The sequence below is a fragment of the Zophobas morio genome, unplaced genomic scaffold (assembly GCF_036711695.1).
Source record: "Zophobas morio isolate AGI-343-1 ecotype UQ-CSIRO unplaced genomic scaffold, CSIRO_AGI_Zmor_V1 ptg000030l, whole genome shotgun sequence".
NCBI lineage: Eukaryota > Metazoa > Arthropoda > Insecta > Coleoptera > Tenebrionidae > Zophobas > Zophobas morio.
In genome coordinates, this window is record NW_026972135.1 from 11,796,577 (window position 1) to 11,866,451 (window position 69,875).

Sequence of the window (69,875 nt, forward strand, 5' to 3'; positions counted from 1 at the left end):
TGAAAAACCGACTAAGGCATGCATGTGACACACCCGATATTTTGAAACGTGTTCGGAAATCTTTCCTGAACCTATAGATGATCGTTTTCCAGGTTGGAACCGTGTTAATTGAGTTTTTGGACTCAACGTTCTTTTTTTTTTCGAGTTTCGCCTCTGGTATGGTTGACATACTGAGTTACCGTGCTCTTTTGCCTTATTCTTGACCCTGCTCCTGAAGATGCCACTTACGAAAGTGTGCGAAACGTTGAGCCCAAAAACTCAATTAACACGGTTCCAACCCGGAAAATGATCATGTATTGATTCCGACCGTGGAAGCCTCAGAAATTACTTTCCTGAACCGCCCAAAAGCCTATGGTGGTACACATTTTGAGCATTTATTTATTGTTTATATGCTTGGAAGTTTAAGTTCTTACATTTTAAATGACAGTTTGAACTCTATCTTTGACACATTTGACGTTTGTCAAAATTAGATAACTCTATTAGAATGAGTTACAAAATACGATAAAAGACAAGAGAAAAAAATTAACGAACGTCTCTAAATACTAATTAAAGAAAAATAAAATTGTGATAAAACGGACCACAGTGTATATCTACTGCTTTGTATGTTTTTGTAGTGAAATACGCGTTTTACATGTTTGACGGCACACTGAAATTTTAAAAGTACGTCATAACACAGCATTCTCCTTCCACCTATGTAGTAAAGTATTGTACGGGGTTTGTTTGAAGTCATTAAGTTCACAGGTAAGTAATAAAATTTTAGTGGGTCCAAATAGTATATTATATTATTATCCATTCACGAACTTTATATAGTAAAGTAGGCTTTGATATTTTTTCTTTAAGTTGGATAAACTGATTTGATGATTTGGTTTTTTGTCTGTCGGTAGTCTGATTGACATTTGATTTGAGCTGGATTGCCACTTTTCTACTTCATTTGTTAGATCAGAATTATTAGACGCAATTTTTTTATCAAGCAAACAGATGTTTTAATTTTGTCCGCATAGATAATTTGTCATTGTAACAGATTCACAGATCATTGCGACATTATTTAAAAAGAAAATGCCTAAAATAGTTTTACTGCAACAAAAAATTGCAATTCTTTCGAAGAAGTAACTATGAGGATCTCGAACATATTTTCTGTAATGTAAAAATACGCTGCAAAATATTTTTTAATTTTTTTTCTCATAGGCGGGAACATCAACTGCAGCGAAAATTTTATCAACAATGGACCAAAATTTAAAAACATCACTATCTGGCAAGCGAAAACCAACGGATTTATTTACAAATTATATGTTTCGGAAAGACCTACAACAACAAATTTGGCAACTTAATGAAAAAAAACGAATATTTTTACTGTAGATACTCTTTTGGCATATTCTAGGGGACAGTTGGAATTTAAAGGGGGGCGAACCACATTATACAAAATTCTTAAGTCAATGGGTTATACACACAGGGAAGTAAATGGTCGCAAAATTCTATGTGAGCAAAAACATGTCGTTGCAGCCAAAATTACTTTTTTGAGAACATATTTACAGTTTCTAAATTCTTGTGAAAATTTGACTTTCGTGTATATAGAAGACAAACATCAGAGTGACCAAATGAACACTCCGTTAGTGAAGTTAAACTAGTGTTCAAAGTGCACCTTTACAATTATCCGTCACAAGTAGTTAATGCTATTAAATATAATGTCAAAGACACGTTGTGTTAATTTTTGTTAAAAAAAATCTTAAAATTAAACGATGTTGTTGTTTTGAGTCTTGTCATTTCACTCACTTCCCTAGCCAGGTAAGTAACCCCTGGGGAGGTAAGTGACACTATTTCCTAGGCAACCAGAACACGATTAGTAATTTGAAGTTACCTTCATCAAATATGACTTGGTAAAAGTTACTTACGACACAGATTACTTACGAGAAAGGTCGAGAAATCGTGAGATGCAACCAATAATACAGAAAAGTAGTTTTATAGTACCCACGCAATTAGAATTAGTAATACACGAGTACCTAACCACAGTACTTAACCTTCTGAAAGGGTACAGAGCTTTTTCTAATCACCTACTGTTTATTTTTAAAGATTTTTGAATACAAATGTATAGCCGTGGTGATTTATTTATGTAATGCACAATACGTGATGAATTTTTGTGCAATTATTTTTCATCATTTAGTGAATTCTGGTGAATTGCAGTAATTACCTTTCCCTGATTATTGGTGAATGATTATTCATTTGGCGGAAAAATGATACGTGTATTATTAAAGGAGGTAAGCAGTTTCTTTCGTTGTTTGTTTTAATATTGTGGATCGGAAAATGAGGTTAGGTGGTATCACAGAACTTCAATATGTAATTATGGAATAGTATAATATTTTTGCTGATAATTTTAGTTCCACTGAAAAACAATTTTTGTCAAACACGTGCAGCGTGATGTACTCGCATGATACAGTTTTCAAATACATTTCCTTGCAATAAATAACCACGAATTTAGAAATGTTAATTGAAATCCACTCCTGCAAAAAACCGTAAAGGTGAAACTTGTATGGTCGATAATTTATTCGGTAGGTCACGAAGGAAATATAATGTTATCTATATTATACGTGCTGAGATAAGTGAACCGATGATAAATATTTTGACATAACAAAAACCTATTAATACCATAGATTAATACGATAGGTATAAAATGTCAGATAAAAGTGACACAGTGTAATAGCTAACCATATCTATAAAATTATGTGGAGTACAGATACCATCGAAAGCTACAAAATCATCTTTGACTTTGGGAAAAAAAATGTGTTTCTAAGCTTTTCTGTTGAGCTGTTATTGCTTGATCATTTCAAAGTCTTAGTTGCATTTTGCATCTAACAAAGAGAATATAATGCATGTACACATGACCCCATTTTTTCCAATAGAATTTAGTCATGCCCTTAGTTACATCTTTATCACAGCGATAATAAGTTTATTACCTTATTGTGGTCAACCTAAATTTAAACACTGTCAAATTTGACAAATTTTAGAATTTTTTAATTTTTTTGTCTATTATGTCTTCCTAACGTTGAGGGCAAGCTCAAAACGACGAAATCAATTCTATTATCAAAAAATTTGTTCATTCATTATCATTATATTCTCATGTCGAATATAACTCGTGATATGATTAATAATAATTAATCGCACTCGTTGAATCTGCAGCTCGGTTTCACTCGAAATATTATCGATTATAATATGGTGACCGAATTTAAATAAAAATTTTCGCGCTGAAATTAATTAACAGCGGCGCGAAATCACATTTGAATCATTTGAATTAAAAAAAAATTCAATCACAAAAAGGAAATCGTTAAACATAGGCAACCAAATATGCACGTAGCGCTTAGGGGTAGTTTTGCATGATTATTGAGTTAGATGACGGCTTGGTATTGTTAGGGAGTTTTTAGTTACAGGGTTGGTTGGTTGGTAGAGACAGAAACTGCATGGCGTAGAGGTCATTCTGAATGTGCTTGTGTGAGTGTAACCACGTGGTAAGCGCTAGGTTTAAATTAGTTGGTTTGGTAGTTAATAAAACGGGAGGAAGCCTTTGTTTAACGACAATCAATCGTAACTGACGTCACTCTGTTGTCCCCAACCCGCGCGGTTAATTCTTGCGGCCTTTTTCTTGATAGTCAGTTAGTGCACACAGTTTAACAATCAGGATTATTTAAATAAACCACTTGCTAGAAGATTTCATAAAATTCACTTAGTCAGGAAAACACCTTATTGTTAATTACGAGTAAGTTTCTGGATGCATATACGTAAGTGTTACATTATAACACTTCTAAATTCTTCACACAAGATTGCTAATAGTTCATTTTACGGCAGTTAAACAAGTTCAATATACTGCGAACTGCCGGAGGTTACGATAATTTCTTCCCTTAGGTGATTATCATCGTTATCATGATTAATTCATCGAGGCATGCTTTCACAACGCTACAGATTGATTCATTCATCGAGGCAAGCCCTCACAACGCTACAGATTGATTAATTCATCGACGCTTTTTCCTCGCATCGATTTAAAATTTACATCACTGAGACGCTTTTTCCCTCGGAGCGATGACTGGATATTTTTATGTTTGTTTATTATGTGTTTTGTTGGGGTAACCAGTTTGCGGTATAATCACTTAGATCAAGACATAATTTAACATAATGTAAACTCTTTGTTTGAATCGTTGAATAAAGTGTGGCAAATGTTAATCTCATGTAAATTTTGTTAACTTTGCAAGACCGATGACGCCTTGGCCCTGCGGCACCACCAGAAGGGCACACTGAGTCACTTTCGCTCTTCGTTTCTTTTCCTCCTAAGGAAGGATGCCATTTCGGCCCCTCCCTAATTTTTGCCTACTATTTCTTGCGCTCTCAACTCACACGCAGTGTATGCACGTGTATGAAAGAACGTCTTTCCGCCACTTTTCAAAAAAAAAAAACACAACGTAGGTTCCCATTTGTTAGACGATCACAGCCAAGGCCAAACTTTGAATTTTTGAATTTTTCGCGGGCCTTTCAAACTTTTTCAAGGTCAATTTAAAGGCGGGAAGTTTGGGTTATTACATTAATCATATCACTTGTTATATTATAACTAATAACATAACTACATTATAAAACAATTTTGTATGTAGGTAGTTTGGTCGAGATTGAAAATTGCACGGACCGAGTTTATTGTGTAATAACAATAACTAATTAGTCTAGACTTTTATGTAGATGGTAAATCTAGTTAGATAAGATAGTGGTTACCTAAGAAACGAGGGAGATGGAGGGGAGACAGAATGTGGAAATAAAGAATTTTTGAAAACCTATGAAATTAAATATAAAACATTAATCTTACTTTTATATAGATTGCAAATCAAGTTAGTAGTTAGCTACGAAAACCATCAACTTCAAGCATAAGTTTCCATCCCCCTCTCCCAAAATCAGGCTAATTAAATGAATTTTTTAACTTTCTTTAACTATTTTAACTTTTACTGTCAGAGTTCCTTAATTTATTTTAACTAATCTAATCAGCTAAACACATCACGGAAAATGTTAAGTTCTGTTTAAATATTCTAATAACAAACTTTCGTGAATTAGTACTAACAACGTGCAAACATATTAAAAATTGCAATAAGTAAAAAAATTCACATAGTTTTTTCAACATCTTTTGATGCCAATGATTTTTCCTGAACTTTTCTGTGTTTCTTTTCTCAGGACTGGGATCACCGCTTACGTATAGCTTCGAGAAAAGGTGATCTAGAAGAAGTCAAGCGATGTCTTCAAAACTTTGCCGACATTAACAGTTGTAGTGATTTAGGAAACACTGCGCTGTCATTTGCTGCGTTACCAGGACATGTTAATATTGTTAAATATCTATGTGCGAAAGGAGCGAATATTAATACAATGACAAAACCACAAGGTCGGACTCCTTTATCGTGGGCAGTAAGAGGTCGTTGTTTGGATGTGGTAAAAATATTGCTAGAAATGAAACCATCCATTAACACTGCAGATTGTGACGGTAATACTCCCTTAATAAATGCAATATTGGAAAGCACTACCGACATTGCAAGTATGCTGATAAATGCTGGAGCAGATATTAATGGCTGCAATGCTTCTGAGAAAAGTCCTTTGGCAATTGCTGCTGAAAATAATAGACTAGATATGGTGGAGCTGTTATTAGAAAATAACGCGGACATCTCTAACTTGGGGAAAAAAGAAAAAACCCCACTATCAGCAGCTGCGTTAGGAGGTAATTTAGATATAGTAAAATCTCTTGTTAGCAGAAGAGTTGATATCAATGCAATCAACTCGGATGGGAACACTGCCTTGACGTATGCCGTTGAAGCTGAAAACGATTCTATTGTTGAATTTTTAATTGAACATGACGCTGATCCTTGCAAATGTGGAAAGAATGGCAAAACACCCTTAAGAACTGCTGTAGTGAAACAATCGCTACCACTGATCACCTACCTGTTAGATCATGGAGCAGAATCCACAATTCAAACTGCTTTCCTGGTGGCAATAGAAACTCGAAATTTGGATATTATCCGACTGTTAATACAAAAAGTAGTTGATTTAAACGCAGCATATAACAGTGGACATACACCTTTAATGAAAGCTCTAGAGCTAGGGTATTTCGAAATTGCAGAATTTTTGGTTGAAAATGGTGCCGATTGCCAATCTTATGACAAAAGCAAATTGTGTCTTCTTGACTATGTGAGCGAAAACAATTTAGGGATGATAGAATTTCTAGTGAAATTAGGAGTAAGCTTAGACTTGGTTGGGAGTGGAGGTTATACACCGTTAACTAAAGCCGCAGAAATGGAAAATTTCAAGTTGGTAAAATATCTTGTGGAGAAAGGAGCAAAACTTAACCAACCGGACGAAAATGGTAAGAATGCGTTAAGCATTGCCGCTGTAAAATGTAGTTTCCGGATTGTAAAATACTTGCTTGATGCCGGAGCAGATCCTGACATTGCGAAAACAGAGCTTGATAGTTACGCTAGTTGGAACGACGATGTTAAATTTTGTTTGAAAATGACAAGGAAGGAAGAGGATATTGTAACAGGTAGTATGGACTATATCAAAAACATTGTATTAAAAGTAGATAATTGAAGGTACTGGACACGAAGAAGCAAAATAAACATACCATAATCGCCCATTAATCAATCAGTGGAGGTCCTGGTGGAACAGTTCTATCCCAGCAGACAAGAATAAGTGACATTTGTAAATCTATGGAGAAAACTGTATGGGCCGTTTTAATACCTACTGTTCTGATTTCCTTATAAAACACCATGTAAATATATTTCATGATTTTTCTACCTTATGAATTATTCTTTTCTTCCACCAACCCCTTTGCCCAAATCACCACGTAAATGACAACCCTAGCAATCATTTTCGTCACATAAATTCAGTGTATATACTTCAAGTCATCTTTAAAATCCCGTCCAATTATGCCTCATTATTTATATGACAGTTCTCACATGTCATTAATGCCATTTGTAACCTGTTATTTAGTCATCCTTTTTATTGTTCTAACGTTTTTCAAGTGTGAATTACAGTAATTCTCGTTGATCGAAGCTCAAAACAGACAACACTTGGTGCTTGCGTACGAAAATTTTATTTTTGTGCTAGAAAGCGAAGACCGCGAAAATTCTGTTAAACAAGGCACTTTCATTCTTATATCTTGTTATCGCAAGGGGACATTCATAAACGAAGAGTGGATTTATTCTGTAACCGCTTATAAGCAAAAATATCTAGTTAAATACCGTGATTTGATAAGGGTCTGTCTAATTTGCAGATCACAGTTTATCTTGCAGACTGGGGGTTAAAAATCCTACAATCAAGTCTAAACTCGACATTTGCTTATTTCACAATACGAAGATTGTTGGTACAAAATTTCAACCCGTTCGGAGAAACCCTTAAAAACCACCCCCAAAACAACCTTGCAGACTGGGGCTTAAAAATACTCCAATCAAGTCAAAATTTGATATTCGCTACTTTCTCAATACGAGGATTATCGATACAAAATTTCAGCCTATTCGAAAAAACCCTCAAAAATCACCCCCAAAACAACCTTGCAGACTGGGGATTAAAAATGCTTCAATCAAAGCAAAACTCGACAGTCGCGTATTTCTCCATACAAAGATTGTTGATACAAAATTTCAAGCCGTTCGGAGAAACCCTTAAAAATCACCCCCAAAACAACCTTGCAGACTGGGGGTTAAAAATGCTCCAGTTAAGGCAAAACTCGATATTTCCTAATTTCTCAATACGAAGATTGTTGATAACAAAATTTCAACCCGTTCGGAGAAATCGTTGAAAACTACCCCCAAAACAACCTTGCAGACTGGGGCTTAAAAATACTTCAATCAAGTCAAAACTCGAGATTTGCTTATTTCTTAATACGAAGACTGTTGATGCAAAATTTCAACCCGTTTGGAGAAACCGTTAAAAGCTACCCCCAAAACAACCTTGAAGACTGGGCCTTAAAAATATTATTACCAAATCGAAACTTGGTGTTTAGTTTTTATCTATACAAGAAGTGATAATGCAAAAAACAGCCTTTTTCAAGCTGCTCTTAACAAGTACCCCAAAGCAATTTTTCATACGGGAGCTTAAAAATACTCCAATTGAGTCGAAAGTTACCACTTGCTGAGTTCTTTACACAAAAAATTATCATGTCAAATTTTAGTCACCTTGAAGCAACTTATAAAGATGATTGATATTTGACATTCATTTAAAGTACAAGTAGCAGAAAAATTTCAGACACATATAAAGAGACAGTACATTAGGTATGTCTAAAGTAGGTGCGCACCATAGAGGTAGAATGAGAGGAGGGAAGACTGTTTGAAAAAATTCCTGGTACCGCGCTTTCTACTAAGGTATAAATGATTCTTCCAGGTCCTCCGAGAAACTGGTTGTTCCAGTGGCGTGCTCGAAAGCGTTTGCGGAATACTAGGCATAAAACAAAAATAATTTCATAAGAAAGCATATAAAAGCAGCAGCAGCAAATTTACTGGAGTTTTTAATTGGTTAAGATTCGTTGCTACGGTCGTTGTGTTATCTCCACCTTTGCGCAAACCGAGCTAATTCCTACAATAATGAATCACCTAATGATCTTAATATGCATTGTTAATTATGAAAAATATTGTTTTGTTACCTTTTATAACTGTATTTTAATGCATATACACTGACCGGCAAAAAACCTACCACGCTGTAAAATTTCGCAAAACCAAACTTTAAAAATTGTTAATTTAACTAGTAATCGTTATTTTATTAAAGAACCATTCACACATGATGTATAAATTAGCAACAAAAAAGAAGACAAATAAACGCAGAACTAAATTTAATTTAACAAAATAACAGAAACAGAACGACAATTTGGGAGACGTCTGTAAGAGTTAACGGCATTATTTTCGCGTGAAAACGTTTATTAACTGCCAAACTTATAATCAAATGATGAAAAACACTGTTTACAACAACAGCCTCCTTTATTATTTTAATTAAGAAAATATCCTAATTGGTCTGTTTCTGTTATTTTGTTAAATTAAATTAAATTTTGCGTTTATTTGTCTTCTTTTTTTTATTAATTTGTACATCATGTGTCAACAGTTTATAAATAAGGTATGTAGTGCCATTGGAAAGATTAAAATCATGTATATTTTCAAATTCTATATTTTTTTTTCTTGAATTTTCACATCTATATCGTTATTTCCATCTAAGAATTTAATTTATCAATACAATTAAAATTTCCCTAAATACATGTACTCAACTAAATTAGTCTTAACTGTAGTCGTCTTTACTTTTACTAAGATTTTCCAATTCTATGTCACTTTCACGGCTATTACGTAAAAGAGTTTTGAGAAAAATTTACAAATACTCCTATTTTTTTTTTAACTTAAAATGCAATCGAATCAAGTTACATATTTATGTCATAGATTTATGTCAATTAACGCTTAAACAATGTCATACAAAATAGAGTTGCAAAGAGCCATATACCAGTTAGTTACCCAAGTATCTACAAGTGAAATTGTGAATATATTTTGGACCAAATATATTGCACGCGCAACTATATACAGAACAATTAAAGACTGCGAGGTAGCAATACCACAATAAGTTTAGAAAGATTAAGAAGAAAGACAAGAGCGTGGAACATCAACAAGAAGATTGGCCGGCTTTTCAGCACAATTCATTGGCCGTACTAGAGGTGACGCGGTCAATACATAACAATATATATGGGAACACCATAATAACGACGATGTAATATTTTGGCCAAATTTAGCAAGTTGCCATTATACTAGAATGTCCAGGGCACGGTTGTAGAATAGATAGGTTGATACACTAGCATACATTTGCATATCCCTGGTCAGCGACGCCAATTGCCGATCGCGTCGCCTGGTTTTTGACGTTTTAGGGACACAGAACTCTATAGGCATCTGTCTATAACCGATGTAATTAATAAAAGAAATCGTACTTATCGACTCCGATCAAATGTCATTTACAAATTTTGTATTGTTCATAAAGCAATGTAAACGAAAATCCCCAAAATAACTAGAATGATTTCCGCTCGACAAGGTAGAGGCGCTAGCTGTATGTGTCCCTTCCATGGATATAGGGATCGAAAAGAAGCGTCGCCATCCCAAGCCATTAGTGTACAAACCTATCTATTCTACAACCGTGGTCCAGGGATTGGTTAGAAAACAATAATATAAGTTTTGTACCTAAGAAAAGGTAATCCCCCCATAGTGCCCCCAGTGCGAACAATCGAAAACAAAATTTGGGGAATACTAAGTAGAAAGGTTTACAACAACGGCTGCGAAGCCAATTTAGAAGAACAATGAAGACAATTTTGCGTCGTATTGAATATAACGAATCTTTATCTGTTTTCCCATTAATAATAATTAATTAAGAAATTAGCACATTTCTGGGTTCTTTTTGAAATTCAAATAAAATTAAGTTTGAGCTTCCTATTATTAATTTAAACTTTCTCTTAAAACTTTTTTTTTTACGTTAGGTTTCTCGGAAATTAAAAATGTCTCTAATTTGCTTTAAAATATCTTTAAGATTTTGTTTCCTCTGAATTTTAAATTTTCTCTTCTGGACACCACTAACTTTGTATTTTTTGACTGATGATGAAAGTTTAATTATATCTCAAAGAACTCAAAACCAGCATATAGTATGTACCTACTGAATGAACCAAGTTAACAGCAAAAATGACGTGTAAAAACGCACAAAAAATGAGAGATTCGACGAAAAAATGCCGAACTTATGCATTCCTACATAGTAGCAACAATTATCTAACAGCGATAAACATGAACTCAAATTATCACAATTCACGTATCTGTAACAAATACTCCTATATTCGTAATTTATATATTTTTTAAATTTAAATATTAATAAATTAATTAATAATTAACAATAAAATAATAAAAAAATTAATTAATGTCAAATTTTGACTTGATTAGAGTATTTTTAAGCCCTAGTCTGCAAGGTTGTTTTAGGGGTAGTTTTTAACGGTTTCTCCGAACAGGTTGAAATTTTGTATTAACAATCTTCGTATTGAGAAATAAGCAAATATCGAGTTTTTACTAGATTGGAGCATTTTTAACCCCCAGTCTGCAACGTTGTTTTAGGGGTGATTTTTGAGGGTTTCTCCGAATGGGCTGAAATTTTGCATCAATAATCCTCGTATTAAAAAACTAGGAATTGTCAAAATTTAACTTGATCAGAGTATTTTTAAGCTCCAGTTTGCAAGGTTGTTTTGGGGGTAGTTTTTAACGGTTTCTCCAAACGGGTTGAAATTTTGTGTCAATAATCTTTGTATTGAGAAATAAGCAAATATCGAGTTTTAACTTGATTGGAGCATTTTTAACCCCCAGTCTGCAAATCTGTTTTAGGGGTGGTTGTTAAGGGTTTCTCCGAACGGCTTGAAATTTTGTATCAACAATCCTCGTATTAAAAAACTAGGAATTGTCAAAATTTAACTTGATTAGAGTATTTTTCAGTGCCAGTCTGCAAGGTTGTTTTGGGGGTAGTTTTTAACGGTTTCTCCGATCGGGTTGAAATTTTGTGTCAATAATCTTCGTATTGAGAAATACGCAAATGTTGAGTTTCAACTTGATTGCAGCATTTTTAACCTCCAGTCTGCAAGATAAACTGCGGTCTGCAAATTAGAAACGCCTAAAGTTTTATGCTTTCTAAAAAATGGATACCGTTAACTTGGTCATTGCTAGTGAAAACTGAAAGTATCGGCAACAATGTTTATATTTCTGGCATATTTTTTAACCTTTAATTTAAGAAAACACAACGTAACGAAAAAAGTTCAGGAAATTTTTATTCTTCTGCATCGAATACCAACAAACTCACTAGATTTTCATGGCCAACCCTACTATATAAAGATCGTGAACGGATAATAGAAGGGAAGTAAACAGGAATTTACCATGTCGACCGAGAGAGTTTGGAAATTTCGCGAGACAGGATTAATCCGTTACTTCCCGCATAATGTTTTTTTTTTCTCGACCCAATCGCTAAACCAACAAATAAATTAATTCAATATTGCCAAAATGCATAGGTATAACAATATCGAATGAAAATAGTTGGCCTCCTTTGTGTTGCTAACGCTATCCAACGGTATCAATTAAACAATATTTATTTAAAAACGTGAACGCTGCTTTAATACGCGCTAATTTTCGTTAAATTTGATTAATTTACAATACGCTATATTATAATGGATAGTGAGTACAACGTTCAAGATGCTGCGAACGAGGCAAATCAGATATAAAAATGCCTATACATTTTTCAAAAACGTGTGCCAGGAGCGAATGGTGAACGTCGACAATATACAATACAACCATCAGAGTGACCAAATGAACACTCCGTTAGTGAAGTTAAACTAGTGTTCAAAGTGCACCTTTACAATTATCATTCACAAGTAATTAATATTATTAAAGAGAATGTCAAAAACACGTTGTGTTAATTTTTGTTAAAAAAATCTTAAAATTAAACGATGTTGCTGTTTTGAGTCTTGTCATTTCACTCACTTTCCTAGCCAGGTAAGTATCCCTAGGGAGGTAAGTGACACTATTTCCTAGGCAACCAGAACACGATTAGTAATTTGAACTTACCTTCATCAAATGTGACTTGGTAAAAGTTACTTACGAGAAAGGTCGAGAAATCGTGAGATGCAACCAGTAATACAGAAAAGTAGTTTTATAGTACCAACGCAATTAGAATTGATAATACACGAGTACCTAACCACAGTACTTAACCCTTTGAAGGGGTACAGAGCTTTTTCTAGTCACCGACTTTTTATTTTTAAAGATTTTTGAATACATATCTATAGCTGTGATGATTTATTTATGTAATGTACAATACAATTATTTATCATTATCATTAAGTCAATTCTGGTGAATTGCAGTAATCACATTTCGCTGATTATTGGTGAATGATTGTTCATTTTGCGGAAAAATGATACGTGTATTATCACAGGAGGTAAGCAGTTTCTTTCGTTGTTTGTTTTAATATTGTGGATCGGAAAACGAGGTTAGGTGGTATCACAAACTTCAATATGTAATTATGGAATAGTATAATATTTTTGCTGATAATTTTAGTTCTACTGAAAAACAATTTTTGTCAAACACGTGCAGCGTGATGTACTCGCATGATGCAATTTTCAAATACAGTTCCTTGCAATAAATAACCACGAATTTAGGAATGTTAACTGAAATCCACTGCTGTAAAAAACCGTAAAGGTGAAACTTGTATGGTCGATAATTTATTCGGTAGAGTGACGTCATGGGTCACGAAGGAAATATAATGTTATCTATATTATACGTGCTGAGATAAGTGAACGGATGATAAATATTTTGACATAACAAAAACCTATTAATATCATAGATTAATACGATAGGTATAAAATGTCAGATAAAAGTGACACAGTGTAATAGCTCACCATATCTATAAAATTATGTGGAGTACAGATTCCATCGAAAGCTACAAAATCATCTATGACTTTGGGAAAAAATTGGTCTAAAGAGTTTAGACAGTACTTCCCTCGCTGTCGGAAACGTGACGACTACATGCCTATTATGTTTTTTTTTCGCAGTGGATTTCAAAGAATTCGGTTTTGTATAAATAAAATAAATATAAATTTACGCATTCATGAATTTTTTTGAGTCACCCTGTACATGTAAATCCAAAAAATATGAATGGAGTGATAGATCACAGTACAGACTCATCATATTTTGTACATTTTAGATATGATTTATTCGGCAAACTTTTGAGCTGACGTCATCAAGTTTTTGGAGGGGATAAGCAAATATATTTTGACTAAACATTTATTATGCTCTTTATAACCTTAAAATATCTGCAAGATTTCAGAGCATTCGGTTTCGTAGTTCCTGATTAATTCAATAAAATATATTTACGCATTAATTAATTTTTTTGAGTCACCCTGTATATGCAAATCCAAAAAATATGAATGGAGTGATAAATCACAAGTACAGACTCATCATATTTTTATAGTTTAGATAGGATTTATTCGGCAAACTTTCGAGCTGACGTCATCAATTTTTTGGAGGGGATAAGCAAGTATATTTTGACTAAACATTTATTATGCTCTTTATAATCTTAAAATATCTGCAAGATTTCAAAGCATTCGGTTTTGTAGTTCCTGAGTAAATCAGTAAAATAAATTTACGCATTCATTAATTTTTTTGAGTCACCCTGTATATGCAAATCCAAAAAATATGAATAAATTGATAGATCACAAGTACAGACTCATCATATTTTGTACATTTTAGATATGATTTATTCGGCAAATTTTTGAGCTGACATCATCAAGTTTTTGGAGAGGATAAGCAAATATATTTTGACTAAACATTTATTATGCTCTTTATAACCTTAAAACATTTGCAAGATTTCAGAGCATTCGGTTTGGTAGTTCCTGATTAAATCAATAAAATATATATACGCTTTCATGAATTTTTTTGAGTCACCCTGTATATGCAAATCCAAAAAATATGAATGGAGTGATAAATCACAATTACAGACTCATCATATTTTTATAGTTTAGATAGGATTTATTCGGCAAACTTTCGAGCTGACGTCATCAATTTTTTGGAGGGGATAAGCAAGTATATTTTGACTAAACATTTATGATGCTCTTTATAACCTTAAAATATCTGCAAGATTTCAAAGCATTCGGTTTTGTAGTTCCTGAGTAAATCAGTAAAATAAATTTTGCGCATTCATTAATTTTTTTGAGTCACCCTGTATATGCAAATCCAAAAAATATGAATGGACTGATAGATCACAAGTACAGACTCATCATATTTTGTACATTTTAGATATGATTTATTCGGCAAACTTTTGAGCTGACGTCATCAAGTTTTTGGAGGGTATAAGCAAATATTTTTTGACTAAAGATTTATTATGCTCTTTATAGCCTTAAAATATCTGCAACATTTCAAAGCATTCGCTTTTGCAGATTCAAAATTAGATTGCAAAATGTTGTTTTATAATTTTGATTTTTTTTCCAAAAATCTGGACGTTTCGGGTGAAAACTCAATTCGGAGTTGTAAACTACATGTGTAGGACTATGTTATTTTATACAATTTAAAACCCATTTACTATGTACAATTTTGAAGTGACGTCATCGCATTAGTGGTGGGGATAATTAGACAAATTTTGGTTAGCGTTTCACCATCTACATGATATTCCTAATATAAGTACAAAATTTCACAACAATCGGTCCAGTACTTTCGGAGATTATCTGTCTAATAAAAATCCGGGACGGCAGGCAGACGGACAGACGGACAGACGGACAGACAGACGGAAATGGCAGACCCATTTCTTCGGCTTCTAGGGGTCATGAGAGATCGAGAAAACGTAAAAGTAGAGAGTCGGCCGATGGACTCGATTACAATACTTCCTTTGCTGACGCTCGGGAAGTAAAAAGATGGTATTTCTAAGCTTTTCTGTTGAGCTGTTATTGCTTGATCATTTCAAAGTCTTAGTTGCATTTTGCATCTAACAAAGAGAATATAATTCATGTACACATGACCCTATTTCTTCCAATAGAATTTAGTCATGCCCTTAGTTACATCTTTATCACAGCGATAATAATTTTATTACCTTATTGTGGTCAACCTAAATTTAAAAACTGTCAAATTTGACAAATTTTAGAATTTTATATTTTTTTTGTCTATTGCCAACGTTGGGGGCAAGCTCAAAACGACGAAATCAATTCTATTATCAAAAAATTTGTTCATTCATTATCATTATATTCTCATGTCGAATATAACTCGTGATATGATTAATAATAATCGCACTCGTTGAATCTGCAACTCGGTTTCACTCGAAATATTATCGATTATTATGTGGTGACCGAATTTAAATCAAAATTTTCCCGCTGAAATTAATTAACAGCGGCGCGAAATCACATTTGAATCATTTGAATTTCAAAAAAAAAATTCAATCACAAAAAGGAAATCGTTAAACATAGGCAACCAATTATGCATGTAGCGTTTAGGGGTGGTTTTGCATGATTATAGAGTTAGATGACGGCTTGATATCGCTAGGGAGTTTTTAGTTACAGGGTTGGTTGGTTGGTTGGTTGGTAGAGACAGAAACTGCATGCCGTAGAGGTCATTCTGAATGTGCTTGTGTGAGTGTAACTATGTGGTAAGCGCTAGGTTTAAATTAGTTGGTTTGCTAGTTAATAAAACGGGAGGAAGCCTGTGTTTAACGACAATCAATCGTAACTGACGTCACTCTGTTGTCCCCAACCCGCGCGGTTAATTCTTGCGGCCTTTTAATCGGAAAATGCGGACTTCGGGTCAACGCGAAACACGTGCTGTAAATTTGTTTCATCAATCAAGCTAGTTTTTCTTGATAGTCAGATAGTGCAGACAGTTTAACAATCAGGATTATTTAAATAAACCACTTGCTAGAAGATTTCATGAAATTCTCTTAGTCAGGAAAACACCTTATTGTTAATTACGAGTAAGTTTCTGGATGCATATACGTAAGTGTTACATTATAACACTTCTAAATTCTTCACACAAGATTGCTAATAGTTCATTTACGGCAGTTAAACAAGTTCATTATACTGCGAACTGCCGGGGGTTATGATAATTTCTTCCCTTAGGTGGTTATCATCGTTATCATGATTAATTCATCGAGGCATGCTTTCACAACGCTACAGATTGATTAATTCATCGACGCTTTTTCCTCGCAACGCTAGAGATTAATAACATCACCGAGGCCCTTTTTCCTCGCAACGATTTAAAATTTACATCACCGAGACGCTTTTTCCTTCGGAGCGATAACTGGATATTTTTGTTTGTTTATTATGTGTTTTGGTGGGGTAACCAGTTCGCTGTATTTTAAACTCTCAAAGTAAATTGTTTTTTTGAAGTAACCAATCACTTAGATCAAGACATAATTTAACATAATGTAAACTCTTTGTTTGAATCGTTGATAAAGTGTGGCAAATGTTAATCTCATGTAAATTTTGTTAACTCTGCAAAATTTCACCTCATACAATATTTCTTTAATCTCCCAATTTTAACCTCAGTAATTTTCCTTTGTTGTATAATTCTAATTGAACGTAAATTTCATGCTCTACATTTTTAACCTCACATAATATTTTTATTTCCACAAGTTTATTTCACACCAGATCTTTTGTTTTTATATATCTTTGCGGAGTTCTGTTTTGTAAATACTTTGTTGATAATTTTTTATCTCACCTAAGAATTATTTGTTGTTTAAATTTTCACAAGATTGGATGGCCAATTTAAATGTTGTTTATTGCTAGTTGAAACTTTAACACTTGTTTAGTTGTTGTTAATATCAGAGTTATAAGAGATTGAATATTTAAAAAATGAACTTGAGGTTAAATAACACAGAAAACGTGGCAGAAGCGAAGTTCGGTTCCTAGTCGAGCTGGCGAGATTGATCGTGTCACCTGTACAAGTCCACAGGTTTGGATAGATTCAGGGGCGGCCGCCGATGTTGTAAAGTTCTCGGCTTCTGTCCATAGCCCAGATCCTCTTGCGGGTCGGACGACCGTAATGGCCTAGTTCCGCAGGGCACGTTCGTAATGGAGATATGTGTACGTGTAGGCGTTGTGATAGAGAGAATCACCGTCGTGGGGGGAGAACAGCCCCAGACTGGTAGCCCCAAATTCCGCTTATGCCAGAATACCCAGGGGTACTCTTGTTGTGCTCCTGTAAACTGCCGTAAGTTTAAAAATCTGCCGCCACACGCCCATAATAACTTGTGTATTTGCATCCAGTTACTTAATTCAGTTTTTGCTTTGTTGTTTTATTAAATTTGTGATATTCAAATACTTACATTGATTCCAAACAGATGTATAGGATTTTGCGTTCGTTCGTTTTTCATATGTGTATGTCTGTCAATTCGCGAGTGTTTTTCTTTCATATATCTTAAGGTGTTTGAAATGTAATATTTCGGTGAATAAAGCCCTAGGGGGTTTTTGGGAATGAAGACCCTATGACGCCTTGGCCCTGCGGCACCACCAGAAGGGCACGCTGAGTCACTTTCGCTCTTCGTTTCTTTTCCTCCTAAGGAAGGATGCCATTTCGGCCCCTACCTAATTTTTGCCAATTATTTCTTGCGCTCTCAACTCACACGCAGTGTATACACGTGTATGAAAGAACGTATTCCCGCCACTTTTCAAAAAAAAAAACACACAACGTAGGTTCCCATTTGTTGGACGATCACAGCCAAGGCCAAACTTTGAATTTTTGAATTTTTCGCTCGCCTTTCAAACTTTTTCAAGGTCAATTTAAAGGCCGGAAGTTTGGGTTATTACAATAATCATATCACTTGTTATATTATAACTAATAACATAACTACATTATAAAACAATTTTGTATGTAGGTAGTTTGGTTGAGATTGAAAATTGCACGGACCGAGTTTATTGTGTAATAATAATAACTAATTAGTCTAGACTTTTATGTAGATGGTAAATCTAGTTAGATAAGATAGTGGTTACCTAAGAAACGAGGGAGATGGACGGGAGACAGAATGTGGAAATAAAAAATTTTTGAAAACCTATGAATTTAAATATAAAACATTAGTCTTACTTTTATATAGATTGTAAATCAAGTTAGTAGTTAGCTAGGCAAACTATCAGTTTCAAGAATAAGTTTCCATCCTCCTCTTCCAAAATCAGGCTAATTCAATGAATTTTTTAACTTTCTTTAACTATTTTAACTTTCACTGTCAGAGTTCCTTAATTTATTTTAACTAATCTAATTAGCTAAAGACATCGCGGAAAATGTTAAGTTCTGATTAAATATTCTAATAACGAACTTTCGTGAATTAGTACCAACAATGTGCAAACATATTAAAAATTGCATTAAGTAAAAAAATTCACATAGTTTTTTCTACATTTTTTTATTCCAATGATTTTTCCTGAACTTTTCTGTTTTTCTTTTCTCAGGACTGGAATTACCGCTTACGTATAGCTTCGAGAAAAGGTGATCTAGAAGAAGTTGAGCGATGTCTTCAAAACTTTGCCGACATTGACAGTTGTAGTGATTTGGGAAACACTGCGCTGTCATTTGCTGCGTTACCAGGACATGTTAATATTGTTAGATATCTATGTGCAGAAGGAGCGAATATTAATAAAATGGCAAAACCACAAGGTCGGACTCCTTTATCGTGGGCAGTACAAGGTTGTTCTCTTGATGTGGTAAAAATATTGCTAGAAATGTATCCAACCATCAACGCTGCCGATTATGACGGTAAAACTCCCTTAATAAATGCAATATTGGAAAGCACCACCGACATTGCAAGTATGCTTATAAATGCTGGAGCAGATATTAATGGCTGCAACGCTTCTGGGAATACTCCTTTGGCAATTGCTGTTGAAAATAATAGACTAGATATGGTGCAGCTGTTATTAGAAAATAACGCGGACATCTCTAACTTGGGTAAAAAAGAAAAACCCCCACTATCAGCAGCTGCAAGAGTTGATATCAATGCAATCAACTCGGATGGGAACACTGCCTTAACGTATGCCGTTGAAGCTAAAAACGATTCTATTGTTGAATTTTTAATTGAACATGACGCGGATCCTTGCAAATGTGGAAAGAATGGCAAAACACCCTTAAGAGCTGCTGTAGAGAAACAATCCCTACCACTGATCACCTACCTGTTAGATCATGGAGCAGAATCCACAATTCAAACTGCCTTTCTGGTGGCAATAGAAACCCGGAATTTGGATATTATCCGACTATTAATACAAAAAGGAGTTAATTTAAACGCAGCATATAACAGTGGACATACACCTTTAACGAAAGCTTTAGAGCTAGGGTATTTCGAAATTGCAGAATTTTTGGTTGAAAACGGTGCCGATTGCAAATCTTATGACAAAAGCAAATTGTGTCTTTTTGACTATGTGAGCGGAAACAATTTAGGGATGATAGAATTTCTAGTGAAATTAGGAGTAAGCTTAGACTTGGTTGGGAGTGGAGGTTATACACCGTTAACTAAAGCCGCAGAAATGGAAAATTTCAAGTTGGTAAAATATCTCGTGGAGAAAGGAGCAAAACTTAACCAACCGGACGAAAATGGTAAAAATGCGTTAAGCATTGCCGCTGTAAAATGTAGTTTCCGGATTGTAAAATACTTGCTTGATGCCGGAGCAGATCGTGAAATTGCGAAAACAGAGCTTGATAGTTACGCTAGTTGGAACGACGATGTTAAATTTTGTTTGAAAATGACAAGAAAGGAAGAGGATATTGTAACAGGTAGTATGAACTATCTCAAAAACGTTGTATTAATATTAGGTAATTGAAGGGACTGGACACGAAGAAGCTGATACAAAATAAACATACCATAATCGTCCATTAATGAATCACTAGAGGTCATGGTGGAGCTGAATTTCATTGAATCTAAAAATGGCTGCAATGGATTTAAGTTCTATCCCAGCAGAAAAGAATAATTAGTGACATTCGTAGATCTATGGAGAAAACTGTATGGGCCTTTTTACTACCTACTGTTCTGATTTTCTTATAAAACACCATGTAAATATATTTAATTTTTTTACCTCATGTTGTTATATGTATTTTCCGTCATTGTTGATACAATATAAAAAAAATAACAGTACAGTTATATTAATTTGAAGAGATGAAGCGACTCCAGACGACCTACAAATATTTTTTTGTTCCGGGATAAATATGTATTTTATTATACTACAACTTATAATCGTCGTGACGTTTAAGTGCTATAATGTCAACTCCAGTATTTGCCAACAAAGTCGTCGACGACCTTCTGAAAGCATGTCCTGTGTAAGATTTTGGATTTTTGAGTTTTAAATAATCGGCAACATTTTGAGTTATTGTTGATACATTTTCTTTGAACTGAACCTTGTCATCAACCATCATCTTTGTATCACGCCTAAGGGTCCCAGCAACGCTCATTATCATAACAACTGTCATCATAATATAAACTTCGTCAGGAGCTTCCAACAAAAATTTGCACATCTTCTCTCTGGTACCTTTTAGATTTTTTTGGATGATATCCAATATTTTTCTTCATACACTTTTTCTTAGGATTTACAGAGTTTCATGCAATCTTACAGTGAAACTGATAATAGCGATAATCATAAAATTATTAAAAACTGAGTTTCTAACGCGTTTCCCACAAAATAAATACAGGGTTTTTATAAATGATTCTAAGGGCGTAGTGGGCGTAGTTGGCCATGGATTTCAAAAATGCCGCTTCGCAAAAATTATGCCTCATTATTTATATGACAGTTCACACTTATCATTAATGTCATTAGTAATCTGTCATTTAGTCATTCTTTTTATGGTTTTAACGTTTTTCAAGTGTGAATTACAGTAATTCTCGTTGATAGAAGCTCAAAACAAAAAAACTTGCGTACGAAAATTTTGTTTTTGTGCTAGAAAGCGAAGACCGCGAAAATTCTATTCTAAGGCGCTTTCATTGGTATATCTTATTATCGCAAGGTGACATTCATAGAGGAAGAGTTGGTATATTTTGTAACCCCTTGTAAGCAAAAATATCTGGCCAAATACCGTGATTTGATAATTCAAGAAACATCATTACTCACACTAGAGATGTAATTAACAGATTTGTTCGACTTGGCGGTGTCAACAAAGGGAAGTATCCTGGAAGACTTGCAGCATCTGAGGAAGTTGCTGACAATTTGAGCCGACTTGGGCAGTATCCGCAAATATCATGCGTCCCTGGGCATCAGTAAAGTTCAAATCTGAGAAGCGGCATGTAGCGACCTACTTCGACCCTATAATCATTTATAGAAACCTTGTGCAAGGGAGGACAGAAACCATTCGTACTTATTAATTATATATAAGGGATAGTGAGAAATCGGAGTATACTAAATTTTTTACAATATTGCCTACGTTTCGGACATTCAACTTTGTCCATCAAGGCTACAAAATTTAGTGATTTTGTGCATTTAGACACATAAGTACTAGATAAAGAACAACAACACCGCGGACGTAGCATATGTGAAATGGTCCAAATTAAGAAAAACAGAACTGTGAACTTTAGGCATTAACAACTTAAGCAAAATTTATGACACTATTCTTAGTTCTTATACATGACACATTAAAAATAAGATTACGTGTAGTCAGAGATGTACAAACCATTTGGTTTTTTCCTACATTCTTTAATAATTCTGCAATAGCACCACCCCTTCTGTTTTCTCAGAGGATGTCATTTGTCAAAATTACGTCTTATCTCAGCCTATACTAGCCCCGCCCACCCACCCTCTGTTTCCTTAGAATATATGTCATTTGCAAAAATCAGTCTTATCTTAGCAAATACTAATATTTTGCCAATCTTGGGTAGAATTTATTAATCGGCAAAATTTTGAGATGACGTTATCAATTTCAAAGTATTCAATTTTGCAATTCTTGATTTAATCAACAAAAAAAATTGACTCAGTCATTATTTTTTAGACACCCGTATAAGCAAATAAAAATATATTAATCGAGGGATAAATCACAAGTATAGGTACACTCAGCATACTTTGCACATTTAAGATTATTCAGCAAAAATTTTTAGGTGACGTCATCAATTTTTTAGAGGGGATGAGCAAATACATTTTGATAAAAAATTTGCCATGCATTTATAATAAATCTTTAAAACATCTCCACAGTGTAGTTCCTGATTAGATCAATAAAATAAATCCAGGCATTCGTTATTTTTTTTTAGTCACCCTGTATAAGCAAATCGAGATTAATCGAGAAATTGAGAAATCGAAAAATTGGAAATTCGCGAAATCGAAACATCAAAATGGAAGTGACAATGGGAAAATTTTAAATTGAAAAATTTAAACATCGAAATAGCGAAAAACAAAAATTAATTCCGAAAAATTAAAAAATCGAAAAATGAGAAGGCAAAAAATCGAAACACTGAGAAATCGAAACATCAAAAAGTGAAAAATCTAAAATTTACAAATTCGAAACATTGAAAATTTACGACATCGCAAAATCAAACATCAACGAATCGAAAAATTAAAAAATCGAAAAATGTAAGATTTAAAAACTCGCAAAATTTTGAAAAATCGAAAAAGTACATAATTCAAAAAGGAGAAGGTCGAAAAATCTCAAAATTTTAAAATCGAAATATATACATATTGAAAAATCCCAAAGCTTAAATATTGAAAATTTGAGAAATCGAGAAATCGAAAAATCGAAAAATTTATATAAAAAAATGAATTATCGAAAAACTGAGAAATCGACATATCAAAAATTTGAAAAATTAATTCCGAAAAATTGAAGAATCGAAAAAACTAAAAATGAGAAGGCAAAAAGTCGAAAGACTGAGAAATCGAAACAACAAAAAGTGAGAAATCTAAAATTTAAAAATTCGAAAAATTGAAAATTAACAACATCGCCAAATCAAAACCAACGAATCGAAAAATTAAGAAATTGAAACGCAAAATGTAAGATATTTAAAGTGACAAAATTTTGAAAAATCGAATAAGTAAAAATTCCAAAAAAAACGAAAGTCGAAAAATCTAAAAATTAAAAAGAACGGCGGGTGGGTGGGGCTAGTACTTGGAGAGATAAGACTGATCTTGGCAAATCACATATCCTTTAAAAAAATAGAGGGTGGGTGGGCGGGGCTTCTACTTCCTAAGGTAAGACTGATTTTGGCAACTGACGTACTCTCTAAAAAAATAAAGCGCGGATGGATGGGGCTAGTACTTGTAAAGATAAGACTGATTTTGGCAAATCATATATCCTTTAAGAAAATAGAGGGTGGGTGGGTGGGGCTTGTATTTGCTAAGATAAGAGTGATTTTGGCAAATGAGATACTCTCTAAGAAAAGAGAGGATGGGTGGGTGGGGCAAGTGCTTGGTAAGATAAGACTGATTTTGGCAAATCATATATCCCTTAAGAAAATAGAGGGCGGGTGGGCGGGGCTTGTACTTCCTAAGATACGACGGATTTTGGCAGATGACACCCTGTAAGAAAATAAAGGGCGGGTGGGTGGGGCTAGTACCTGTTCAGATAAGACTGATTTTGGAAAATGGTATATTCTCTAATGAAAGAGAGGGTGGGTGGGCGGGGCTAGTACCTGGTAAGATAAGAGTGATTTTGGCAAATGATATACTCTTTAAGAAAATAGAGAGGGGCATTGGGCGGGGCTTGTACATCCTAAGATACGACTGATTTTGACAAATGTTACCCTCTAAGAAAATAAAGGACGGGTGGGTGGGGCTAGTACCTGTTCAGATAAGATTGATTTCGGCAAATGATATGAAAGAGAGGGTGGGTGGGCGGGGCTAGTACTTCCAACTTAAAACACTTTAACACTTGAACTTCACTTTATCAAAACCCAACACGAACTAATTAATAGATAACTTTAAAACGTCTGTAAGATTTCAAAGCATTCGGTTTTACAAATTCAAAATTAAACTGCAAAATGTTGTTTTATACTTTTGATTTTTTTTTTCCAAAAATCTGGATGTTTCGGGAAAAAACTCTGTAGAGTCAATCTAAAAATAGAGATTAAAGTCGTTTCGTTGACCGGTGAAAAGTGAGTGTTGAACGGAATCAAACACTAAAGAAACAAAAAAAAATTATAAACAATTACCATAATACATAATTTAAATATTTTTGAGAAAAAAATTGTTTAAACATAGGCACATAAAAAAAAAGAATGCATAATATATGTAACAAGAGGTCAAAAAAAAAATTGATAAAATAAAAATGAGACAAAATTGTCGATCAATACAGTCTTTTGTAACGTTTCAATTTTGTTGAAGAGATAAACGTTCCAATTGTTTTGTTTCATCCCTTCTTAAAAAAAAAAAGGGTTGTTTTATTGGGGATGCAATATTATACGTGCCGACATCTAAGACATCAGGGTTGCCTATGGGGAGTGTCAAACGACGTCGTGGCACTGCTAATGCGCTGGTACTCCCACCCCGCGAAAAAGAATATTCGAGAGAGTATCGACCTGATAGGGGAAGAGAGAGGTTCTCATGAGGCGTTTTGGCGAAGATCCTGGAAGAAGGAAGTGCTAGGACGTAGCCGAAGAGGAGAAAAGAAGTTTTCGAGAAGATTTTGGTGGAGTTGCTGAAGGAAGGAAGTGCCAGGACGTAGTCGAAGAGGAGAAAAGAAGTTTTCGAGAAGATTTTGGTGGAGTTTCTGAAGGAAGGAAGTGGAAGGACGAAGAGGAAGTACTCAAGATAGAGATTTTTATCGTTTTGTTCGAAGCAAGAGGTTTAGTTGAGCCGTTTTCGTATCGTCCACTACAGAAAAGAGGAATTTTATCGTTCGTTTTTTTATCACCGCACCCAAGTGAAGAGTTCCTGGAAGAACCAAGCTTATCGTGATGCCGTTGCAGTGAGTAGCTTATTGTCGTCCCTGTTGTTCACTTGAAGAGACCATATCGAACCGACGATTTTGATTTTCGCTGCTGTTCCTGCGGAGCCGCCGCTAACCTTGAAGTTTTTCTTCGGATCCAGAGGTCTGTGACGCCGCTGTTTCTTTATCAATCCCAATCCAGACGAAGAGGAGCTGCTGATAACTACGGTTACGAGCTAAGTCCACTCTAACGCCTTATAGTTCTAATTTTCCATTTAGTCGCCCGGTCACAGCTATCTTTATCGAAATTCTTGGAAGTTTTTTTGTATTTTAATTTATCATATCGCAAGATAGTTTGTACGAGGACACATGAATACATTTCATTTTCTGATATATTACGTTAATATATTTCAGTGATAGTCCCTTCTGGACGTTAATGGTATTTTTTTTTGTGAAATATTAGAAGAATTTCATTTAATCAACACTTGTCAATTTTATTATCCGTTGAATATATTTTTAGTTTTTTTTTCCTGTGTTTTCTTGTGGCTTGATTCTTCTCGACTGTTTACTCGACGTAGCGGAGTAAACTACCCCAACAGGAAGCTACGTGGCGCCCAATACAAAAAAAATAATAAGAACTCTCCGAACCGCGACCCGCCCCGGCTAAAGAGCTGCCGTTCGCTGTAAAACCCTCCGAAAGAGGGTTATACTTTATAAAAGAAAAAAAAAAAATTAAAAAAACAACACCCCACTTAAAATTATTGAAAACTTCTAACCTTTAGGCTTCTTCTTCTGCTACAACTGAGCGAATTCCGTCATCTTCTTTTACGAACCCACTGCAACAAAAAACACATGAAAAAAAATCAATTCAATTAAAATGATTGAAACGTTTTGCTGATTTAGTGTACAATAACGATAATTGCAAATTATTTCAGTTTTAAAAAATTTAAATATAATGCAACACTTACCCTTTAAATCCTGATTTCCTTTCATTCCGCGCCGACCCTTGCAGATTCCATCCTCATGGGCACATCACAACACTCACTTTTCACTTTAATCCCGAAACGAAATTATTTTTAACAAAAATAAACCACTTAAATAAACAAATTTGCGCCCCGCATACGCCGTCAACAGAATCGAAACCGACTGAACTCTTTGCGTAACACGAAAATGAACAAAAAGTTCTCGCCGCACTTTATCAGCCATTTTTTGCAGACTTTTTATTCATCGACGCATCACACAGGAAAATGAATCGTAATTACTCTTACAATACTGCAATTTCGAAAATATTTTATTGTTCGTAGTTGATGTCGAGAGCTTCGAAATGCAAATTTTGTCATTCAAGAAACAAGCGCAACAATTAAATAAAAGTCAACAAATAAACGAATATTTTCATGTCAAAATCGAGTGATTATTAAAGTTTTGTTTTGAATCCGATTTTAAAATAATTTATCACACGTATATTTATTTGGTACTATTAGTCCACTGGTTTTCTAAATTAATTTTAACTTAAGTTTTTAGTTGACTTGTAGGTCTAGGAACTTTTATTTCATATTTCAACGATAAAAAAATATTATAAAAAAATTCGCCTTTACCGTTACAAGAGTTATTAGTTAAGTATGTAGAATGTTAAATTTTACTAGTGACAAAATTTAAATTGTACAGTAGCTAAGAAATTATAAAGTTTCATTCAGACACAGAATTACTAAATTTTGTAGCCTTGACAAAGGACAAAGTTGGATGCCTGAAAGGTCGGCAATATTGTACAAATTTTATTATCAAAGTTTTTAATTATTTTTGGCTTGAAAACTTTTTACGATACGCCACTGGTAATTCAAAAACGCGCATCTTAAACTCCGCCCACTTCTGTCTTGTTTTGACAGGTGGTCTAGCACACTGCTTCTGATTTTTCCCGGTCTTTTATTAACAAAAATTGTGTTCTGTTTTCGTCTGGGTGATGTTTTACGGCTTTAATTTCCGTGACTGAGTGTGGAGTTCATATTAAGCTGTTTATTAAAAAGGTAATGAACATATAATTATGTATTAATAGTTTGATCACAAAATCATGTTGTTTAAGGAATGACGCAGGGACGAACACCATTTCCTATGATCATTTCACAACACAGCAGTAAGTACTTTAAATGATCTCAACGTCAGTAGCTTCTAGTTTAAAATAACGTTCAATTTTGTATTTTAGGTAAAAGCTCACAGTTACACGTCATAGGCTTTTATAGAACATGTCGAACCTTGTCACACCTTTATTCAAGCGACCCACCAGATATTGCAAATATCCTTCTTGTAAAAGCAGCTATTATGTAATCCGACTATCCAGTGAATGTTCTAACCTCAAATTTCACAGATTCCCCAAAGATCCTGAAACACTTTCGATTTGGAAAAGTGTGTGTAAAATTCCGGAATCTGCTAATTGTAACAATTTTTACCTTTGCCAGAAACATTTCAGACCTTATAATTATACAAATCAGTTGTGTCAGCGACTTAAATACAAAACAATACCCAATGTTGATGTTTCTAATAATAATTCTATATCTGACCATGAAATGTCTAATATTCATTCAGTTGGTTCTGTTGTCTTTGATGAGTCAGCGATAAAGCCGTCATGTTCATTATTCACACAGAACACAGATATTACACAATCATATTCCTACAGTCAAACATGCCACATTGCTACACCACCTTATAGCTCAGCTGAAAATGCTGAAAGGTTGTTTGTAATTTTTCATGATCATGATTATGTTACAAATAGTAATGATATGGTGAAGTTTCGTGTTGAATTAGGTGTTAAATTAGATTTAATAGGCCCAGATGGTTCCGCACCTCTTACTAAAGCGGTAAAAATGGAGAATTTTCAGTTGGTTAAATATTGTATAGAGAAAGGAGACAATGTTTACGTTCCTAACAATGATAGTCCTATATCTGCCCATGAAATTTCTCGCCTTGATCAGGATGGTTTTGTTGCCTTTGATGAGTCTGTGATAAAGCCTTCGTGTTCATTATTCACACAGAATACAGACATTGCTACACCACCTCACAGCTTAGCTGAAAATGCTGATAGGTTATTTGTAATTTTTCGTGATCATGATTACTGTAAGGACGTTCCACACACTTTTTCCACATGCTGTACTTACAACAGTTGATCACTCTGGTTCTTTAATTCCTGTCAGCAAGAAAGAATAATGGTGTTTTAAATTCAGGAAGTTTGAATAGAAAAGATTTAACACCACAAAGTTAATAATGTAAGCATAAAGTTTATCGCAAGTAAGTGAGATTGTGATGCCAATTATAGTTTCCAGATTGACAAATACCTGCTTGTTGCCAGAGCAGATTCTTAGATTGTGATAACAGAGCCTGACGGTGTTCAAATTTATTTGAAAATGACGAGGAAGAACGAGGATAATGCGATAGGTAGTATGAATCATATATATATCAAAAATGTTGTATTAAAAATAGTGATTTATAGGTACTGGACAGGAACAAGCTTCTACAAAATAAACATACAAAATATATTGATGAATTCATAACATTCTATACCGGAATATTTTTTTAACTCAACATATGAAAAATGTATTTCTTATTATTTACATGATGTGCTATTTGTTCATAATATATATTTTTTAACATATTATGTAAATTTTTAGAGTAAAATACTGAAATATTTGTCACATTGAAATTTTAAAAGTACGTTCTTGATATGAGATTTTCCTACTGGTAAAGTATTTGGGGTTTGTTATTTGCACCGATTTAACAAATAATAACATTTTAGTGAATTAAAAAATAAACGTGAGATGCAACCAATAATACCCAAAGAAACGTTTTTACCAATAAGTATACACAGGTTTATCTACATTGTACATGCATTATAGTATACTTTATATTTGTAACCTAGTAGATTTTCTACTACATCTAGTAGAATGGGACTCTAGTGGCTATAAGCGAAACAAAGAAATAAGTGTGGTAAAATCCTATTAAAAATTCTTGCAGTTTTTGTGAGGAAATAACATGATAAAGCCTATAAAAAGTTTCCTGCGAGACGGTTTCTGATTTACTCTTAGTAATTTCTGGTGTATTACTTTAAAACAGTTTGGCGAACAAATATTTTGCAAAGATGTCAGGACAAGTAAGCAATTTCTTTCGTTTTTTGTTAATATTTGTTGCAAATAGTGTCCCTCGAAAATTGAGGTTAGATATATTTTTTGCTGATAATTTCGGTTGCACTGCAGGACAATGCAATATGATGTCCTGGCATAATATAATGTTTAAATGAAATTTTTTTTGCAATAAATAAACATGAATTTAGAGATAGGTATAAGTATTGGTCTTAGAAAAAACCATAGTGGATAACTATAGATCACAAAATTTATGGTAGAGTGTTGTCACGAAAAAATGTCATAATGTTTTTAACGACGCGTTTTACTTTCGACAAATTGACACTAGATTTACCAGAATATTACAAGCTGCATACTGTTTCCTTCACTTTAATTTAGGTCACACGAATTACAGTTAGTCGTCTGAGAACTTGTTTGATCTACAGACCAGAGCGCACTCAGGCCAATGTCGACTCTAAGCGTTCGGAAACGATTTGATTTATAAGCCATGATTCGTGATCTGATACACATTCCAACCGGTTTCGAGCATAATTTCTGCTGTTTCAACTTTCGAATTCTCAGTTTTTAGAAATTTTAGTTTGGGGACTTTTCAGTTTACTCCTATTTATTTTTCAATTTTTGGATTTTAAGAATTCCTCAATTTTTCAATTTCTCGGTTTTCAGTTTTTCTCTTCAATATTTCGATTTTTCAATTAATTGATTTTTCAATTTTTCTATTTTTTCAGGTTTCGATTTTTCAACTTTACTTTTTTAATTTTTCGATTTCTCAATTTTTCAATTTTTTAATTTCTCAGTTTTGGGATTTTTCAGTTTACTTATTATTCAATTGTTCGATTTTACGATTGTGCAGGTTTTTGATTTTTCAATTTTTCGATTTTTTTAAAGTTTCGATATTTCGACTTTACTTTTTTGATTTTTCGATCTCTCAATTTTTCGATTCTTTAGATTCTCACTTTTTGGATATTTCAGTTTTGGGGATTTTGCAGTTTTTTGATTCGTCAGTTTTTCTTTCATTTTCAGTTTTTCGATATTTCAGTTTTGGGCTTTTGCAATATTTCTGTTCTTCGACTTTTCCATTTTTGACTTCTGGATTTTTCGATGTGTCGACTTTTTACTTTTTCGATTTTAAAATTTTAGATTTTTCGATTTCCCGATTTTTCATTTCAGCTCTTCCATATTTCAATTTTTCAAATGTTTCGATTTCTTAATCTTTCGATTTTTCGACTTCCTGCTTTTAGATTTTCTGTTTTGCAATTGTCGTTTTTTCATATTTTAATTTATCAATATTTCAAATTTTAGATTTTTCGATTTCTCGATTTTTCATTTCAGTTCTTCGATATTTCAGTTTTCCAAGTTTTCGAATTTTTCAAATGTTTTGATTTCTTAATCAATCGATTATTCGATTTTTATTCAATTTTTCAAATTTGACATTTATAAACTGTCAATTTTTCGATTTTCCTGTTCTTCAATTCTTTAATTTTTTGATTTTTCAAGTTTTTGATTTTTCAATTTTTCGATTTTTGAAGGTTTGTATTTTTCGACTTCACTTTTTGATTTTTAGATTTTTCAGTTTTTAGATATTTCAGTTTAGAATTTTTCAATATTTCAATTCTTTGGCTTTTCTATTTTTGACTTCTGGGTTTTTCGATGTGTCTACCTTTTCACTTTTTCGATTTTTCAATTTTTGGATTTTTAAATTTTAAATTTTTCAATCTCTATTTTTCGACTTCCTGGTTTTAGATGTTCTGTTTTTCAATTTTTCGATTTGTTAATTTTTCATTCCCGATTTATCGAGATTTGATTGTTCAGGTCTTTGATTTATCATTTTTTCAATTTTTTATTTTGGCCTATTTCGGTTTCTCAGTTTTTCCAGTTTTCCATTTTTTCGTTTTTTGTTTTCCCGCTTTTCCAATTTTTCAACTTTTAACTTTGTATTTGTCGATTTCTCTATTTTTCGATTTTTCGACTTCATCACTTTTCGATTTCTCGTTCTTTGGGTCTTTCAGTCTCTCAATTTTTCATTTTTTCGAATTTTTAAGTTTTGTGATTTCTAGATTTATCGAATTGTTCAATTTTTAACTTTTCGATTTTTCAATTTTGACCTATTTCGGTTTCTCAATTGTTCGACTTTTCGACTCCACGATTTCTTGATCCTTTGATTTTTCGATTTCTCAGTTTTTCGATTTTCCAGTTTTTCGATGTTTCGATTTTTCAGTTATCCGATTTTTTAAATTTGGGAGTTTCGATTTCTCGATTTTTCGTTATTCGATTTTTAAATTTTACATTTTTTCGATTTTCAGTTCTTCGATATTTCGATTTTTCAATGTTTCGGTTTTACGATTTTTTAAGGTTTCGATTTTTCGATTATTTGATTTCTCGATTTTTCGAATTTTCGATTATTTTAATTTTTCATTTTTTTTCTCACTGTTAATATCATACAGTGTATCGAAAACAGCCACAAAATTGTCATTAAAAACATTAAAAAAAAATTCATACAAAATAGCACACAATGTTTCCAAAACGTTTTCCCGAAAAAAGTCCATTGGGTTATTACGACTTCAACAATATTCTTAGTTTAAGACGTTTTGCTAGTATAAAACACAAATAAAGAATTAATTCTTAGTTAAAGTAAATATGTAACAAAAATATTCACTTAGTCGTTATAAAAACCGACCAAACTATTTTCCGCAGAAATTATAGTCTAAACCAACCAAATCGCTTCTGAACGCTTAGAGTCGACATTGGGCTGAGCGCCCTTTGGTCTGTAAATCAAACAAGTTCTTAGGCGACGAGTTGTAGTGAATCAAGTTTTTTAAATTGGCATCGACTATTTAAATTTGGCGCTTGCCTTTGGCAGTTGAGGACTCCAATGTCAATAAGGGTGCTTTTGCAAAATCAGCCTGTATGTCGTATCTATATTAATCTATGCTAATACTTGGACCGGACCAAGCTGCTAAAATTGTGAAACCCCCATGAGTAGCCACCCTTCTGGTGAATTACTTCGGATGATGGCTAACTTTAATTATATATTTTAGTTTTCAGTATCAGGCTTTCTTAACTTCTTTTCATACCAGTTTTTACAATTCTGTTCCGAAAAGCACAGTGAAACTGTCAACATATCTGTATGGTACCTACACTGCATCAATTATTAAGGACATAAAACTAAAACGCCGTCTGTGGAAACGTATAAAAAACACGGGTTCAACAGAGATCAAGCGTACCTGGAATTATGTCCCTGCGAGGGAAGGCATTAACCTCGCCCCAGCAAATTGTTGAAGCGTCGCAGAGTTTTTTAGTTCTGTTTTTATTAGTATAATGCTTGGAAATGTTATATCGAGGGGTAAACCGCCGACCATCAAGTGTACAATTGATTTCCTTTTGACAATGATTTACTGTTGATTTCCCCCGATTTCTTTTGATTTCCTCTGATTTCCTTTGATTTCCTGTGATTTCCTTTTGATTTCTTATGATTTCCTTTTGATTTCCTCAAAATTTGTTTACATAATGACTACAGGGCGATTGTTAACTTTTTTTTAACTTGACTTTTTTGTTTTGCCGATAATGATGTTGAATTTAAACCTTTTTTTACCAAGTGTTTACTAACGTACGGTGACTAGGTAAGCTGAAGTGCTTTCCCTTTAGACGAAAAAAAAAATAAATAAAATGTATTGTGCTGCTAAGCAACAAACTGAAATGTTTAAGAAAAATATCGGATTTTACTTACAAAAAGAACGCTACTCTAAAATCGAGGTTTTAGATGTCTAAATCAATAGAGTACAGGCGCGGATCCAGGGGGGGGGCAATGGGTGCAATTGCCCCCCCCTGACACACGACCGAGGTACTTTATTTTGACCAATTTCAAAAACTCTGCAATCCGAACTGAACTTGGAAACACACACCTACTTGCAAAAATAATAATAATAATAATAATAAAAAAAAATGACGCAAGATCTTTCTGCATATGTTGTCTGGAATATTATGAAATTTTTAAAAATTGCGATATTTCAATGCACTGAATTAATTAACTAGTTCTGGAAAAAAGATTGAAGTTATCGAAGAAATGAGGCCCGAAATCTACAAGAAACAGTATTTACTTCAATTTCGAAAATCGTCGAAAATGGGTCGATATTTGCATCAGGAAAATTTCATTTTTGAAAAAGTTTCCTAAAAATTCTGAAAAAATTCAGGGATATATGTACATATATCCCGACGTGCTGATTCCAAAACTTTAGCATTTAATGGCAACCGAGCAATATTTTCGGAAAATTCGGTGTGAAATTCGAACTTTTCCAAATTTTAAAAAATTGCGATATTTCAACTGGACGAATCTGGAAAAATGATTTAGGTTATCGAAGAAATGAAGCCAGAAGTGACTTTTGAGGCCCAAAATCTACAAGAAAATGTAATTAGTTAAATTTCGAAGATCGTCGAGAATGGGTCGAAATTTGCATAATGGAGGTAATACATAATGGAAAATTTCATTTTTGAAAAATTTATCTAAAAATTCTGAAAAAATTCAGGGTATAGATCCCGGCGTGTTGATTCCAAAAATATAGCGTGTTTATGGTCACGGAGTAATATTTTTTTAGAATGTACCTATTATCCATTGTTGCTTAAGAATTCTTTAATTTTGTTTAATAAAATTAAGGTTTACTTGTTGAAGTTTGTTTTCAACTGTGTATGAAGTTGTTATTCAATTCCCTTTCAGATTTTTGGGAAAAGCGCTGATCCGAACAAATCGTTAATCCGTATACACCTTTTTCCCAATTAATTCGGATTATCGAGGTTCTACTGTACACTATGCGTGTAACGAAAACAACCAAATGTCACCCATGTTATGTGAAAAAGAGTATACTAGCTAAAATTTTATAATTTTTTTTTGTTTAGAACGAATTTCTGGGAGATGGGTAAAATCGTACAAAAATTGCCCCCCCCTAAACGAAATTCTGTATCCGCGCCTGATAGAGTAAGTGTACGTTCGAATTTTACACTTTCTTGGGTCAAATGTTCTAAAAGTGGACATATGCAATATTCTAGATTTTTCGCACATTCAGTCAGAAAACCTTATGGTCTATTTTAATTTTGAAATTAAAAATGTCTGGTGTGTACAAATTAGTTCGTTTAAATCACTCAAAGATTTAATAAATTATGTTATATATTATTATTAATTTTTTAATAAATTATATTATGAAATTTTGCTTTCGACTTTACGAAATTAAAAGTACATAAGGGCAAGGATATTTTTAGTTACGTCAGCAGTTTTTACTTATCAGTGACTCATAAGGCAACAACGACTGGCTCATACGTTCACAGAGGTAATTAATGAATACCAAATAGTCCAAAATCATTCTATATATTAGGTTCATCTCTGTGTTGTGCATACAAGATCATGTTAAAGTTTGACCTATTAAATCAAACTTATAATAATAATTTAAGTCATTACTTTTGGGTTTATTCATTTATTATGGTAGCATAAACAGAAAAAACAAGTAGTTTCATTTATTTTATTAAATGTTAAAAAAAACGGTAACTCTAAACATAAAAGTAAAGCATTTCTGTTGGATCATAACAAAATATCACAAAATAAAACAACTTCTTAAAAAATACTTACGCTATAACCTGGGTCGAGATTTGTGTATATATTGTAGATGATGTTGAAGTAAAAAACTGTGCTAAATTCTAGCTACCCATAAATACACTTTTAATTTTTTGTTCACAACTTTCAAATGAAGCATACTAGAAAAAAACTTTTGAAATGCAAAATTTAACACGTAAGATTTTTTTTTGCACAATAAAGGAATGGATAACCCCACTTGATAAATTTTCAGAGGTAATTTTCCCCTTTAAAAGTGTTTATGGACACCTAGAATTTTGCACAGTTTCTTACTTTAGTATTCTCTATGTTATACAAATCTCGACCCAGGTTGAGGTTACATTATCACAAATTTTAATCACATCACTTAAAAAAAAAACTAGAATTAAATCAAATATTTTTTCAATAATTTTTTTTTAAAAACTATACTGCCTCTTCTGAGTACCTGAGGTGGAGGTAGTTTCATTATATATTCATTTTCTTGGATCTCCCCCTGATCTTTAATGTCCGGAAACATAAAAGCATCCGGAATTTTTGGATTCCTTTTCAAAAAATCACAAAAAATAGGGTTAAGTGATAACACTTTACCAATGTAATATTTTTTGTTTTGTTTTTGAGTTGTTAATTGTACTATAATATAATCATCTATATTTAAGTCTGGTTTAGAACGATCAGTCTTACTATTTTCACCCTTGAGATTCAAACGAGGATTCAAATCATCAGAATAATTGGAAGAATTCAAACTTTCGGTGTCCGTGCTGTCATCATATTCGATACTACTTGGGTTGTCTAAATCAGATGCGTCACTTGATATATTATAGCGTCTTTTTTTTTTAATTTGGAATGGTTTTTGAATTTGAGATGCATCTTTATATTGAAGGCAGGTATCTGTTTCTGAGTTAACTCTACTACTGTTACATTTCTTATTTTGAATAAATCTTTTGAGACGATCCACACTGACGCGATCCTTTTCATTGTCTAACAGCCAGCAAAGTGAAGACTTTTTTATAACTTTTGTTGTATTATCTAAGCGTATTCTGACTAGATCACCTTTCTCAACAAAATTATCGTCACTATCAAAACTTCTAAGGTGTATGTCTCTGTCAAATTTCTTAGATTCGTACGAAATTGTGCAAAGATCATTCAGTAAATCTTCATCTTGGTCAACTGGATCGTTTTCCAAACTTTGAAAACAGTTACGTTTCATGGCTATTTGAGAATTATTGTAATTTTCAATGTGATCGCACTGTCCTTCACTAAACATTTCATCTTCAACTTCGTCATTGCATTCATTGTCTTTACACGGAGGCAAAAATACATAGTTGAAATCTATCACTTTCATTCCTAAATCTTCAGTGTCACGCAGACAATCCCGTAAAGCTGATTCTACGGTACTTTGTATATCTTTATCTGAAATGTTTCCTAAGTCATCATTTTTCACAAAATCTCTCTTCATGATTTAACTTTTTTTCCTGATTTTTCTAGGAAAAACGATTTTTTTTTCCAAATCGTTTTTAATGTTGTTTATGTCTGTCACTTCGATGCAACATATCTCTTATACTAAAATTAACAATTGTGCTAAAAGTTGAGGTCATTGATCTAAGGCTTCTAAACATACTCTCACAAGTTTGAGAGCTAAACTTCCAAGGCAAGAACATATCATCAGTAAGATTACTTTTTTGAAAAATTTTAATTATTTTTATTAATGCGTGTCCATTGAGTTCAACGCATGTGTAGCAATTGGAAGATAAAAAGTTATCTTTTACTGTATACTGTCTTTGGTCCTTAATCCATTTTTTCCATATTCGTAGGAAAAATATGCAATACCAATTGTTATATATCCTTTCTACAATAGATAACGTTTTGTCCAGGGATGCTGCCGATATAAGATACATTAGTTTCAAATAAGCTGTTGTTCCAGCACTCTTGTCAATGTTGTCGGCTATCATTTTTCTTACTTCCGGGCTACACATTTTTTCTGCCGCTGCATAGTTCATTTTGTCTTCTGCTTTCAAATCCGTTATTGTTAGCATATGTTGATCTTTGGTGTAATTTTTTACTAATATTTCAAGGTGAGCAACTGTAGCAACGTAATTCCCTAGAGGTAATATTGAGTCTGATTTTAAAAACTTTGTTCTTAACTTTGTGATAATATGTACAGTGTCTTGGACATACGATGTCAGATCGCTGTCACTGAAACCCATTTGGTACCATTCCCAATTATTCAAATGATTTTCGTCGGATGAAATAGGTCGGCGAGAATTTAAACGCATCGCTTTGAGAAGTCGCGTTTTCTTGCTGATTTCTCGTTAATTTCTCATTGATTTCCTCTGGATTTCTCGTTGATTTCCTCTTGATTTCCTTTTGATTTCCTTTGATTTCCTGTGATTTCCTTTGATTTCTTCTAGCGTGTACAATTGATTTCCTCTGCGCTTTACCCCTCGTGTTATATTAAGACTGGATCAAGAGATGACTATGAATTATTTAAATCTTTACGGGCCCATACTAAATAATAAATTTATCATGCTTATAAATCCTATGTAAATATCACCAATAGTAATCTAAAATCAGACCCTAAGTAATTTTGGTCTTTTATAAAATCAAAAACTGTCTTGGGTACGATTCCTTCTGGCATGATTTACGATGGCTCTGAACGTAATAAACCACAGGCTATTGTTGACGGTTTCGCTGACTACTTTTCAAAATCCTTCACTCCCAACAATGGGCAGCGAATCTATTCCTCCCTAAATCTGATCAGGAATACCCTTTACATTAAGTCTGTGTCCCAATCGGAAGTTTTAATCGCTATTAAAGAGTTACTATGACATGTGGCCTTTATTATCAGAGATTGCATGTATGTCTTTTGCCAGCCGCTACGCATTATATATAATTTAGTCCTAAAAACCAATGTATTTCCCAGTCAATTGAAGATTTCTCAGATCTGCCTGTATATAAAAAAGGTAATAAAACGGATTTGAAAAATCCCGTTTCTCATATTTCCATCTTTGCTAAGATCTTTGAAACTCTTCTACACGTTCCTCTTTACCGCCATACAATGCAAGCATTGAGTCAATATCAGCATGCGTTCATGAAAGGACGATCGACTGAAACTAATTTAGTTTCAATAACTCAGACCCTCTGCGGGGCAATAGATACCTGTCAGCAGGTTGACGTTATCTATACCGACTTTTCAAAAGCGTTTGACCGTATCGGTCATAGCCTCTTATTGAGCAAATTGGAATATTTCGGTTTTTCAGACAGCATAAGCAAGTTACTTAGGTCATATTTACATTTGTCTATATCAGGGGTTTCAAATCCAAAAGTTTCAAATAGGAGACCGTTGTCCCTCAGGGATCCATTGGGTCCCCTGCTCTTTAACATATTTATTGATGATGTTTTACCATTTGTGATATGCCTACCCTCCATAATTTTGTTATTAACGACAATGATATTTACAAAGCAGCAAGAAAGTGTAAATCAAATTTCACAATGGGTCCTGATAATATTCCAGCATTTTTAGTGAAAGATTGTATTGTATACTTGCTGACTGCATTTCTGCTTTTGTATTGCTTTTTTCATTTTCCTTTTTTGCTGTTTAGATATTTTAATTTTTGGCCTTGCTCTAATTGGGGGCTGCCCGGAAAGGATTGTACTACTATATTAACATTATTAATAAAAATAATAATTACACCGCCGAAAAATCTAGGCATGTTTAAATATTGCAATAAAAATGTTTGTTTTTAGCGACCTGCAAACATATTAAAAAAATAATATAACTGTCTTTTACATGTTTTTATTCCTCCTGAACTTTTATTTTCTTTTTCGGTAGAGACGGATGCGCCAGGTTCGTCGAGTTTTCCCGAGGTGTACTCTACAAGAAGTAAAGGATTGGCTTCAACACGAATCGGACATTAACAGTTATGATGAATCTGGAAATACAATACTGGCAACAGCTGCATATTTCGGACAAATTGATACCGTTAATTACCTTTGCGAGATGGGAGCAAATATTGATAGTTTTCAATACCCAGAGGGTCAGCCGCCTTTATCTCAGGCGATAAGCCATGCTCATCGTAGTATAGTAAAAATATTACTAGAAAAGAATGCATCTGTCAATGTTGTAGATTGTAATGGCTATTCTCCGTTAATACATGCAATATTGAAAGGCAACTCTACTATTGCAAGTATGCTTATAAATGCTGGAGCCGATATTAATAGCTGCTTTGATTTTGGTTACACTCCTTTAGCAATTGCTGCTGAAAAAAATAGACTAGATATCATAGAGATTTTATTGGAGAATAACGTGGACGTGACAATATTTAGTAACAACGGTAGACCGCCACTATCATCAGTTGTGTTAGGAGGCAATTTAGAAATAATGAAATCTCTTGTCATCAGAGGAAGTGATGTCAATGCAATCGATTCAGATGGGAACACCGCCTTGACGTATGCCGTTAAAACTAAAAACGATTCTATGGTTAAATTTTTAATTGAACATGGCGCCGATTGTTGCAAATGTGGAAAGGACGGCAAAACACCCTTAGCAGTTGCTGTAGAAAAACAAATTTTACCACTAATCACCTACTTGTTAGATCATGGAGCAGAATCTACAGTACAAAGTGCCCTCCTTATCGCAATAGAAATTCAAAATTTGGATATTATCCGACTTTTAATACAAAGAGGAGCTAATTTAAACGTACGATACAACACTGGACACACACCTTTAACGAAAGCTGTAGATTTAGGTCATTTCGAAATTGTAAAATTTTTGGCTGAAAACGGTGCCAATTGCAAGTCTTATAACGGAAGCATATCGCTTCTTGTTAAGTTTGTGAGTGAAAAAAATTTTAAGATTATAGAATTGCTAGTGGATGCAGGAATAAATCTAGATTTAACTGGGATTGGAGGTTATACACCATTAACTAAAGCCGTGGAAATGGAAAACTTCAAGTTGGTAAAATATCTTGTTCAGAAAGGAGCAAAACTTGACCAAGTCGACGGAAATAGTAAGATTGCGTTAAGCATTGCCGCTGTGAAATGTAGTTTCCGGATTGTCAAATACCTGCTTGGTGCCGGAGCAAATCCTGAAATTGCGAGAAAAGAACTTGATAGTTATTTTAGTTGGAACGACGATATTAAATTTAGTTTGGAAATGTCGCGGAAGAAAAAGATAATGTCTTAACAGGTAGTATGAACCATTTCATAAAGGTTGTCTAAAAGTAGCGATTTATAGGTGCTCAATAGGAAGAAGCTGACACGAAATAACATACCAATTTACGCCACTTTGAAGAACAAATTTCAAATTACTCGCCCAAATGTACTTTATATTCCCATTGTGCATCGTGGCAGTGAGGTGAGCCCTCAAGGAGGAAGCCATGTTAACTTTAGTTCGTATTTCCAAAAGTAGTGGATCAGTCTAATTTAGTTTATATTTTTCTTTACACAAATTAATAAATCTTAATATACCTTTGCACCTGTTTATTTAACCTAATGATGGAGAAAACTGTACGAAACTTTCTTACCACCTAGTTGTCGTTTCCTTACAAATCTTCAAATAAACATACTTCATGAATTTTCTACCTCATGACAGCTCCGGCGATCACTTTCGTCACATAAATTCACTGTATTCACTTCAACTCATCCTGAAAACCCTACCAAATTAATCATGCTAAAATTCTTTCAGGTCAGTATACGATTTGTTTACACTACTGATACAAACATTTTTGTAAAACCGCTACAAAAACTACTGTCACAAGTGTCGTTTGTTCTGATTCAAGGACTGGAACGCGAATTTGAATAGTTCAGTACGCAAAGGTGACCTCTCTTCGGTCAAGAAATGTCTACTTCAAGGAGCCGACCCCAACAACATCGACACCGTTGGACACACTCCACTAACATGTGCAGCCAGTTTGGGTCACCTGGACATCATCAAGCATCTAATAGTAAACGGTGGCGACATTTACAAACCTGGAGCTGATAACAGATCTCCCTTATCTTGGGCTTGCTTGGAGAACCGAATCGACGCTGTTAAACTTCTTCTTGCTAAAGGAGTAAATATTAACCACCCGGACCCAGATGGTAACACACCACTAGCCATAGCTGTGATGAATGGTAACATTGACGTTGTCCATTATCTATTGTCACAAGGGGCTAACGCAGAGAAAGCAGAAGGACACGGGAAGACGCCTTTATCTTGGTCTGCCAAAGAATGCCATTTTGACATCGTCAAGCTACTTTTACAGAAAAATGACAACGTAAATGTCATAGATCCTGATGGTAATACGCCTTTAGTGTATGCTACGATAGCGAAAAGTTGGGATTTGTTGTGGTTCTTCATCCGGAAAGGAGCTGATGTTGGTTTGTTCGGACCTGGAGGAAGACCTCCTTTAAACTGGGCAGTGGCGGATTCCCGGCTCGAATTTATAAAGTTTTTATTAGAAAAAGGAGCTAGGATCAATGATCTAGATTCATTTGGAGACACAGCTCTAGCATGCGCTGCTAAAGCAGGACATGTCAACGTCATTGAATATTTAATTGATGCTGGTGCAGAGATTGACAAGTGTGGAATTCAAGGGAAATCTCCTTTATCTTATGCCGCTCTAAACGGACACTTAGACGTAATCACACTCTTGTATAAGAAAGGGGCTAAAAATTCTCCCGACCTCAATGGACACACACCGCTTGCAAATGCAGCGGCAGCTGGAAGACTCGAGGTAATAGATTTTTTCATAAAACGAGGAGCCGATTTGGAACTCTTTGGACCAAATGGCAAAGGCGCGTTGTCTCATGCTTCCGAAAATGGTCACCTCGACGCTGTCAAACTATTATTAACATCAGAAGGAGCTAATATCAACGCAACTGATTCCAACGGTGAGACTCCATTAACAAGTGCGGTTATCGCAAATCAAATGGCAATCGTAGAATTTCTTCTTAGTGAAGACGCCGATGTTTGCAAAGTTTGCAAAAAAGGAAGGACTCCACTAGCTGCAGCAGCGCAACAAGGAAATTTCGACATGGTGGTTTATTTGTTAAACCATGGGGCTGAATGTTCCATGCAGACTGCCTTTCTTGAAGCCATTCGACAAGGAAACTTGCGCATTGTTAAACATATGCAAGCGAAGGGCGCTAGGGTTAATTTTACTTATGAAAATAAGTGCACACCTTTAGGTACAGCCCTTTCGCTGGGCCATGTGGGTGTGGCGGAATTTCTGATTGCGAAGGGTGCATCGGTTGCTTGTATTAAACATGACAACAAAAATACATTTTTAATGAAGTTTGTCACTGAGAAGAACCGTGAAATGGTTAAGGTTCTAATCAAGGCAAAAGCAAACGTTGATTTACCGGGAACGTGTGGGTACACACCGTTAACCAAATCGGTTGAAATGGAGAATTTCAAAATGGTCAAGTACTTGGTACAGCAAGGCGCGGATGTTAATTTGGTTGATAGTAATCGAAAAACTGCGCTATCGATTGCTGCGTCAATGTATTACTTCCGAATTGCAAAATTTTTGCTGGACTATGGTGCTAATATTGAGTTAGCGAAGCAAGCAGTTGAGGCGTTCGCCAGCTGGAACAAGGATTTTGCTATCGCCGCGAAAGTAGGAACGAAAAATGTCTCTAAAGAAAGCAATACTTCCTCTAGAAGTAGTACAAGCAAAACGTGATTGGTGGTTACACTTAATTATTAAGAAAACAATTTTTTAAATGCTGTTGTTGCAATAATTTTTTAAATAAAGAACTCCAACTTAAACTGTTAATATAGGGACTCTATCAGAATGGTTTATCCGATCCTATGTCAGATGGATTGTACTAAAAGGACAAGTGTGCTACTTTCGACTCTGACAGTTCTAAATTTTGATTGCGTCTTAAGACCTTAGGCGTCCTCACAAACCCACAATGTCAAATCAAGGCGATTCGGAAACCCTCAAACACACTGAGGCAAGTAATCAAAAAATGGTCATAATGTAACAAAAACCATTCCAGGAGTGGAACCAGAAATTGTCGAGCAGCGTTCGAATCGGTGACATCAATATTGTCAAAAAATGTCTCAAACACGGCGCTGATATCAATTCTCAAGATTCCACAGGCAATACTCCACTCACGTACGCATGCGCTAAGGGAAAATTTGAGATTGTTGACTACCTAGTGAGCAAAGGAGCAGATGTGCACAAAGTAGACGCAAACCAAAAAACTCCTCTGTCATTAGCGGCTTCAGAAGGCCATGTAGACGTCGTTAGATTTTTGCTCACTAAAGGTGTCAGTGTTAACCATCTTGATCCGGATGGTAACACCCCTCTGGCAAATGCCGCTATGAGAGGTCAAGTGGCAACTATGGAACTTCTGGTAACGGAAGGAGCTAAGATCGATGTGGCAGCCAAAAACGGTCAGATGCCTCTATCATGGGCTGCAAGACACGGCGTTAAAAATGCCGCTAAATTCCTTCTGGATAAAGAAGCTGATGTTAATATTGTAGATCCAGATGGGAATACTCCACTAGCTAACGCGACCATTTCCGGATTGCTTGACATGGTCGCGTTTCTTGTCAAAGAAAGAGCTGATGTGTCGAGGTTTGGAAAAGACGGGAAACCTCCTCTGCACTGGGCTGCAACTGAAGGTCATCTAGAACTTGTCAAATTTTTGTTATCAAAAGGCGCTGACGTTAATGGGGTTGATTATTTTGGTGAGAGTGCGCTAGCAAACGCTGCAAGAACTGGGAAATTTAACGTAGTGGAATATTTGGTGACAAAAGGTGCAGATGTGGCTAAAGTAACGAAACACGGTAGTACACCACTTTGTTATGCATCTCTTGGCGGTTTCTTAGAAATCGTAAAATTTTTACACAATAGTGGTGCCGAAGTTAATTGTAGCGACCCTAATGGTTGCACTGCACTTACCAACGCTACACATTCAGGACACTTGGATGTGGTGAAGTATTTAGTGAATTCAGGGGCTGATGTTTGTAAATTGGGAGAAAACGGTGAAGCTCCCTTAGCAAAAGCGGCAGCTAATGGTCACCTCAGTATTGTAAAATTTTTCATAGAGAAAAACGCCAAGTTAAATGGCTTAGATCAAGACGGGAACACTCCTTTAACCAAAGCTACACTATCAAACCAGTTTGAAGTAGTTAAATATTTGATAAATGAAGATGCGGATGTTTGCAAATACGGCCCCACTGGCAAATCCCCTCTAATGGCGGCTATACAAATCGGAAACTTGGACTTAATTATATACTTGGTAGACAACGGGGCAAAACCTACCCTTCAGACTGTGTTTTTAGAAGCTATTCGAAAAAGCGAGTTAACTATAGTGAAATACTTGCACGAAGCTGGAGCTTGCATCAATTTTACATACGACAGTGGTTGCACCCCTTTAACCAAAGCCATCGAATTCGGTAATGTTGCTGTGACGAAATACCTAATTGATAACGGTGCTAATATCCAAATTCTCGACAACGACGACAAAAGTTCTTACTTGATGAAGTACTTACAAAGGAAAAATTACGATATGGTAAAACTACTCGTGGAAATTGGAATTGGTCTTGATGGAGCAGCTCATTGTGGGTATACTCCTTTGACGAAAAGTGTCGAAATGGAAAATTACAAATTGGTAAAATACTTTGTCGAACAAGGTGCTAATATTAACCAAATGGATAATAATAGAAAAACTCCTTTGTCCATAGCTGCGGCTAATCATTATTTTCGGATTGTTAAATTTCTGATCGATCGTGGTGCTGATGTCGATCTGGCAAAAAAGGAAAGTGAAGACTATGCTAAATGGAATGAAGATTTTGCTATTTATTTGAGAAATTTGAAAACCACTCCTTCTATAGAAAGTATTTTCTATAGTCGAAAAATTGGTCGTGTTTTGATATAGATTGTTTCAGCTGCCAGCACAAGTGAAGAGTCAGCTATGTAAAGCTTCGCGAAACTAGAAAGTAGAACACCTTTCTGGGGTTTTATTATTGTAATCGTGGTATTTACGAGTAAAGCAACACTTGCGTCATTTGATTTTTTTTTTAGACAATTTTTTTGTCAAGCGAAACTCAAATAATGGAAACATAAATTCGTCTCTTCAAAACATCATCGCTGACAGACTTCAATATTGTAACGTGCAATTCTTAAATTTCGAATCTAGTTTGGCTTTGAAATAAAAGGTGTTAATAACAACTAACTTCACGTGTTCACATTTTAACTATTTTTATTGTTTTTGAAACAAATATAGCTACATTATTAACGTGTTACTACAGTATCGTACTTTGTTATTATGAAATTTCCTGTAACATAAAAGTTGGTAAAATAATTGAGGAGCGATTATATAATTTTCTGTTATTTAGAACACTTAGAACATTAGTTGACAGTGAACTTCCTTTCGATACTTTTCGATATCATTTGCTAGCCAATTTTTAGTTGGTTACTCAACACATTGACTATGTCATTGAAGAAAATCACAATAATATACGACGTTCTCCTGCTTTTAGCGAGTGGAACTCGATGCAAAAATAACGAAATTAATCCAATGTCTTACTAGCTTATCACAGATAACAACACTGAGGTAAAAGAAGACGTTATCATAAAAGTAGACGTTTCTGAAATAGAGGAAGTCAAAGTGGATTTACGAAATAATACAAAATTGTGCAACAAAATGTTTAATTTTACAGAAAAAATTAATTCAGTTGTTCTATACAGCGGCAACATTAAAGAAATAGAAACCGAATTTCTCATCAACGTCGACTTCATTGACACACTCAAAATTTATAATGGTAAAATCAGAACACTTAGAAGACACACATTTAAGAATTTAAAAATTGCTTGCTTATGGCTTCTAAGCTGTTCGGTTGAAATAATCGAAAACGTAGCTTTTGTTGATTTGGAAGAATTAACAATTTTGAATTTAATTAATAATTCTCTAACGCGTTTTAATCCCGCAAGTTTTAAAAATCTACCTCAACTACTTTCTTTACAATTTGAATATAATAAAATTACACAGCTTGAAAAAAATTCTTTTGGATTTTTGAGAAGCAATGGAACAGAATGCCGGTTTTCATTTAACAGAATTAGAAAATTGGATAGAGAGGTCTTCACCGGATTGACAGTAGAGTATTTCAGTATTTATCTCGAAGACAATTTCATAAGTGACTTACCTGTTGGAATTTTTGAAGGACATACTTTCACTGTTATTAATTTAGGATCTAATCCCTTAACACAAGTGTCGGAAAAATTTTTTGAAGGCCATGTTGAAATTGAAGAATTTGTTCTGAGTCTTAGCCATTTGTATCAAGAGACGTTGATGAGATTTGTTTCGTGGTCAGATAAAAACAACATTCACTTGATTTCTTGTTCTAGCAGAAGGAGCACAGGTATCGGTTTCATTGTAATTATTTTCATTTTAAAAAGTCTGCTGTAACATTATTGCGTGGTTAATATTCTAAAAATTCCTCAGAAAGTATATCACATGTGCACAAGTGCAGACTAAGTGATTTGAATAGTGAATAGTGTAAATTAAGTCATTTACTATTGTTTTAAAATAAGTAAACTACGTATTCACTGTTGTTGTAGTACTGAAACTATTACCACACCACACTTTAAGGAAGAACTTTAAAATTTGTCTCACAGTCACTGCTTCAAGATGTGTTTCATTATTGTTTTAAGCGTGTTTCAATTGCTTGTAACACAATAATTTGTAAAATAAATCACTCTCTCTCATTATGCAGTGAAAAATAAAAATTCATTTAATTCCATTCAATATTTTTGTACGAATTTCCTTTCCCAGATATTTTAAAAAAATGTTGTTTTAAAAAAGAGTGGCTGCCTGGTAAACGCCGCTTATGATCTGGTAAACAACTAATTTCACCTAGGAGCAGCTCTTCTAGTAGTGGCGGGGATGGTAAAAATGTTTCTATAGTCTGGACAACTCTTTGATCAAATACAAAATTCTAGATGTTATTATCAAAATAAATCTATTTAATTCGTAATTTCGGTAGTTCTGGGTGACAGCGTTTTACCTTCTACAAAAATTCGACAGTTACCTAACAAAAACTGTGGAAACTCAGCTGACCGCTCTCAGGTTTGTGTGTGAAAAACCGTCTAGGGATACTCAGTGATGAAAAACAATTCAAATCGTTAAACCATCGTAAAAAGGATTCGGGAACTGCTGTTGTCCAGTTCAATTTTATCATCCAAGACCTCTGCAGTGACATTTTCGGCAGTAAAATTACAAGTGACACAAATCCAAGTGGATCGAAAATTTTGTTGGTAATGGTCATTATGCAACTTGTGTCAACTTGTTTCCAATTTTCTAGACAGATGTGTAGAGTGTCGTCATCTCTTTTACATATCATTCCCAGTACAGAAAACATGCGTTGTTCTTCGTAAGTAGGCTCAAGTATCGTGAACTCCTATAATCCTAGGACCAACTGAACTTCAACAAAAATTTCACTAGCTTCTTTGATGAAGTCTTGTAGCTCTTAATGTGTGTCAACGCTAGTTACGCAATTGTAAACGTAAAATGTGTTCCTAAATTTCAAAATGGTGTCTTCTGGTAAAATAGTCGCTTATCTTTTAGCAAAGTGTTCAGGTGATGTTTGATAACTACATTCAATAAGAAGGGACTGAATGTGATGCCAAATACTCTGACATGTCGATATATCCTAAGCCTATCATCTTTGTCATACCACAAAAATCTTAAAAAATCTCTGTTGGATGGATGAAGACTGATTTGTAGAAAGGCCTTTCTTATATCGGAAATGACACCAATATTTGATTTTTGAAAATTGGTTAACAAAGAAGGTATCAAAGTTAACAAACTAATACCTTTTTCTAAGCAATGGTTCATTGATGGACTATCTTTTTCTCAGGCGGATGCGTCGAACACGGGTCGTATCTTAGTTATAGTACTTGATAATTTTACCACATGACGATGAGGTAAATAGTGAACCGAGGTACTAATTTCGCTGTCTTTAACCTCCTCGATTATACCTTCTTTCAATCATTCTTGAAAAACCTAGTCGTACTCATTGTAATAGCAATCCTTTACCAACTTATTCATGAGATTGTCGAGACTTTTCTTAGCTAGGTTCGGGTTATCATGTAGTGGTTTGTGTCCCTAAATCCATGTTCGTGTTCCTGGTTAGATTTCCGCTCTTCTCGCTGGGATTCTCAATACCCAAAACATCACGAGTCCATAAATCTGTCAATTTTGGTGTTGTTAACAAAGGTGACAGAGCGACAATGTTGCAGGATTTTTGTGCATCTGGAGGAGGAGTGGCAACTTTACCCATCAGAGTCCACCTTAGTTTAGTTTTCATGGCAATCAAACCGCATTTTAGAATATGTTGCTCACCACAGACGAGTTTTCCTGCTATATCAGCATCGATTAAGATTTCGATGGGAGCTTGGCTTCTGTCGTTGATTTTGATGTTAAGGTCTTGCAGTTCTTTCATCCATGGACCATTTCGTATACCCAATACATTAGTACAAATGACTGATTGATCCAAGGCTTCAAAACCACAAGTGTAACTTTTATCAGGATTTTCCAAATAGACACGATAGCAATTATGAGAAGTTACTTCATACGAAAGACCTTCAAACAAAGCATGAATAAGTTCTTTCTGTTCTAAGGATTTCATAGCCCATTTGTTTGGCTGCTGCGTTGCTGATATATGACCGGTGTGATTCCATGTCAATCGCCCTTACTGGAAGTGTGATACCTTTGCCTTTTAAATTGACCACTAATGTCTGTAAAAATTCATCATAATATGTAGCGTTATTTAGAGTGTTGCACAAGCCCTCTGTTTGTTGAGCTTTTGAAGATTCTCCATTTGACAACTTAGGAGATTTCAAATACATCAAGGTTACGTATTTACCTTCACAGGACTGACACTTTAGTTTGGCAGCTGTTCTACATTTGACGGCTATATGTCCAAATGTAAGGCAGGCATGACAACGTCCTTTTTCCGACAGGATTTTCTTTAGTTCAGTAAGAGATTTCTACTTAGCTTCTGGGCAGTCGGAGCTACTCGTTCTTCGTTTTCAACTTTGCGCGAAAAACTCATGCGTCGGTCTAGACGCACCTTTGAACTATCATCATCTTTAAAAGATGTTGATCTTTTCCAAATTTTTAGCAAATCTTCTGGAAGGCATGATTCGACAAGGGGAAACAGCATAGCTGAACAAGTGCGGACTGCATACCTAGAGTCTCTAAATATCGGAGTTGGGCTTCAATTTGGTCGTAGGGTAATTGCCCCAGTAATGGACACCCAAGAGAAAATTTGAAATCTAAATAATCTTATTATTAGAGAGCGGATTTTATGAAATTTGCATATCCGTTATTTTTTGCATATAAGTCTTGATATTTAAAATGTGGACGAATCATGTTAATTAAAAATGAATACAGCTATAAAAAAATTGCATATTTGCATATATTTGCCTTCTGCTGCATATTTCACGGAACAGGTGCATATTTTGCATTTTTATCAATTTTTGAGCTAATTTGAAAAAAAAATTATTGTCATTCTATCGGCATTTATCTAGAAAGACGAAATTTTATGAATCATATTGCAAATATTCTTCTGAGCTTCAAATAACTAGGAAAGGTTTGGGTTTTATGGTAGTTTGGAGACACCACTGGGTGTTAAGCTATCCTTCCAGGTAAATTCGCGCCCTAATTACTTTTGGAAATACCGTTCATTCTCAATATTTTTGTTTGTTAGTTAAGTGTATTAATGGTACGTTTAGTGGTGGTCGAAGAGACGTTATACTATTATTTTTCATCGTGAGTTTGTATTGAAAGCATTTAAAGCGATACAGGTGTATCAATATGTCGAAGATAACTCAAATTAATTTATGGATTAAACCTTTTCCTGAACTTATTCTTCAAGAACGAACTGTGTTTTGTCGCGCCTGCCCTAAACCGGTAAGTATTTTTAAATGTGTGGATGTAGTACGCAGTTTTTCTACATATTTACAAATACATTATACCTACCTACTTTAGAATCACCGGAAAAACTTGTTGTTACAATATTTCGAAAAATATTAAAAATAAATTGTTACCAAAATAGTAATTAAATAGTGGATTACTACTATTTTTTAATTTGTTCTGTTCATATTTAGTTTTTTGTATAAGAATATTATCTTTAAAAACATGATTTATCTGTTAGTGAGATGTAATTAAACACTATACAAAGTGATTTATGTATTTTTTGTATTAAAACGGAAGCTCGGGAAACCTGTTTTTGTATTTTATAAATAAATTTAGTTCGCTTTAAAGCTTTTTTTTTAATTTTTGAAGCATATGCAACTGCATATGTCTGCATATATTAAGAAAGTTACTGCATATTTGCATAAATTTGGTGCATATCATATGATCATATTTCTCAAAATTTTGCTGCATATTTTCCGCTCTCTACTTATTATTATTAATATTCGGTCAAAATCAATTTGTAGCACACCAGATGAAAGCTTATTTAGTGCACTTTCTAACAGTCTGTAAACAAATTACGTAAAACAATAATTGTTATTTTAATATTTTATATTGTGATACTACATCAAATGTGCCAGTAATGGACACAGTTGCGTAGGTAATGAACACATTGTGGGCGAGTAATGGACACTCGGAAAAATGTTAATTTTATTCATATTTATTCATTTCTGGAACAGTAAAATGGCCTCTAGTATTTTTAACCTTTGGCTCGTCTATGACACATACAATATCTTCTTTGAAATAATAAAGAATATCCTCTTTGCTTGGCCACTTCCATACACCTAAACCTGCACTGGTCATAGACTGTATTTCGGCTCCTAGATCATCCTTCTTCAAAATAACACCTGTAAAGGTCCATTGTACGATAAATAATTTGATTAAAACATTATAACTCTTTTTAAATTTTAGTTAAACATAGAAAATCATGAGGAGAACTCATCAAGGCGATTAAGAAGGTAAGTATAAAATATAGTTAAGTGCAATACTTTAACTGCTGTATAAAAGTGATAAAGACAAAGAACATTTTATATGGAAAGATAAGCATTGGTGGTACTATCTTTCCATCTACCGAAAATGTAGCCATAACAGTAATCTGTTCTTTTTCAGCAGATACTCTTTGATAAAAATCCTCTTTTGATTTGGTTGGTCCTAAAATGTTTCCACTTTTAGGACAAAGCATGAATCCAGATTCATATGCATTAAATATTCGGGTGGGATCACGAAGGATGTCTTGAAGGTTATTCTCTTTGAAATAATCTAGAATTTCATCAAACCATCTATGAATACGGTCTTGGGTAACAGCTTTACTCAAAGATTCTGCATGTTTCTGTTTGATTTCTGGATGCCGTTTAAGAAATCCTTCAAACCAAGATCTTCCCGGTGTTTTAGATTTATTTAAATAGCGAGGTTCTCTACCATTATCTTCCAAGTATTTTTTTACAGACATGATGAGATTGGTTTTGTGTACTGGGAATCCTCTTTTCGCCATGGCCAATATCCATGAAACCAATACGTTTTGTTCATTTTCAGATAACTCTGATGGAGGTCCCATTTTTCTACAACATGGACTATCTCCTGCCATTTTCCTGATTAGAGTACTACGAGGAACATGGTACTGTTGGGCAGCCTTTTTTTTACTTAGCCCATTTTCTTTCACCGCTTGGATAGCCTTTTGCATGTTTTCCTCCGAATTTTTTTTCCTTCTTTTTTTCCATTCCCCTTTTGTAGAAAATCACATGTACCTGAATTAGAAACAATCTTAACTTGGTAAGAATTCAATATCGGCATCGGATGACTGGTGTCCATTACTGAATTTTTCTTGTTTAGTAATGGACATCCCACTGTCCATTATTAACACATTATTTAATTTTTTGTTTCAGTACTGGTCACCCCCCGTAAAAATCGTTATTTGTAGGAAATATGTGTTTTCAACCATAAAAATCTGTTTTTAACTTACCTGGTCAAAGATTAAACGTAAACAAATGTTCTCAACAGCAACTACACACAACGTTTGCTCACTTACAAGATTTAAACTAACGAAGCACCGGACAACTTGAAACAGCTGTTTTGTCATCAGCTATCTTGAAGAATCTCTATTTCAGAAAACGTACTGAAGCTAGCAACGTCAAATCACAGCGGAATATGCGACTTAAACTACTGTAGCATATGGCGTACCCAAATAAGTTATTTTGGCGCAAATTATGAATTTTTTTAATTTTTTCAATTAACAGTGTCCATTACTGGGGCAGTGTCCATTACTAGGGCAATTACCCTACAAAGAATTTAGCTTCGTCGATTTAGTTACGTTGTTCAACACTAATTGTAAAATTTCACGTACCTAGACTTCCAAAACGTCTTGTTAAAACATTCGATAACTTTGAGATAGTTATCTCCCACTGGTGGATAACTTTCAACAATTTGGCGTGCTTGTGACTTAGGACTCGTTGCTTGTATGAAAAGTTGTAACTTCTCTTCATTAGGAAGCGCCTAATCTTCATGAATTCTTCTAAACTGACCCCAAAAGGACAACCAGTCATGAATGTCACCACCATATTTTCTAAATTCTATCTGTGGGTACTTTAGTTGGGGTTTAGAGCAACTTTGAGTGCAACACCACGATGTGCTCGGTGTGTTTTTATGTATGACATCTACTGATAAATTAACCTGCGTTTCCACTTCAAATCGACATCTTCAGGATTTTGATCAAGTAACAAGTCGAGGTATCTCTGATCTAACTGCCTAATATTCTGCATTTTTTGTTCGAGGACTTGTATATTGCTTCTTACTTGATTCATGTCTGGATTTTCTTTAGTGAGAAGTTCAATCGTTGTATCGAAAATCTTGGTAAATGAGGTTCTGTGTGGATCCATGGTTCTTCTGATCATCTCCATGTTTTGAATATTGTCACAAGAGCTCTATCAAAGAGAAAAAAGGTTATCCCACTGGGGCCTTCAAATGATATGAATACGTAATGACGACCTGTTATTACAGTATATCACTAGTAGAAAATGTTACTGTGTGTTGATGTTTGTCTTATCCCCATTTTTTTTTATATTTAGTGGAACTATTGTATACATTTGTAATTTTTTGTTTGTAATGAGCGGACGCCTGGCAAAATTTTGCAGTTTTGTGTATTTTTGAAATATTTAATTGCTTCTAATAAACTAATTTATTTTTTTTGGCAAAAATTTGGAAGTATACATTAATAGCGTGACACTACATTATTATATACCATATTTTTTTATTACGAAATTTCTTATAACATAAAACTTGGTAAAATAATTGAGCAGACGATTATATCATTTTCTGTTATTTGGAACATTGCTGTAGAAATCTCTACAATTATACATCGACAGTGAATTTCCACTCAATACTTAACACTTACCAGGCAATTTTGGGCTTCTCAAAACACTGAATATGTTATTGAAGAAATCCACAATAATTTATAATTTTCTGCTGCTTTTAGCTGGTGGGATTGGGTGCAAAATTCATGAAATCAGCCATATGTCTTACTCATTTGTCACAGATAAGAACAGTGATGTAAAAGAAGACGTTATCATAAAGGTAGAATTTTCTGATATAGACATAGTCCAAGTAGATCTACAAAATAACACAAAATTGTGCAACGAAATGTTTAATTTTACAGAGAAACTTAATTCACTGGAGATACGTAGTGACAACGTTCAGGAAATAGAAACATCATTTCTTACCAACGTTGAATTCATTGACTCACTTACAATCTACAACGGCAAAATCACAACAATTAGAAGACACACATTTAAGAATTTGAAAGTAGTTTTTCTACGCCTTCTAATCTGTTCAATTGAAGTAATCGAAAACGAAGCTTTTGTGGATCTGGAAGGATTAACAGACTTGAATTTATTTAATAATTCTCTAACGCGCTTTAATCCCGCTAGTTTTAAAAATCTACCTCAACTACGTTCTTTGCAATTTGAACATAATAAAATTACACATCTCGAAAAAAATTCTTTTAGATTTTTGACAAGAAATAGAACACAATGCCGGTTTTCATTTAACAGAATTCGAAAATTGGATAGAAACGTCTTCAGCGGATTGACAGTAGAGTATTTGAGTATTTATCTCGAAGACAATTTCATAAATGACTTACCTGTTGGAATTTTTCAAGGACATACTTTCACTGCTATTAATTTACGATCTAATTCCTTAAAACAAGTGTCCGAAAAATTTTTTGAAGGCCATTTTGAAATTCAAGAATTTGTTCTGAGTTTTAGCCATTTGTATCAAGATACGTTGATGAGATTTGTTTTGTGGTCAGTCAAAAACAACATTCACTTGGTTTCTTGTTCTAGCAGAAAGAGCACAGGTATTAGTTTAATTGCAATTAGTTTTATTTTAAAATGGCTGCTGTAGCAGTATTGCATGTTTAATATTCTAAAAATCCAGCAGAAAGTATATCACATGGGCACAAGTGCAGACTAAGTCACTTGAATAATGAATAGTGTAAATTAAGTCATTTACTATTGTTTTAATATAAGTAAACTAAGTACTCACTGTTGTTGTTGTACTGAAACTATTACCACACCACACTTGAAGAAAGAACTTCAAAATTTGTCTCACAGTCACTGCTTCAAGATGTGTTTCATTATTGTTTTAAGCGTATTTCAATTGATTGTAACACAATAATTTGTGAAATAAAACACTTTCTCTCATTATGCAATGAAAAATAAAAATTCATTTAATTCCATTCAATATTTTTGTGCGAAATCCCTTTCACAAAGATATTTAAAAAAAAATGTTGTTTTTAAAACATGTGTACGTAATGAAAATATCAAGAGTGGATGTGTGGTAAAGGCCGCTTTTGATCTGGCAAAGAACTAATTTCACCTAGGAGCAGCTCTTTGACCAAATCAAAAATTCTAAGGGTCAAGAGCAAAATAAATCTATTTAATTCGTGATTTCGACAGTTCAGGGTGACAGCGTTTTACCTTCTACAAAAATTTGGCAGTTACCTAACAATCGGTCGAGAGGTTTTTGGAGATTATCCGTCTAATATAAATCGACACATGATCGACACAGACGACAGATGGACGGAAACGGGAGACCACTTTTTCGTACTCTAGGAGCCATGAAATAGAAGTTAAAAATTTGAGTATGCTATTTTTTTTATGAGAACACTTATAAGTTAAAATAAAAATACAGTGTGGTCCAGGAGTAATAAAGACCCTGAATAAATTTGAAACTCAACCCAAAATACATTTTCACCACTATCTTGGATATTATTATAATTACAATTGGAGCATTAAACATAATAAACTTAACAAAAACATCAAATTGAAAGATAGAAACACGTTCTATTTTTTACTAATGCAATAAATTTTGCAAGTCGAGAGAATCAATTTTTAAACTTTCTTTTTGTACCTACACACTTTAACAAATTTAGTTGTGCTTCTTAGCCTCTTCGTTATGTAACTTATGTCAACTTGTTTCAAATTTTCTGGACAGAGGTGTGGAGTGTCATCATCTCTGTTCCAGATCATTCTCAGTACAGAAGATATGTGTTTTCCTTCGTAAGTAGGGTCAAGTATCGTGAATTCCCATAATCCTAGGTCTAACTGAGGTTCAGCAAAAATGTCAGTAGCTTCTTTGATGAATTCTTGTAGGTCTTCTTGTGTGTCAACGTTAGTTACGCAATTGCCAACGTAAAAGGAGTTCCTCAACTTCAAAATGGTGTCTTCTGATAAATGTACTCGTTTATCTTCTAGCAAAGTGTTCACGTGATGTTTGATAACTGCGTTCAATAAGAAGGGACTGCATGTGACGCCAAATGCTACTCTGACGTGTCGATAGATCCTAAGCCTTTTATATTTGTCATACCACAAAAATCTTAAAAATCTCTGTCGGATGGACGAAAACTGACTTCTAGAAAGATCTTTCTTATATCAGAAATGACACCAATTTTTGATTTTCGAAAATTGATTAGTAAAGAAGGTAGCAAAGTTAGCAAATTAATACCTTTTTTTAAATAATAGTTTAGTGATAGACTACCTTTTTCCCTGTAGTTGTAGTATAGTCTTTGCTATAGCCCCTAGAAAACACATAGTATCGTCACCGTGGAGCAAACCTCGCGTAAACCTAACAAAAACAAAAATTACTGGCACCATTTGACAGACCGCAAAATTTAAAATGGTTTTATGTTGTGTGTAAAGTTTGACGTTTACACGCAAATTTTGATTAGATAAATATTAATAAACTATAAACTTTAATCAATAAAATCTTATTTAATAATTATTAGTTATATATTAATTGACTTTAAACAAGAATAACGTGCACACCATGACCACGTGACAACAACGGTTTATGTGCTGTCAACTCCCTGTTGACAAAATTTGGTTCCAAACCAGGGAAATTTTTGCGTTACCAACTGCATTTGCTCCACTCATACAACAATGGATGACCATACTATGTATTTCTAGGAGCTATAGTCTTTGCCATTTCTATTGAAACACCACTTGTTAATTGTAAATTTGGCAACGTTCATATTCAGACAATTTTCTAACTAAAAGCCGTTGCCAATCAACCGAAAACTTTTACCAATTGCTAAATTTTAATCAAAATCAACAGGTGGTGTTTCAATAGAAATGGCAAAGACAATACTTGATAATTTTACCACATGACGTTGAGGTAAATAGTGAACTGAGGTACCAATCTCGCTGTCGTTAACCTCCTCAATTATACCTTCTTTCAACCATTCTTGAAAACTTGGTCGTATTCATTGTAATATCCATCTTTTTCCAGCTCATTCATGAGATTATCGAGTCTTTTCTTAGCTAGGTTCAGGTTGTCATGTAGTGGTTTGTGTCCCTGAATCCATGGCATTGAGACTTCGTATCTTCCATTCGGTTATCTAGTCACTGTCTTCTGAAAATTATCAAGGATTTCTTCTTCGTGCTCTTGGTTAACATCAAGAGTCCATAAATCTGTTAATTTGGTGTTGTTAACAAAAGTGACAGAGCGATAATGTAGCAGGATTTTTGTGCATCTGGAGGAGGAGTGGCAACTTTACCCATCAAAGTCTACCTTAGTTTAGTTTTCATGACAACCAAACCGCATTTTAGATTATGTTGTTCACCACAGAAGAGTTTTCGTGCTATATCAGCACCGATTAAGATTTTAATGGGTGAGCTTGGCTTCTGTCGTTGAGTTTGATGTTAAGGTCTTGCAGTTCTTTCATCCATGGACCATTTCGTATCCCCAATACATTAGTACAAATGACTGATTGGTCCAAGGCTTCAAAATGACAAGTGCAGATTTTATCAGGATTTTCCAAATAGACACGACAGCAATTATGAGAAGTGACTTCAGATGAAAGACCTCCAAACAAAGCATGAATAAGTTCTTCTGTTCTAAGTATTTCGTAGCCCATTTCTTTGGCTGCTCCGCTGCTGATATGTGACCGGTGTGATCCCGTGTCAATAATGGCTCTTACTGGACGTGTGATAACCTTTGTCCTTTAAAATGACCACTAATGTCTCTAAAAATCTATCATAATATGTAGCGTTATTTAGAGTGTTGCAAAAGCATTCTGTTTGTCGAGCTTTTGAAGGTTTTCCATTTGACAACTTAGAAGATTTCGTCCACATCAAAGTTACGTGTTTACCTTCACAGGACTGACACTTTAGTTTGGCAACTGTTCTTCATTTCACAGCTATATGTCCAAATTTAAGGCAGGTATTACAACGTCCTTTTGCCGACAGGATTTTCTTTAGTTCAGTAAGAGATTTATTCTTAGCTTCTGGGCAGTAGGAGCTGTAGTGTGTTTCCTGGCATAATATGCATCACAGTTTACTCGTATTCTTCGTCAACAATCCTGTAGCTGTAGGAACGTCCTTTGGAGAATCTTTGCGTCGGAATTTATCTCTAAAAACCAGAAACGGCCAGAGCTTCTCGTTCTTTGCTTTCAATTTCTTTGCGCAAAAAACTCATGAGTCGATCTAGACGCACCTTTGAACTATCGTCATCGTTAAAACATGTTAATTTGTCCCAAATTCTTAGCAAATCTTCTGGAAGGTATGATTCGACTAGGGGAAACAGTATAGCTGAACAAGTGTCCGACTGCACACCTAGAGTCTCTAAAGATCGGAGTTGTGCTTCAATTTGGTCGTACAAAAACTTAGCTTCATCGATTTATTCACGTTATTCAACACTAGTTGTAAAAGTTTACGTACGTAGAGTTCTATCTGTAGATCTTGTCTTCTAAAACGACTTGTTAAACATTCGATAACTTTGAGATAGTTATCTCCCACTGGTGGATAACTTTCAACAATTTGGCGTGCTCGTGATTTAGGAGTCGTCGCTTGTATCAAAAGTTGTAACTTTTCTTCATTAGGAACCGCCTGATCTTCATGAATTCTTCTAAACTGACTCCAAAAAGACAACCAGTCACGAATGTCACCACCATATTTTCCAAATTCTATCTGAGGGTACTTTAGTTGGAGTTTAGACCAACTTTGAGTGTGCTCGGTGTTTTTGTGTATGACATCTACTGATAAAATAACCTGCGTTTCCACTTTCATTTTTAGAGCTGAGAATTTACACATGTACTCATCCATTTTTGCCATCTCAGAATCCAATTCGACATCTTCAGAGTCTTGATCAAGAAACAAGTCGAGGTATCCTGATTTAACTGACTAATATGCTGTATTTTCTCTTCCAGGACTTATATATTGCTTCTTACTTGATTTACTCGTATGTCTGAATTTTCTTTAGTGAGAAGTTCATTCGTTGTATCGAAAATATTGGTAAATGAGGTTCTGTGTAGATCCATGGTTCTTATGATCGTCTCCATGTTTTCAATATTGTCACAAGAACTCTAGCACTGAGGCTTCCAAATGATATGAATACGCAATGACGACCTGTTATTACAGTATTTCACCAGTAGAAAATGTTACTGTGTGTTGATGTTTGTCTTATCCCCATTTTTTTTGTATTTAGTGGAATTCTTGATTACATTTGTAATGAGCGGACGCCTGGCAAAATTTTGCAGTTTTGTGTATTTTTGAAATATTTAATTGCTTCTAATAAACTAATTAATTTTTTTTGGCAAAAATTTGGAAGTATACATTAATAGCGTGACACTACATTATTATATACCATATTTTTTTATTACGAAATTTCTTATAACATAAAACTTGGTAAAATAATTGAGCAGACGATTATATCATTTTCTGTTATTTGGAACATTGCTGTAGAAATCTCTACAATTATACATCGACAGTGAATTTCCACTCAATACTTAACACTTACCAGGCAATTTTGTGCTTCTCAAAACACTGAATATGTTGTTGAAGAAATCCACAATAATTTATAATTTTCTGCTGCTTTTAGCTGGTGGGATTGGGTGCAAAATTCATGAAATCAGCCATATGTCTTACTCATTTGTCACAGATAAGAACAGTGATGTAAAAGAAGACGTTATCATAAAGGTAGAATTCCCTGATATAGAGATGGTCAAAGTAGATCTACAAAATAACACAAAATTGTGCAACGAAATGTTTAATTTTACAGGGAAACTTAATTTACTTGACATACGTAGTGACAGCGTTAAAGAAATAGAAACAGAATTCCTTATCAACGTTGATTTCTTTGACACACTCAGAATCTACAACGGCAAAATCACAACAATTAGAAGACACACATTTAAGAATTTGAAAATTGTTGTTCTATGCCTTGTAAGCTGTTCAATTGAAATAATCGAAAACGAAGCTTTTGTTGATATGGAAGAATTAACAGTTTTGAATTTATTTAATAATTCTCTAAGGCGCTTTAATCCCGCAAGTTTTAAAAATCTACCTCGACTAGATTCTTTGCAGTTTGAATATAATAAAATTACACAGCTTGAAAAAAATTCTTTTGGATTTTTGAGAAGAAATAAAACAGGATGCCGGTTTTCATTTAACAGAATTAGAAAGTTAGATAGAGCGGTCTTCAACGGGTTGACAGTGGAATATTTGAGTATTTTTCTTGACGCCAATTTGATAAATGATTTGCCTGTTGGAATTTTTGAAAGACACTCTTTCACTGTTATAGATTTACGGTCTAATTCACTGAATGAGGTGTCCGAAAAATTTTTTGAAGGCCATTTTGAAATTGAAGAATTTGTTCTAAGTTTTAGCTATTTATATCAAGATGCATTGATGAAATTTGTTTCGTGGTCATTTGAAAACAACATTCGCTTGATTTCTTGTTCTAGCAGAAAGAGCACAAGTATCGATGTTATTGCAATTATTTTTACTTTAAAATGTCTCCTGTCACATGTAATATTTCAAAAGTTTTGAAGAAAACTTATACCTACAGCAGATGCGCACATGTGGAATTTAAGTCACTTGCCAATGTTTTATAAATGGTCACAAATAAGAGCTCTGAGAACGAGGACGCAATGTAACAATGTTATAATTTAATTTTAACCATAAGTATACCATGTCGTCACTATTGGCATTATTGTATTGCACACTATAACACACTTCTAGAAAGAACTTCAAATGTTTATGACATAGCAAAGTCGTTGCTGAAAGATGTGTTTCATTATTGTTTTAAACGTATTTCAATTGCTTGTAAACAAAAGACTTTCCAAAAAGAGCTTTTGTTTTCAAAACATGTGTAGAAAACGAAAATATTAAAAGTGAATGTCAATGTAAACGCCGCCTTATGATTTGGGGAAAATCTGATTTTACCTAGGATCAGCACGGTAATGAGGTGTAGGATGATAAAAAGTCTCTAGAATGGGCAACTTTTCAACGAGTACCCTTTCGGGGTACTATCTCGTCCGATACCCATCTCAGCGACACCTCCTCCCCAGGATCCGAAGTAGTGAAGAGCTGCAGGATGAGTTTTTTGCCGAAAGTTTGTATTCAATAATTTGTTTATTTTAGTAGGCAATAAAGATCGTATATTTTTAAATTCTAATTTGAGTTTAGTTTATTTATTTTTCTCATGGCCTCTTAACAAGACCCATTGGAGACGGCTTCCTCGGGTTAGAGTATCCAAGGGCGCCCGAGCCACTGAACTACTAATTTCCGAAATTTTACAGTCAAGTGACGACGTAAAACCCTTTGGTAAATTTTATTAGTTTGCGCAAAAGTTTCAAACTATGCATCATGCATTATTTGTTCTTTTTTACTCTTTTGGTGTTCTTTTTACTCTCATTTCTTGTTTTTTTTTTGTGGAATTTGGGGACAGTCTAACCTTTTCTTGTCAGATAACACTTTAAGTATCGCCGTCCAGTTTCTTGCACATAGTGGTTTTTACTCACAGACCGCATCCAGTTTACTGGACGCAAATTTATATTTAATTCTGAAGGAACGGTTGTTTGTACAGTCTGGAGGATTGTTCCATGATTGTCTATCGGTTCAAAAGTATAGTTCAACATTTGAAGATTTCTGTAAAAAAAAAATATGTATTTTGCATAGATGGCAATAGACATGCTTCCAATACCCATCTGTAAAAGGCCAGATTTCTGTAAAAAAACGATAAAATGCGATAAAAATAAATACCATCTGTGCAGCATGGTGTGCCTTTACTTTCGGATATACTCGAAAATAATTACATAAGTAACAGAAAAACTTCGAAATTTATCAAAAAAGTCAACTTTACTGGACATCGCTTATAAAATATAAATTGTGTTACCACAAACCGCGTAAAAAAGCTGCGGTCCAGAACGAAAAACTAACAAACATGGTGCCGTACTTAAAGTGATAATTTTGTTTTCTGAAGCATGATATTTGTCTGCGAGGTATATAGCTGGCTAATGGATACACTTGGAGAATTCTAGGGATCGTTTCGAAGATAAACCGACTGAATTCGTGTTTTTGATAGTTCGAATTAATGCAGTGAAGGAAGCGTAAGCTATCAGGAAAAACGAAGGGAGAACAACCATACGATGTTTCTCGAGATAGTTGATGTTTTAAGGTGATAAATGAAATTAATTTTGTGTTTTTAAAATCATTTCAGTGCTACTTGTTTGAGGTCATATTAGTAATTACCCCTACAACTAAAGTTTGCGAAATTCTACAGTTTAATGCTTAGGTATCTGAAATCTTTTTGGACAAAAGCTTCAAATTATTACTTAATAGTATGTTACTGCCTCACATATTTTTTTGTTATGAAATTCCCTGTAATAAAAAACTTGGTAAGATAATTGAGCAGACGATTACATATTTCTTTATCATTTAGAAAGTTGCTCTCGAAATCCCTTTGAAATTAGATGGCAATCGAATTCCATTAGATTCTCAATACTTGCCTGTGGATTTTTTTACTAAATATTAGTAAAAATACTGAATATGTTGTTGAAGAAATCCATTATAGTTTACAATTTCATGTTCGTTTTATCAAGTGTGATTGGATGTAGAATCCATGAAATCAGCCAGATGTCTTACAAGTTTGATACCCAAACTAAAGTAAACGAAGTCTTTACCATAAAGCTAGAACATTCCCCTATAGGGCACATCAACATAGATCTACTAACTAATACAAAGTTGTGCAACGAAATGTTCAACATTACAGAAAGAGTCGACTCAATTTTCATCGACAGTTACAATGTTGAAGAAATAGAAACAGGACTACTTAGCAACGTTGACTTAACTAGATCGCTTGAAATCTATAGCGGTAAAATGAAAATAATTAAAAGACACACATTTAAGAATTTGAAAATTGTTTCGCTGTGGCTGACAAGTGGCTCACTTGAAATAATTGAAAACGAAGCTTTTATTGATCTCAGCGAGTTAACAAACTTGAATTTAACTAATAATTTTCTAAGGCGCTTTAATCCCACAAGTATTAAAAATGTACCTCAACTGCGGTCTTTGCGTTGTGATCATAATAAAATTACACATCTCCAAACAAATTCTTTTGGATTTTTGAGAAGAAATAAAACAGAATGCCGGTTTTCATCTAACAAAATTAAAAGGTTGGATAGAAATGTCTTCAACGGTGTGAGAGTAGAATATTTGAGTTTTTATCTTGAAGACAATTTGATAAACGACTTGCCTGTTGGAATATTTGACGGATATACCTTCGCTGTCATTGATTTACGATTTAATACATTAAAACAAGTGCCCGAAAAATTTTTTGAAGGCCATTTTAAAATTGAAAACTTTTTTTTAAGTCATAGTTATTTATATCAACATACGTTAATGAAATTTGTTTCGTGGTCGAACAAAAACAATATTACTTTAGCTCCTTGTTCTAACAGCAAGGCCACAGTAGTCGGTGTTAGTGCAATTATTTTTATTTTAAAAATCTTTGCTATGGCACTAATGGAGTAATGTTTCAACAATTTTGAAGAAAATACTTATGCTAGATCTGTACAAGTTCATATTAAGTCACTTGTCAGTGTTTTATAAATGGTCACAAGTAAGAGATTTTTGAAGTAGGATATAGAATATAAAACTTAAGAATTTTCACCACATAGTGAAGTCGTTGCTGCAAGATGTGTTTCGTTTTTATTTTAAGTGTGTTCCACTGGCTCGTAGTTCTCATTTTGTATTGAAAAATAAATATTTGTTAACTTCGATTCAACATTCTTTACAAATCCCCTTTCCAGAAAATATGTGAAAAAGCTTTTTGTTTTCAAAACATGTGTAAATAACTAAAGTATTAAGTATGAATCTTTGGGTGAACGTCGCTTATGAATTGAGAAATAACTAATTTTACATGGGAGAAGTTCTGCTAGTTCCGGCGGCGATGGTAAAAAGTTTTTCCGGTTTGGATAATTCTTAGACGAAACGAAAAATTACAGGAGTCATTTGTAAAATAAATCTATTGAATTCGTGATTTCGATAGTTGAGAGTAAATTTTAACGACACAGAATTTCTGTTTAGGACAATTGCCCATTGGTAATTATCCTAAACCTAAACTTTACGAAATTCTATAGCTTAGCGCCCAGATATTTGAAATATTTTGATAGAATTATTGCTTTTGACAAGAGTTTCAAATTATACATTAATAATATGTTACATCGTCACATATTTTTTTGTTATGAAATTCCCTGCAATAAAAAAAACTTCCTAAGATAATTGAGCAGACGATTACACATTTCTGTATCAAATAGAAAATTGCTCTAGAAACCCCTTTGGAATTAGATGGCAATCCAATTCCATTCGGTACTCAGTACTTGCCTGTCATTTTTTTTCCTATTAGTGAAAATACTGAATATGTCGCTGAAAAAGTCCATAATAGTTTATAATTTTATGTTCATTTTATTAAGTGTGGTTGGATGTGGAATCCATGAAATCAGCCCAATATCTTACATGATTGACAGACACACCAAAGTAAAGAAAGACGTTCCCATAAGGGTACAACCTACCGCTATAAAAATCAACGTAAATTTACTAAATAATACAAAATTGTGCAACGAAATGTTCAATATTACAGAAAGTGTCGACTCAATTGTGTTGTACAGTTACAATGTTGAAGAAATAGAAACAGAATTACTCATCAACGTTGACTTAACCGGATCGCTTGAAGTCCGTGATGGGAAAATTAAAATCATTAAAAGACACACATTTAAAAATTTGAAAATTGTTTCCCTATTGCTTTCAAATTGTTCGATTGAAATAATCGAAAATGAAGCTTTTGTTGATCTCAATGAGTTAACAGAGCTGCATTTATGGTACAATTTTCTAACGCGCTTTAATCCTGCAAGTTTTAAAAATCTACCTCAGCTAGAGTATTTGCAATGTGAACATAATAAAATTACAGATCTTGGAAAACATTCTTTTGGATTTTTGACAACAAATAACGCAGAATGCCGCTTTTCATTTAACAGAATTCGAAAAGTGGATAGAAAGGTCTTCAACGGGTTGACAGTGGAGTATTTGAGTATTTATCTCGACGACAATTTGATAAGTGACTTGCCTGCTGGAATTTTCGAAGGTCATACTTTCGCTGTTATTGATTTACGGTCTAATACATTAAAAAAAGTATCCGAAAAATTTTTTGAAGGCCATTTCAAAATTCAAGAAGTTCTTTTAAGTCTTAGTTATTTGTATCAAGATACGATGATGAAATTTGTGTCGTGGTCAGCTAAAAACAACATTACATTAACGTCATGTTCTAACAAAAAAGGCGCAGGTATCGGTTTTATGGCAATTATTTTTATTTCAAAAATCTGTACTATAGCACTACTTGAGTAATACAAATTCTGAAAAAAAGTGTATCAAGTGTAAACTAGATTACTTGAAATAAATGACCACAAATGAGAGATTTATAAATAAGGCACTCTTCAAAAAGTTTTTTAACATATTTAAAAGTATTTAACAATTAGTAAATCACGCCATTTACGATTAACACTGTAGTTACCATTATTAAAATAATGTAACCACTCTTTAGGTAGGAAACTCAGGTTTTTCATTACCACTGTAATGTTTTTCAATTGATTGAAGTAAAAACTGTAACAAAACCTTAGCACGTCGAAATAAATAACTAGCACTCAAGTAAATGTATTACTTAACAAAATTACAAAAACATGACTGGACGTTCAATACAGTGCTGCTCTTTTCAAAAATGTCCGCTGTTCTTTTGCCAAATCCAAGAGATCTTCCTCTTGTAAACTTTTAGCAACAGCGCCATTTTCTAAAAGAACCTCTACACACTGTATATAATCTTTCTTACATGCCCAGTCCAAAGGAGAGTTTCCACATTTGTCCACAATGTTAGCCTCACCACCTTCTTTTAATAGTAGCGAAAGTACTTCAAGATGGGCGTTCATCGCTGCTACTGCTAAAGAACTATCTCCAAAATTATCGATAACATTAACTTCGACATTCCATTTTATTAATATTTGAACGATTTCAGCGTCACCGATCATCGCAGCCCAATGCAAAACTGAACTATTACACTTGTCTAGAGTATCCAGTTTCACACTCTTTTCCAAAAGAAACTCAACTGTTAATCTATGTCTTTTTATTACAGCTCTATGCAGAATGGTGTGACCATGGTCATTGATTTTATTTAGGTCGTCTATTTGGTTTAGAAATTTTTTCACCAAGATGTAGTTTCCTGAGTCGATGGCTTCTTCAAACGGTGTTAGTTTTGATTTACCATTGACTTCATTAACGATATTCCCATAGTGTTGTAAAAATGACAACCTCTCTCTTGCTACTTCTGATAATTTGGATTCTTCAACCTCGAGTAGGGATACAGTATTCATTTTCTACAGCACACTGTACAGGTTTTCTACCAAAGTTGTCAACAGCGTCGACATTTGGAGTCTTGCCTAACAAGAGTTTGATAATTTCAACATTACCGTACATCGCAGCCCAATGTAAGGGCGTATATCCGAAATTATCTCTCACATCTACAGAGGCATCCCTTTTAGTAACAAAATTGTAATTCTACGATCACCATTGCTGATTGCTATACATAAAGGCATGACTTTATTATTATCAGGAATATCAACATCAGCTTCTTTATCAATAAATGTTTACACAATTCTGAAATGTTTTTCCGTAACTGCCCTATAAAGTGGAGTTCGCCCAAAATGGTCAACGTAATTGATAGTCCAACCATCTTGCAACAAAGGTTCTATTCTTTCAGCTTGTCCTGTATAAGCAGCCCAATGTAACTGATAAGAAGTATACTCATCATACTCAATCGCTGAAAGTCTCCTTGTTAATGTATTCGTAGTGGTCGCACCTTCTCTTAGTAGTAGTCTCGTTATATTGTGATGATTCTTGTCTTGAGCACAACTGAGCGGACTCTTACCAAAATTATCACACTTGTAAACTGAAGCACCGTGGTCAAGCAACAACTGAAGAATCAGAAGGTGTCCAAGGGTTGCTGCCAGTTGTAAAGACGTGCGTCCAAAATTATCAGCAAAATTTACGTCTGAACCATTTTTCAGAAGAAGCTGAGCTGGTTGATAGATGTCTTTACTGAAAGCTATGTGTAAATGAGCGTTTCCGTATCTATCCATGATATCAGGAAATGCACATCGATCCAGAACTAGTTTAACTACTTCGTTGTTACCATTTTTAACAGCAAAATGTAACAAACTTCTTTTGTTATACGTGCTTGCAATAGTGTTAGCTTTAGCACTTTTATCTAATAACACCTCGACATTGTCGTGACTGCCAGATTTGACAGCCAAGTAAAGCAAGCTTTCTCCATTATAGTTGTCCATTAAGAGTGCTTTTTCGAACGAAGGTATTTCAGAAGTAAGTTTGAACAATCATTATATCCGAATTTGAGAGAATAGTAGACCACTGTGAGAAAATCGTCTTTGCAGTTTTTAGGTTTTTCTAATACTGTTGCACGTGTCTGTGCAATTGCTTCAGATGTTTCTGTATAATGTAGAGATTCAGTAGGTACACAAAAAACACAATCGTACAGCGTTCACCCAAAGAGTTTGTCAGTTTTATAGGGATCAAGAACTATATTATTCAAAAAACCCGTCACCCTCTTGGTGTGTGTATCTTCTTTTACCAATTCCGGCCAGTTCTTTGTTATTGAATCTGAGAGCTGATCCTTTTTCAGCAATCTTCAGTTTTGGAAATTTCGTTCCGTAAAAACATGCCAAATGCAGAAAGGATCTTAGTAGCAGATCCAATTCGTTATGTTTCACATGAAACTTCCGTAGCAATTCGTAGTGATGATCTTTAAAAGTGTCTTTAGCCAATCCAATGGTTTGAACTTCTTCAAGAAATTATAAAATTAAAACAATCATTGTAATTTAAAGTTGAAATGTGTATGGATTGCTAAACCAGTTACAGTGTAAGGGAAAAAATTGGATACATCAATTCTTTGGTTTATTTTGTATTGTGTATTTAAAGGACGCCACTCCTGACGCTAAGATGATCCGTATTTGTTTTATCCCCATTTTTTTGATCTTTTCGTTTAGTATGTTTTTCAAATTTTGAACAGCTGTTAATTGACTGATTTTAATGTTTTTGACAACAGTTTGGAAGTAGTATACACTAAAAGCATGTTGCTACATTATGTATCATAATTTTTTATTAGAAATGTCTTCTAACATAAAACTTGGTGATATAATTGAGGAGACCACTGTATGTGTAATTTTTTACAAATCTCACTAGAATTGGTTGACAAAGGACTTCCATTTGAAACTTAATTTTTATCAAATAGCTTTGCTGCAGATAAGAAACGAAGAAAATACAAGGAATTATAACAATCAAAGAAAAATAGTTAAGCAAATATGTCGCAGAAAAAATGGATTTTTTAGAAAAGCAAATAAAACTATAGAGGAAGCATGCCAGAAGAAAGAGATAAGAAACTTTTATCAAGACATACAAAACGTAAAGTCAACAAAATACGAATCTACGCAATATACAAAAGATATAGGCAACTTAATAGGCGACCATGGAGGAAAATTAAGAAGATGGAAACAGTACTTCGAACAAATATTAAATAGCAAAATCAGAGGAGGTCAGAGGGAAGACCAAAAACAAGTACCAAAAAAAAAGAACTTTAAGTAAGTTTCTTTAAGCAATGCCAACATGAGAAGAGATAGAAGAGATCATAAACCAGATGAGGAATAACAAAAGCCCAGAGAGAAATGGAATTACAAAAGAAAACCTAAAATATAGAGGTGAAAATCTGTAAGACGACATCCACCTGATAATAAAGCAAATTTGGGAAACGGAAGAAATGCCGGATAGCTGGAAAGAAGCATTCATAACGCCGCTCTTTAAAAAAGGTGACAGAAGAAGCTGCGAAAACTACCATAGGATTGCGTTATTAGATGTTACGTACAAAGTACTGGCATCGATAATAAAAAGAAGACTTGAAGGAGAATATCAAGGAGGTTTTAGAAAAGGAAGAACGACAATCGATCCAATATTTATATTGAAACAAATCATGGTAGGAAACTACGAATATGAAATTCTTACTCATTTACTCTCGTGGACTTTAAAAGAGCTTACGAAACGGTGAACAGGACGAAGTTAATAAACATATTGAGAGAACTAGATATTCCCGAAAAACTAATAAATCTAATAAAAATTGGTCTAAAGAGTTTAGACAGTACTTCCCTCGCTGTCGGAAATTTGACGACTGCATGCCTATTGTGTTTTTTTTCTCATTACATTTTTGTAGTGGGAATTTAAAAAAAAATGCGATGACGTCATCAACATTTTTGCAAGGACACGTATATCAATTGGGATAGATGTAGTGTAATACTAAGAATAAAATTATTATATTCTCAAATTTTCGGGAAAATGAATTGGGTCGTTTTGAATATTGATTTGTAATAATCAATCAAATAACGAAACAATTTACTCACGTATACGTATCAGAGGCAACTGAAAATCGTGTATGTATAAACATTCTTAATTTAAGATGACAGGCGTAACAGTATACGTGAGAGTCAAACAGAGAAACTGTAAACAAAACGACCATCGGTTTTATTGCTTCGACTTCCGCTTATTATATAAAACATTGGGTTTTATTTTAATTCTTGACGGTGAAATTCACAATTGGTTGATTATAAACATGTCTATTTCACATTCGCGGAACCAAGTGAGCGCATAAAACAAATGCAGGTCTGTAATGTTAAAGTCGATGTAAATAAGCGTGCTACCCTTATGTTTCAACCGAATTTTTCCTTTAACAAATTTTGTGTCTACCAAATTGGGTTGGTTGGGGTGTAATACTAATAATAAGTGTTGTCTTTAATTTAATCAATAAAATAAATTGACGTCATCAATTTTTTTAGGAGGGATGAACAAATACATTTTGAACAAAAGTTTACCATGCTTATAATAACTTTAAAATATTCCCAAGATTTCAAAGCATTCGGTTTTGTAATTCCTGATTAAATCGATAAAATAAATTCACGCCTTCATTAATTTTTTTGAGTCACCCTGT

General features: G+C 34.1%; 7 protein-coding genes and 1 long non-coding RNA gene across 13 annotated transcripts; 6 read left to right on the forward strand and 2 right to left on the reverse strand.

Annotated features, from left to right (window-relative positions):
• Positions 1-1,974: 1,974 nt before the first annotated feature.
• LOC135139077 (ankyrin repeat and KH domain-containing protein mask-like) lies at positions 1,975-6,805 on the forward strand. Its single transcript, XM_064069164.1, has 3 exons — positions 1,975-2,252; positions 5,194-6,547; positions 6,597-6,805. Exons 1-3 carry the CDS (start codon positions 2,229-2,231, stop codon positions 6,620-6,622), a joined length of 1,404 nt encoding a protein of 467 aa, XP_063925234.1. The 5' UTR covers positions 1,975-2,228; the 3' UTR covers positions 6,623-6,805.
• A 5,918-nt stretch (positions 6,806-12,723) lies between these two features.
• LOC135138161 (ankyrin repeat domain-containing protein 17-like) lies at positions 12,724-20,567 on the forward strand. The gene is made up of 3 exons (XM_064068052.1): positions 12,724-12,972; positions 18,953-20,264; positions 20,314-20,567. The coding sequence occupies exons 1-3, from the start codon at positions 12,949-12,951 to the stop codon at positions 20,343-20,345; spliced, it is 1,368 nt and encodes a 455-aa protein (XP_063924122.1). The 5' UTR covers positions 12,724-12,948; the 3' UTR covers positions 20,346-20,567.
• A 6,607-nt stretch (positions 20,568-27,174) lies between these two features.
• LOC135138694 (uncharacterized) lies at positions 27,175-28,947 on the forward strand. Of its 3 annotated transcripts, none has more exons than XR_010282039.1 (5): positions 27,175-27,343; positions 27,400-27,474; positions 27,534-28,576; positions 28,627-28,745; positions 28,801-28,947. It is a non-coding gene; the product is annotated as an uncharacterized LOC135138694 (long non-coding RNA). The 3 variants fall into 3 exon arrangements; XR_010282037.1 differs by having other exon boundaries at positions 27,400-27,450; positions 27,520-28,576; XR_010282038.1 differs by having other exon boundaries at positions 27,400-27,450; positions 27,520-28,576; positions 28,634-28,745.
• An 8,725-nt stretch (positions 28,948-37,672) lies between these two features.
• LOC135138569 (ankyrin repeat and protein kinase domain-containing protein 1-like) lies at positions 37,673-39,484 on the forward strand. The gene is made up of 4 exons (XM_064068550.1): positions 37,673-37,854; positions 37,935-38,205; positions 38,869-39,370; positions 39,438-39,484. Exons 1-4 carry the CDS (start codon positions 37,673-37,675, stop codon positions 39,482-39,484), a joined length of 1,002 nt encoding a protein of 333 aa, XP_063924620.1.
• A 1,129-nt stretch (positions 39,485-40,613) lies between these two features.
• On the forward strand, positions 40,614-42,744 carry LOC135138784 (ankyrin repeat domain-containing protein 17-like). Its single transcript, XM_064068801.1, has 2 exons — positions 40,614-40,722; positions 40,817-42,744. The coding sequence occupies exons 1-2, from the start codon at positions 40,705-40,707 to the stop codon at positions 42,701-42,703; spliced, it is 1,905 nt and encodes a 634-aa protein (XP_063924871.1). The 5' UTR covers positions 40,614-40,704; the 3' UTR covers positions 42,704-42,744.
• A 130-nt stretch (positions 42,745-42,874) lies between these two features.
• LOC135138351 (ankyrin repeat domain-containing protein 50-like) lies at positions 42,875-45,079 on the forward strand. Of its 4 annotated transcripts, none has more exons than XM_064068310.1 (4): positions 42,875-42,977; positions 43,023-44,871; positions 44,923-45,002; positions 45,059-45,079. In XM_064068310.1, the coding sequence occupies exons 1-3, from the start codon at positions 42,936-42,938 to the stop codon at positions 44,952-44,954; spliced, it is 1,923 nt and encodes a 640-aa protein (XP_063924380.1). In that variant the 5' UTR covers positions 42,875-42,935; the 3' UTR covers positions 44,955-45,002; positions 45,059-45,079. The 4 variants fall into 4 exon arrangements, with proteins under 4 accessions (XP_063924380.1, XP_063924381.1, XP_063924379.1 ...); XM_064068311.1 differs by lacking the exon at positions 45,059-45,079 and having other exon boundaries at positions 43,023-44,667; positions 44,719-44,871; positions 44,923-45,041; XM_064068309.1 differs by lacking the exon at positions 45,059-45,079 and having other exon boundaries at positions 44,923-45,041.
• A 20,450-nt stretch (positions 45,080-65,529) lies between these two features.
• LOC135138571 (inversin-like) lies at positions 65,530-66,423 on the reverse strand. Its single transcript, XM_064068553.1, has 3 exons — positions 66,396-66,423; positions 66,232-66,348; positions 65,530-66,170 (listed from the first exon to the last, which is right to left on the reverse strand). Exons 1-3 carry the CDS (start codon positions 66,421-66,423, stop codon positions 65,530-65,532), a joined length of 786 nt encoding a protein of 261 aa, XP_063924623.1.
• Positions 66,424-66,474: 51 nt separating this feature from the next.
• Positions 66,475-67,173, reverse strand: LOC135138572 (ankyrin repeat domain-containing protein 50-like). The gene has a single exon (XM_064068554.1). It carries the CDS (start codon positions 67,171-67,173, stop codon positions 66,475-66,477), a length of 699 nt encoding a protein of 232 aa, XP_063924624.1.
• Between the last annotated feature and the right edge of the window lie 2,702 nt (positions 67,174-69,875).

Bases quoted from the DNA above. Each gene is read 5' to 3' on its own strand.
- LOC135139077 (XM_064069164.1), top strand. From the start codon at position 2,229: ATGATACGTGTATTATTAAAGGAG. The intron at 2,253-5,193 runs GTAAGCAGTTTC...TTCTTTTCTCAG, and splicing joins TACGTGTATTATTAAAGGAG to GACTGGGATCACCGCTTACG. The intron at 6,548-6,596 runs GTAGTATGGACT...AGATAATTGAAG, and splicing joins GGAAGAGGATATTGTAACAG to GTACTGGACACGAAGAAGCA.
- LOC135138571 (XM_064068553.1), bottom strand. From the start codon at position 66,423: ATGCCTTTATGTATAGCAATCAGCAATG. The intron at 66,349-66,395 runs GTGATCGTAGAA...ATGCCTCTGTAG, and splicing joins ATGTATAGCAATCAGCAATG to ATGTGAGAGATAATTTCGGA. The intron at 66,171-66,231 runs GTAGAAAACCTG...TCGAGGTTGAAG, and splicing joins CGACGCTGTTGACAACTTTG to AATCCAAATTATCAGAAGTA.
- LOC135138572 (XM_064068554.1), bottom strand. From the start codon at position 67,173: ATGGACAACTATAATGGAGAAAGCTTGCTTTACTTGGCTGTCAAATCT.
- LOC135138351 (XM_064068310.1), top strand. From the start codon at position 42,936: ATGTCAAATCAAGGCGATTCGGAAACCCTCAAACACACTGAG. The intron at 42,978-43,022 runs GCAAGTAATCAA...AAACCATTCCAG, and splicing joins AAACCCTCAAACACACTGAG to GAGTGGAACCAGAAATTGTC. The intron at 44,872-44,922 runs GTATTTTCTATA...AGATTGTTTCAG, and splicing joins AACCACTCCTTCTATAGAAA to CTGCCAGCACAAGTGAAGAG.
- LOC135138569 (XM_064068550.1), top strand. From the start codon at position 37,673: ATGATTTACGATGGCTCTGAACGTAATAAACCACAGGCTATTGTTGAC. The intron at 37,855-37,934 runs GTTACTATGACA...TATATAATTTAG, and splicing joins GTTTTAATCGCTATTAAAGA to TCCTAAAAACCAATGTATTT. The intron at 38,206-38,868 runs GTTGACGTTATC...CTTTTTCGGTAG, and splicing joins CAATAGATACCTGTCAGCAG to AGACGGATGCGCCAGGTTCG.
- LOC135138161 (XM_064068052.1), top strand. From the start codon at position 12,949: ATGATACGTGTATTATCACAGGAG. The intron at 12,973-18,952 runs GTAAGCAGTTTC...TTCTTTTCTCAG, and splicing joins TACGTGTATTATCACAGGAG to GACTGGAATTACCGCTTACG. The intron at 20,265-20,313 runs GTAGTATGAACT...AGGTAATTGAAG, and splicing joins GGAAGAGGATATTGTAACAG to GGACTGGACACGAAGAAGCT.